This window comes from Nelumbo lutea, chromosome 8 (genome assembly GCF_056320005.1).
Source record: "Nelumbo lutea isolate HS-2025 chromosome 8, American lotus-T2T, whole genome shotgun sequence".
NCBI lineage: Eukaryota > Viridiplantae > Streptophyta > Magnoliopsida > Proteales > Nelumbonaceae > Nelumbo > Nelumbo lutea.
In genome coordinates, this window is record NC_142691.1 from 36,142,769 (window position 1) to 36,197,208 (window position 54,440).

At 38.7% G+C, this 54,440-nt stretch overlaps 1 protein-coding gene and 2 pseudogenes across 2 annotated transcripts; 1 reads left to right on the top strand and 2 right to left on the bottom strand.

Annotated features, from left to right (window-relative positions):
• The first annotated feature begins 10,071 nt into the window (after positions 1-10,071).
• LOC148843823 (ribosomal RNA-processing protein) lies at positions 10,072-30,580 on the top strand. The gene is made up of 4 exons (XM_088958551.1): positions 10,072-10,407; positions 10,528-10,633; positions 29,450-29,573; positions 30,211-30,580. Exons 1-4 carry the CDS (start codon positions 10,289-10,291, stop codon positions 30,456-30,458), a joined length of 597 nt encoding a protein of 198 aa, XP_088814677.1. The 5' UTR covers positions 10,072-10,288; the 3' UTR covers positions 30,459-30,580.
• A 9,240-nt stretch (positions 30,581-39,820) lies between these two features.
• On the bottom strand, positions 39,821-40,736 carry LOC148843824 (pathogenesis-related protein PR-1 pseudogene; annotated as a pseudogene). Its single transcript, XR_016102790.1, has one exon. The product of XR_016102790.1 is annotated as a pathogenesis-related protein PR-1 pseudogene (transcript).
• Positions 40,737-54,341: 13,605 nt separating this feature from the next.
• LOC148843825 (pathogenesis-related protein PRB1-3 pseudogene) overlaps positions 54,342-54,440 on the bottom strand; it is a 979-nt pseudogene continuing 880 nt past the window's right edge.

Consider the following 54,440-nt stretch of genomic DNA (forward strand, 5'->3'; position numbering starts at 1 on the left):
AAATCAATTTTAAGTGTGTTTGGCTAGGCATATTGGGTTCTAGGTAAGTTGGTTAATTTTAACTTGGCTTGGCTTTCTATGGATGGTGGATTCTAGGTGAATTGGTTAAACTTAAGTTGATTAGGCTAAGAAATGGTGGGTTCTAGGTGAGAGGGTCAACTTTGAAAGGGTTTAGCTTGTTATGACAACTCTTAGGTGAATTAGTTAATTTTAAATTGGACTGGCTATTTAGGACTTATGGGTTGTGGGTTCTAAGTGAACGAATCAAGTTTAACTTGGTTAGGCTAGTGTAGGGGGTGATTAGGCTATGTGTTTTGGGCTGGTTCAAGTTTCGTTGGAGTGTTTCCTAGTGGTTTTATAGTTGGTGCAAGTCAGTTGGGTTAAAAATTTTTATGAGTTAAGTTGAGTTGATTGGGATTGGTTTCTACTGGATATAGGTAAGTTAAGCTACTTTTAAGTTAATTTAGACATGTGTGGTGCATTCTAGGTGATTAGTTCAAATTTCAGTTGATTTGTCTATTAGATGTAAGTTATAAGGTGAATAGGCCAATTTTTAATTGATTTGGATAAGGATGTGGGTTTTAGATAAGAGAATCAATTTTGAGTAGGTTTGACTAAGGATATTGGGTTTTAGGTAGGTTAGTTAATGTTAAATGGATTTGGTTTTCTAGGGGTGGTGGATTCTAGATGAATTGGTCAAGCTTGAGTTGGTTAGGACAAGAATTGTGGGTTCTAGGTGAGTGGGTCAATTTTAAGTGGGTTTGGCTTGGTATAGTGGATCTTAAGTGAGTTGTTTAATTTTAAATTGATTTGACTATATAGGGCTTATGGATTCTAGGTGAACGAAGTTGAGTTAGGTTGGATTAGGTTCAGTTACAAGTGTTGAAAGTTTGAATTGGATGGGTTTATAAGGGATATAGGTAAAACTACATTGAATTAGATTAATTTTCTATAAAAGGGTAAGGCCACTTGCAAAGAAAGGAGCACTTTTATATCCATTCATATAATTCAAACTATAAAGGGATTCCCCACCATCTCATAATGCATACTCCCATAAACCATCATTACATCCATCATTCATCAATTTTACAATAAAACACCTTCACATTATCACATCCATCATTTATCATTCATATTCTCACTAAAAAAAGGAAAAATTATGAATAAGTTTAGTATTTGTTACTTGAAGAGACGAAGGAATGGGAAATGGAAATGGCATGCCCTGAGTCGATGCTTGCTGCTAGTATGATTGTAGTTCGTGGACTATTTCTGTAGCAGCAACATTTTGTGATGCAACAGTTGTGGAGGACGTGAAGGCTTCAGGCCTACTAATTCCAAATGTACGTTTCAAGTTCGGCTCAAGACCTAGGCAATGAATCCGTGAAGGATGTTCCTTGCCTAATACTTCTACCACCGCATCATTTTCACCCATGGGCTGAACTTGATGCCTTATTCTGCATTTTTTTCCACAAATTTCTCCATCTTTTCCTAGACAATAGTTTTAAAAAACATATATATTTTGCATGATTAACTATAAAAGCATAATAAATGTGTGAAATGAATAAATAAATATAGGAAACTTTTTACTAAGGGTTCCCTTGCTAGAGGAACATAAAACTCCCCTGCTTTATTGCAGTGAGCTATCTTAAAAAGTTCCTCCCGCCTAGGGGGGACCTATTTTCCTCCCTTTTTTTATTGCCTACAACAAATAAAGCAATAAGAGTTATTAAGTAAATAAATGAAGAAACTCCAAAAAAAAAAAATGAAATGGATTAATTCTCTCACCAATTCGTCTAGGTGAACTGCATATGATTTTTGACCCATATGGTGATCAAGTTTATTCTAGCCCTCATGGCAGCCATTGTTTCTGACTTGGCTTGTGGTAACAGAAATATAAATTACTCTAAAATATATTTACTACATTCTTAAATAATTTTGTTATTTCAACTTATACCTGACTTTCGGGTGTCTCCTAGTAGTCAAAGAGGTGAATGAGATCATCACGAATAACATTTTTTTCATGCTTTAAGGCCTCTTCTAGTGCTCGTTCCTGATTTGGCTTATAGTTGTCCAAATATTGTTTCTTTACATGGCGTTGAAAGTTGCGATGTAACTTTTCAGCCTCAATAATGACAGATGCTTCAGTCATATTCTCAGGGATTTTAAATTTATCCTTAAATGAGAAAATTAACAAAATATTAGTTATGATTAATTAATGTAAAGCAATAGTTAATTAAAAATATATTTCAAACTCACCATAACTGCTTCATATAATCTCGTTCTAGTGTCAAGGGGAATAGTCTTCCAATTAGTAATGTTAATTGGGACTTTAGAGCAATTCCTCACCAACATACCAAGATAAGACATAAGCTCTAGCCTAACGTCCCCAATAGGATGACAATGGACATCTAATCTAACATCTGGAGCCTCATCTAAGCTCCTTTGTTGTACATGTGCCATCACAGTGCTGACATGCTTCCCTGGCCCCCTATGCTTGCTAGAAAAGGCATGTGTTCCACTAGTTCCATGGTTGAGGATATCTCCATCCCCATGTGAATTCCCTTCAGAGGCTATTTGTAACCATGATAAAGATCAAAATTATTAACACATTAAGATTAATTAAATTTATAAACATTAAAAAATATATATTATTCTCTATACCAAAAAATAATGTATGATAAACTAACAATGATAAGTTTCACAAGCATTCAAACAAAGTAATAAGATGGAATAGAGATGATCTTTGTTGAAAATAATACTATGGTTTTAGGGCTTAGATATTTGTTGAATTATGTTTATTTGTTTAATGACATAAATACAAAGAGCTACTTTGATGGATAACTTTATAATTATACCAGAATCTGAACCATCACTAGATGATTCATCTTCCGTAGTAAATTTGTCCTTGACCTCTTCCTCTAACAAGTGATTAATGAATTGACCATCAATTTGTTGTGAAGTTCTACCTTGTGCCACACTAGGAGGCTTTTCCACTACATCTGGTGCAACATCATCTCTAACCCAATCCATGTCTTCATCATTGATGAGAATATTTTCCCTGGCTAGGATAGACACAATAGGTGCACCATCCCTAAATACAACATTTCCTTTAGATTCTATAACGCCAATATCAAATAAATCACGAGGTCTTGTGTTATTCACTATATGCCAATCCTTATTTAAATCATCTTTGATATAAAATACTTATTGGACTTGATTAGCAAACACGAATGATTCATCATTACCGTTTTCACCTGTATGACACAATTTCCCAAAATTCACTAATATGTACCCATAGTTTTCTTTCTTAACCCCTTGCCATGGGTTAACCTAATCACATTGGAACATTATGAAGTTGACCTCCTCTAAATACCTCGATTGAATTATTTTTTTGATTCTCCCATAATATTGTAGGTCACTATGAATCCCTTGTATATCTTGCCTATTTGTGTATGAGGTGGTGTCTGCAACAACTACCACACCACTATTTTGATAGGCCATCCATCTATCTAAAGAATATGGCTGAAATATATAACCATTGATTAGATATCTAGATAATTTAAATACATCAGCCATGGGCTTCATTGTTAGTGTTGCAACAAGATTAGAAAATTGACCACCATTCCCACAATTTTGTAGCCAAGAAGCAAATTCCTTCTGATGGGCCTTTTGTAGTTATTGCTTTCTTGGAAATCTTGGGGCCAAGTTTCTTAAATATTGTCTGCATTAATGAAATACTAGTCAATTTAAATAATCCATAAATTAATATCAATAAGTAAGAAATTTGCATGAGGTAAGAGAATTTACTCGATGTATTGGGCCACCTCATCCACATGTGTCAACATATAATGGTGTGCTTGGGACAGTGAAAGTCCATCTAAACTCATAACTTTTTATGCATCAATTGCTCTACCTTTTCCAAACAATGATATCTCATCAATATCACCCTCAAAGTTCCTCCCTACTTGTGTGAATCGAGTATCAACATCATGGAGATATATAGAGCAAAATGTCATGCACTCCTCCACCAAATACCCTTCTGCAATTGAGCCTTCTAGGTGTGCTCTTTTTCACACAAGTTTTTTATACCTACTAAGCACCCTTTAAAGGTTGACAAGGATAAAAGAAAATAATGTAGTCAATATATGAAATGAGATGTCTTATACTAATTAATTGAATATGAATTGAGACTCTTACCTCTCAACTGGATACATCCATCTATATTGGACTAGTCCACCACACAAGTAGACCATTATGATAAAGAATGATGGTGGGAAGATCATCACTAATTCACACAATGTCACCGCCATTTTCTCTTGCAAACTATTGAGTTCCTCAGGCCTTATTACCTTGTTGCAAATTTCTCGAAAGAAATTACTTAAGTCCATGAGGGGCCAAGCAACATCCTTCGGAAGTGTATTCTTAACACATATGGGAAGGAATTGTTGCATGATGACATGATAATCATGGCTCTTCATTCCGTGCACTCTTCCATCAAATAAATTGACTCGCCTTGAAATATTTGAGGAATATCCATCCAGCACTTGCACATTCTTCAAAACTTGGAGAAATTGCACTCTCTCATTTTTATTGGGCAAGCGATAACGTCTGCATTGTATCATAGTCCTCCCCATACTATCACCTATAATTGGATGGAGAGAAGGTCAAATGCCCATCTCAACTAGACCATAGCGACCCTTAACTATGTCTTTTGACTTACCATCAATGTTCAAAATAGTCCCTAATATATTATTGCAGACATTCTTCTCTATGTGCATGACGTCTAGATTATGTCGAAGCAAATTATGCTTCCAATGAAGTAGCTGAAAGAATATGCTATACTTTTTGAAATTCCCAACAACAGCCATGTTTGCATCATCGAACAAGCATCGTTTTCTATATCCCTTTCCATACTCAAATGACTTTCCTTCCAACATTGAAGCAATGCTCACGCCAGAAAGGGGAACTGGTGGATTTCTAAATTCTTGAGTCCCATCAAAGCTCTGCTTATTCCTTCTCCACCTATGATCTATTGGTAAAGAATCTATGATTTCCAATATAACTTTCCATTATTATTCAACCATCTAGATTGTGTTTCTTTGTGGCAACATAGACAAGCCAAATGCCCTTTGGTGCTCCAACCAGACAATAATGCATATGCTGGAAAATCATTAATTGTACACAATATGGATTCTCTTAACCTAAATTTCTAATTACTAATTGCATCAAAAGACCATACACCTTATTCCCACAAAATCTTAAAGCTCATGTACAAGAGGTTGTAGGTACACATCAATGCCATTCCCTGGGCCTCTAGGGCCTGGAATCAATAGAGTGAGCATCATGTACGGTGGTTTCATGCAAATCCAAGGGGGGAAAGTTGTAAGGAATTACCATCACAGGCCAAATGTTGTTCACTGAGCTCAATGTAGAATGTGGCTCGAATCTACCACTTGCTAATGCTAATCATACATTCCTTTTATCAGCTACAAAATTTGAATACATTTGATCAAAATATGTCCAAGCTTCACCATCAGTTGGATGGCGAAACATACCATCCTTAGTCCTCCCATCTGCATGCCATATCATACTTTGGGCAGTTTTACTTGACATGAATAGTCATTGTAGCCTCGGGATGAGTAGGAAATACCATAATACCCTATTGGGTCGTTTCTTCTTTGAAGAGTTAGACTTCTAATCATAGTCATCTACCTCACTACTATTGACATCCTTCCATCTTGATTTGCCGCACTTGTGACACTTTCCTTTTCCTTATCATTACCCCAAAAAAGCATGCAATCATCTGGACACGCATCAATTTTCTCCATTATACACCCGATATTTGCAATTATCTTCTTGCATTGGGAGAAACTATTGGGGCATTTAGCATCCTCAGGCATTGCCTTCATGAATACTTTTAAAAGTTGATTGAAGGATACATCACTCCATCCATATGGTGATTTAAAGTGGAGAATTGTCACAACGGATGACATCACTGTGAAGTGCTTATTTCCAAACCACAATGCTCATCTTCACCCTTAATGAACTGTAAAAAAATTGTCACTCATCTGGTGATATTTCTGGTTCATCCCTTTGATTGTTACCCTCGAAGCATATGGGATAAATTTCATCAAGCATCTTCCTTACATCTTCCCCAACCCTCACATTTGCATTTAAAAATGATTCTAATATGCTTGGACTACCATGTGGTATTCCCTCACCACATTATAGTTCTCCATCATCCCCCAATAAACACAGTGATTCACAACTTTCTTCCATTCTTGGAATCTCAAGTTACAACACTTTTTGTAGGGACATTTAATATTGCATTGAGAATTAGCGGCACCATGTTCGAATGCATATAGCACCATTTTCATGACCCTTATGCTATATTCCTTAGTATTCCTGATCAAGCAAAGACAATATATTTAGACCAATATTGGCGTTCAATTAATTTTTTCCTTATGCTTTCTTAAAACACATTGAGGTTAAGAAGAAAAATGATGAAGATTAATGAAGTGCCTTCATCCATGATTTATTTGGATGGTCCTCCATTTTTTGACTATCTATTTGCTTCAATCTAACAATACACATTCAAATGCTTCAATCTAGGCAACACACATTCAAGTCTTTGAATGTTAGGGTTATAAAAGAAATGCCACAACGGATATCCTTGGATTCCTGATTTCTCCATGAAATCATCAACATCTACACATTCTAACGGCAATCATTTACCGAGTTTTCATTATCATTCTTTCTTCATTTGTAGTTTATCCTGGACAACAAAAAGCTAAAGGTACAAACCTATCCAAATTTGGGAGGCCAGTAAGTGTCAAAGGCTTCTTTACAAGGTTTCATCTTGTAATTTGGTTGTTTCTATTATTTTCTGAGTAGAGTCCTAAATATGTGAAGGTATCATTGTGTGATAATAGAAATCTGTATATTTAATCTACAAATAAGGATGCAACTTGGACAAGCTCTAGTTAAAGATTTGTCACAACAAATTAACAATTGGTTCATCAACCAGTGGAATTGGCATAGTATTTCATTATTTATTGTCTTGTCACTTACCCATGTTAATTTATACAACACCACATAAGAAGATGGCATGCAATAGATTAATTTATACACACACGATATATTCATTAAGTAACTAATTGTTTATGCATGAGTTCATAACAAACTTCCATAACAACACCACAAAGGAAATATTTTAAATGGATGCCACAATAAAGAAGTTTAGTAAGCCAATTGACAAACTTGGGTGGGAGGAATAAAACTGATATGCAAAAAGCCCACTTAGGGACCATTTGATATCAGCTGAAGTGGATGTGCTGAATGGTTTGTTGCTTTGACTTTTAGTGAATAATAAGTTATTAAGAAGGTCGTGAGCTGCTGAAACTAAAATTAGATTGATTATCATATACTCAAATATTATATTATTTAATTATTTTATCCACTAAAAGACAAATCAACAAGTCATTCAATTCATCCACTTGTCTCTTATCAAATGGTCCCTAGTAGAAACTAAATTGTTCATAGAGTTACATTGGAAAAGTAAGGTCTTGTTATTTTAATGTGTAAAATTATAATGCAACTTACCATGTTATGATATAGGATTAGGTAACATTTGCTAGCCTAATAATGCAACTTTAATCATTTGTAAATATTTTATCAAGGGACCATTACTTGGTGTAATGATAAAATGTGAGGCTATCAAGCATGAGAATGTGGGTTCAAATATGAGAGCAACCACTTTGTGCAAATAAAAGAAAAAGAAAAAATGCAAAAGATTAGGACCATATCCAGTCTACCCCTCCCAAGACCCTAGGTAACTACTAACGTCGAGAAATGGTCTTTAATAACTAAAAGTTATCACCGTTACCAATCCAAAAAAAAAGACAAAGAAATAACCTTAGGAATCACTCCAAGGAGCCCTAGGACCACTCTAAGATTTCAATGGAATCACTCTATAAGCATGCATGCAAAGAAATCAATATTCAATCTTTCATTCATTCATATCCTTCAATAGTAAGATAATAGAATAATTAGTTTGACCATAATACCGAAAAAAAACTTATAACCAATCAACATATATCATAAAGGTGGTATTCATCAAAATCCCCAAGGGGTTTTAATTGGTCAAAGCTCTTCTGGTATCATATATTTCTAGCATCATAGATTTACCCATGATTAATCTATAGGTAAAAGAATTATTATGAAATACTGATCATCATAACTATAAAAAAAAACACTGGACCATAAAAATAAGAAAATATATAGCATCTAGAACTTCTTGTCTACTAAACTTGTGACTATGATAATTGAAAATTAACCTTATAACAACTAGACAATTGATTGCTATTTACTAAACCCTCATTACTAGTAAATTAAAAATGACAAAAAATTAATGCTAAGTAAAAATTTAGTAATATATGACTAATTTAATTAAAAAAAATAAAAATTGATACAATGAGGGTCAACCCAATCCCATCCGTAAGTCTCAAACCTCGAGCTCAAGCTTGCCCAACTCAGTTAAGCCTGAGTTCACTAACTTAGGTCCAACTTGAGTTTAACCCAACATCTTGAACTTTGGTTAGGCATGTTGAGCTTTATATCCCGACTTCCAAGTAGAATATATTGATAATATAGATATGTATATCATAAAATGTTGGATGGGCTCAAATTGGATCAGGTTGTGCTTGAGATACTTAAGGTCTCAACCCAAGCCTAATTTGAGTTTAAGTTAAGCCCAACATATGCAAAAGCTTTAGTTGAACCAAATTGGGCTCAGGTTAACCCACTCAAATTATACCCCTATCTCTTTTTGCATCAAATTCTTTTAACAAATCTCGTGCATTGCATAGATCTCTGCTAATCTAACCCATACATGTTGGTAGAGTTTTTGCTAGTTTAAACTTTGACCAGTTTAGCTATAATTAGGGGTGTTCATTGTATGTTTCAAATCGCAAAACCGATTTGAACCAAACTAAATTTGTAGTTTGGTTTGGTTTACATATATAAAAATGGTTTGGTTTGGTTTGATATTTTTTGAGTTTGCACTTTACGATTTTGGTTTGGTTTATTAGATTTTATAACTCAAACCAAATTGTAAACCATAATGTATATATCTATATACATATATATATATAAAATCCAAATATATAAAATTATAAATAATATAATAACTTGTTTAATTTTATAATAAAATAATAAAATAAAAGTTTTTACCTTTAACCTTTCAGGGGTGTTATTTGGGCTTTCTAATTGGATTAAGCCAGATAGAATCATATAATGGCCCAAAGTCCCTAAACTGCATTAGAAACCACACCAAATCGTAATTTACTCTAATTTGTAATGGTGCAAGTCGGGATGGGGTTGGGCTTATGATCAATCCGGGCTTGACTCTAAAGTTTGGGATTAAAGCCCGAGCCCGAGCTCAAGCTTGATTTTCCTGACCCAAGCTCAGCCCGCATCGTAGTTTGATGCGCTCGAGTTGGTCAATGAACCCACTCTAAAATTATATATATATATATATGTATGTATGTATTTATTTATGCAAATATGTATACATATATTTAGGTATATATGTATACAAAATATGTATCTAAATAGTAAATGTGTATAGAAATAGATATATACAAAAGTAAATATATATGTAAAATTAACATATATATACATATGTGTATAGTTGGGCCGGGCTCGGGCTAGGTTCAGACTAATTAAGGGCTAGGCCTAGGCCTAACCCAAAAAATAAAAAACCTAATTTCTTGGGCCCAACCCCAACCCAAGGACCAAAATTCCAAGCCCAGCCCGTGGAAAGTTTTGGGTTGGGCCGGTTCGGATTCGGGTTAACTGCCCAAGTTATACTGGTTTGGTGATTAAGATCATTTGGCAAGTCTTTTGATAGCTTTGGTAATTAAAAGATGCATGGAGTGTTTTACATGAAAATCTGACTAGTTCGAAGCTAATTTGGCTATCGCGCGTTTTTTCGTATCCAAAATGAGTTTTTTGCGTTTTTTTTTTCGACGCACCGACTTTTAGTTGCTACATAAACGAAAAAAAAAGACCGCGACGGGATTTGCTTGGCTTGTAAACAGCGCGCGGAAAGATGCGCCAAACGGGGCAGGTTTGGTCTGACATCTTCTCCAAACCGCTCCGAACCGGACCGTATACACCCTTGCAGTAAAAGCTATGTAGGGCTCCTTCCTCTTCAATTTCGCTGAGCAAGTTGGCTGTTGTGGAAGAATCCTCCGGAGCAGAACTCAGAGGGGGTTTTCGAGCTGAGATGGAGGAGTTGGAGCAGGTAGCAGTGGGCCAAATCCCACGCACGAACGCGCGGCATATTAAGAAGAGAGCTCTCAAGAACAAAGCTCTCTCTGTCACTTTCAATGAAAAAGATCTCAGGCATATGGCTCTTCTTCTATTTTTCCTGTTTATTGCTGAAGTTCACAGAGAAGATTTGGTAGGTCTTCTTTTTTCTTCCTTTCTGATTCCGGACTAAAATAGGGTTTTTGATTTGGGTAGGGACTTTGTCACTGGTTTTCACAAGAGAAAGAAGAAAAGGAGAAAGGAAGCACAGCATAAATTACAAGAGAAGGAAAGACTCAGGCGTATTCAGGCCCGTAAACAGGTTCATTCTCCCTATTCTCCATTTGTTGCAGTACATATATGTTTGAAGCTATGGAACATTTGGAGTTTTCAGGACGATGAGAAGGAAATACAATGAACTCTTGATTTCTTCAAAAGTGAAGACAAAAAAGGAACAATAGAGTTAGATACCTGGTAGACCTGCCGGAACCATTGTGGTATTGATTAATAGCCAAACTGGTTGAAAGAAAAGCAAAGAAGCAATCATAGCTATAGTGGTAAGAAATACCCAACTGAGAATAACTGATGAATATCATATCTGAGCACAGATTGAGTTTCTTAAGTCATGTTGGCTTTGAATCAGCAAGGGCCAAACACCGAACTCTATAAATACCTAACTTCTGCCCCAGCTTCCTCCCATTGTCGGGATCCATATTAAAGTCTATTTTCACCCTTCTTCTGCGCATCCATCTATTTGATTAGATGGTCGTTCTTCTCTTTTCATTTCTTTCCAGACACCTATTTCTTGCCTTCAACTTAACTTAAATTTCAAGGGCAAGTAGTATTATCAGTGTGCTTGTTGAAGTGTGTGTGATAAAGGGTAATCCATCCTCCATTTGAAATATAATCCTTTTTTCAAGTTGCTAATGTTTTTCTCAGAATTTTCTACCACTATATCCTGAAGGTGAAAACCATCCACTTTGGGTTCCCATCAAGAGGAAGCCTAGGTATATCAAAAAGGGCAGTTTTTTCCATAAACAACAAAGATACTACTTGAGTTTTCTCATGTTCTCCTTGTCACGTTAGTGCCTTCATCCACTTTTATTCAGATATACTTTGAGTCTTGAGAATCAAACGATGTCAAGTCATTAAACAATAATCTCAAAGATTCAAATATCTTTTCTCCTTAAGCTTCTTAATCGAAATGCCTCCTTAAAAATTGAATATAGGAAAATTGAAACCTTCATCCTTGCGCTGAAAGTTGAAACTCTTAAGAAGCCACAACCTCGGCTTTTTGGATAAAATATCTGTGTTTTTTTCCTTGTCTTTGTTGTAATTAAACTAATCAAATTTCATGATATTTATTGAGCATAGAAAATGCATATAATTTACCTGAGAAGTGATGTAGGGTAGAATGATGAATGTCCTACTAGGGTGAACGTGGTGGTAAATAAGGGGGATCTATTATATGAATTGTGCAAGAAAAATATTTGGGTTCAAAATTGACAAAAACGAGAAAAAATATTGCACCTATGGAAGAAAAGATACAAAGGAGAAGATGAAAATTTTATAGACAAGTAGCTTCGAATAAAGTTTTCATTCCATTAAGTCTCATTCAAATTCCAATTGCAATGACTATCTATATAGACATATAATGGCTCAAATCTCCCGTTACAGACTGCAAACTCAACCACGATACTGACACAAACAACTTTTTACTGTTCTGAAACTAAGACAAACTCATATGGAGACACTCAAACAAGGACTCTTAACTCTGAAAATAGCTCTTATAATCTGTAATTCATCTTATTATAACTAAAGAAACCAAAAACAACTCAAGGCAGGTCCTAAGAAATAGGAAGATTTAAATCATATTACAAATTGAGTAATTGACACTATTAGTAAAATGATCATAACTATCTCAAAATAGGATGATAATTATCTCAAAAGCTATCTAATAACCGGATAACACTAATATGATGCAAAACAAATAAGTCTTGATCCCTGTAGAATAGATTGGAAAGTGATGTGGTTACATTTTCAACTTTGCAAAAATTGGAAAAACTCTCTAGTAGGACTCGTTCAAACTGATTTGATCTTGAAGATAACTAATTGTATTTCTAAGACGGTGACAAACTAAAAAAGACCTGAAAAAACTAACAATAATAACAAAATCCAAATCACCTAGAAATTACGATTGCCATTGGTTCAAAACATGAGGAAACTTGGTTTCTTCTTCAATAGCTTCTTTCTTTGCTTTCATGCTTGCATCAACATGCCAAATGATTGGCAGAAGCTTTAATGCTTTACCATACTTTTCTTTCCTACCATCCTACCCAATAGAGACTTCTATCAAATACTGAAATTCATTCAACTCAAACCAATCTATTTGGGGATAAAAGGTGCCTTGCAGAACCTTCTTATTTAGACTTGGAATTACCAACATGAATCTTAATTGTCAACTTGGTGTTCCACCATATCTTGAAGCCATGTCTTCTATTAGCTAAAATGAGAAATTCTTAGAGCTCTATCTACACCACTAAAAGAAAACTAATAAATGGTTTTTTTGATTGGTGAAAATGAGTAAATAATTATCAACATCTTCATACTAATTAAACTATTGGATGTGTTACCTTTAAAAGTTTTTATGTTGAAGACCTTTCTGTGTTTATGTGTTGGGCCTGGCCAACAATATCACCATTTATAGAGGACTCGTGTGTGTGTGTGTGTGTACAATATACAGAGGGAGGGAGGGTGATCTGGATCCACTATATTCCTTGTAGTAGAACTGTTGTAAGAAGGTATTGTTTTTTTTTTTTTTTCTTTTTCTTTTTCTTTTTGATCAATAACACTTTCATTAATTCATCAGTAGAAAATTTACAAGTGGAAGACAAACACACTTATCTTCCAAGAGTCACAAAGAACTTCAAGAAATGAAAAAAGAAAATACAAAGATACAAAGAAACTAACGTTATAGCTTAGCCCAAAACAAAGAATCCCTTTCTGCCCCTTGTTTTGCTAAATCGTCAGCTAGGGAATTAGCTGATCTTTTAATCTGACATGTCTTAACTTCCATCTCCCGCACCAGTGTTCTCCTTTCAATGTAGTTATTATATTTATTACTTTGGGGTTTTCCCTGTTAGTGGAAACAGGTGGTACCCAAATAATTACCAAAAACAAGTGAATGAAGAACAATTTTCATTTTATAGTGCCTATTGTGAGGTGACTAGTAATGGACTGATAGGCTATGGGCTCTTACGTTAACCTGAAACTGGCAAATTTGAGTTCCTGTACTTTGGTTTACCATGGTGGGATTGGGTTCTTCAACAATTGCCATTCAATAGACTTGGCTTTTGACCTTAAAACCTTGAAGAAACCTAATTTTTAAGTGCTCATTATAAGTCTGTTAACTGATCTTGTCTAGTCAATTAACCATGGTAGCATGGCTCATCGCATCGCCACCACTGTAGTTCATTCTCTAGGCGACGTTCACCTGTAATATCTGGAATCTAGATATCCATGCATACTTTAGCATATCAATGTTCAATACAATACAACCTGATACAATCACATACTTCATGGTGGTATTACTAGGAAATTTTTTTTTGATGAATAATAATAAATTTATTGATTCAATAGCAAATTTAGAGTGAGTTCATACATCATCCCAACGAGAGGCGCAAGCTGCAGGCCCTCCTTGAATCTTACAAGTAAACTAGGAAAGAAAAACAAGAATCACAACTGAGCCCAAAATAATTCTTCCCTATTTACCCCTTGCTTAGCTAACATATCTGACAAAGTATTTACTGATCTCCCCACCCACTGTACAATGACCAACATATTCCTTGTCAACCAACTAAATTTCTTCATTTCATTCTTGTATCGTCACATAGCCTCTTCAGAAATTTTCAACCAACCCACCACCACTTTGGAATCCCCCTCAATTATTAGGTGTTGTACCCCTAGCTGGTTTGCAAATTGCACCCCTTGTACAACATCTAAAAGTTCTGCCTTGATGGAGTTCCCAAATCCCAAGGGATCTGAGTAAAGCAACAAAATCTCTCCCTTCGCATTTCTCAAAGCACCCCCCATTCCGGATAAACCTGGATTACCCATGCTACTTCCATCAAAGTTCAACTTTAGTGAGCCTTTGGATGGAGGAGACCAACTTGTAATTGATTTGTCCTTTAGAGATGAACACTTTGCTACTGCTGACCCATTTCTCCAAAAATCATTAAAGGATAATTGATGAAAGATTTCCAAGGTCTTCAGCCAATGTATTGCCCTATTTAACACACAGTCTTTCAAATCCTCGTTGCTCCTTTCCTTTTCTTGAAAGATTCTAAGATTTCTTTCTTCCCAAAGAGTCCAAATCAAGGCAGCACGAGCACATCTCTACATAATTCTCCCTATTTTTGTAGGCTAATAAAAGGTAATGGTTGAAGAGCATGTGAACTTTTGCTGATAGACTCCAACTACCTCCAAACAACAAAAGTGGCCAAGCCCAAAGGTCTGCAGAAAAGGGACAAGATGTTAATAGATGGTAACAATCCCTCACCGTGAGCTCTACAGAGGATACACAAATTAGGAGAAATACAGAGGAAAGGTCTTCTATTTTGTAGGTTAACTAAAGTGTTTACTTTCCCATGGAATACTTTCCAACAAAATGCCATAATTTTTGGGGGAACTGGCCTACACCAAATTTCTTTTGACGGAAAGGGTTGGTGAGTAGAAAGTTGAGAGATGGACTTGAAGAAAGAAGCACAAGTGAATGTTCCATTGGGTCTAGGAGTCCAAACCCTCTTATTTGGCTTGGAGGGATCCAAACAAACTTGATTAAGACAACCAAGCAAAGCAGAAAGAGAATCAATTTCATAATCTCTGAGTCCTCTACGAAACTCAAAATCCCAAGTAGGATCTAAGGGTGTTCCCAAAGGTGAGACAAATTTTGAGACCACATCTTTTTTGTACAAAGAAATAGAAAATAGCGAAGGGAACAAATCCTTTAACAGTGTGTCTCCTACCCAAATATCCTCCCAAAAATGGACAGAGTTGCCAGAACAAACTTCATACCTGATAAAATTGAGGAATTGAGGAAGGGTGTTGTGAATAGCCTTCCAAGGTGCTGCTAGGTTAGCTTGCCTCGATACACTAGCATCCCATCCATTCTCTGACCTCCCATGAATGCTTCCCACCACCTCATGCCACAATCTCTCTCTTTTCAAAGGCCATCGCCACAACCATTTCCCTAACAGAGTTTGATTTTTTCTAGTTACCCTCCCAAGTCCCAAGCCCCCATCTTCTTTACTTCTGCACACAATTTCCCAATTAACCAAGTGATCATTTTTTTCTTGTCCCGGCTCCCATAAGAAATCTCTCATCAACTTCTCCAGTTTTCTAGTTTCCCTAACTGGTATCCTAAAAACAGACAAATAATAGGTAGGTAAGTTAGCCAAGGTAGTTCTTATTAGGGCAATTCTCCCTCCTAAAGAGATATAATTCCTCTTCCATGAGGATAATCTCTTCTCAAACTTTTCTATCACTGGGGTCCAAAATCTACTATCCCTGGGATTTGCCCCTAAAGGAAGCCCTAAATATGACATAGGCCAAGCAGAGGTGGAACACTCAAGACACTTCACAATAACCTCGACCTCCTCTACCTCCAAATTTATACCCGCTATGCAACTCTTTCCAGATTTATTCTCAAATTAGAGATACTTTCAAAACCTTTTATTAGCTCCTTTAGGTTTGCTACCTTTTCGCTAAGACCTCATTCACAAAAGATCATTAGGTCATCTGCAAACTGAAGGTGGGTGACGGGGACTTGGTGTCTTCCTATTCTCCAACCCCTAATGATATCTTCGCTGTCAGCCTTAGTAATGATCCTACTAATCACATCAGCTACTAAGGTAAAAAGGAAGGGTGAGAGTGGATCCCCTTGCCTGACACCCCTGCAAGCTGGAAAAAAGTCCCTCACCATACCATTTACCAGAATAGAGTAGTGACAAGTACTGATACACCCAAAGATCCAATTACACCACTTGTCCCCAAACCTACAGTTTTGCAAACCTCTAATAGAAACTTCCAGTCCACCAAATCATAGGCTTTTTCAAGATCCAATTTACAAATGAATCCTCTCTTACTAGACCTTTTCATTTCCTCCACACACTTATTCGCAATTAAGATCTGATCTGTTATTTGTCGCCCTTGAATGAAAGCTCCCTGTGTTTCACTAATGATAGAAGGGAGGACTGTTTTGATCCTCAATGAGAGCACTTTAGCCAGAATTTTATAGATGCTTGTCACCAGAATAATAGTCCTAAAATCCTTTGGGTGGTTGGCATCATTCTTCTTAGGTATCAGGGCCAAAAAGGTGACATTAATTCCAGGGCTTATAGTGTGATTGTCTGCAAATTCCTTAAAGACTTCAACTAAATCCTCTTTCACCACTTCCCAACAGTCTTGATAAAAAGCCCATTGTAAAGCCATTTGGACCCGGAGCCTTGGATCTATCCATTAGAAAGACAACTTTCTTAATCTTTTCTTCCTCGAAATCCCTTTCCAGCCACTTTGCCACTCCGTCATCAATTCTTGGCCAATCCACCCTTTCCATGACTGCTCTCTCACTCAAAAGTCTTCTATAAATCGATTTGAAGTGGTCCACAAATTTTCTGGCTATGTCATCCTGGTTGGTAATTAACTCCTCTCCTATCTCTAGCTTGGTCACAAGATTCTTTCTTCGTCTCCCATTTGCCAAATCATGGAAGAATCTAGTGTTCCCATCGCCTTCCTTAATCCACTTGTGTCTAGATTTTTGTCTCCAATTGATTTATTCCCTCAATAACACCTCTTCCAAATCCTTTTTCAATTGTCTCCTTAACACTCTGTCTTCCTCGATCAACCCATTTTGAGATTCCTTTACATCCAAGTTCTCTATGTGAGAAATTAGACTCAATTTTTGCTCCTCAATTCTACCAAATTGATCTCTATTCCACTCTTTTATTTTGGCTCTCAGCCTTTTTAATTTCTTATGGAACTTGATCCCTTTCCATCTTACCCCCTCTCCTCCTCACCCCACCATTCATTCACTTATTTCACAAAATCTGGATGGGTAAGCCACATATTTTCGAATCTAAAAGGTTTGGGTCCTATAGAAAATGACTCAGTACCTATTTGGATAGGACAGTGATCGGAGGTGACCTTGGGTAACGCTCTAGCAACCAAGTTTTCCAAACTATTCTCCCAGGCAAGGTTAAATAAGAATCTGTCCAGCTTCGAACACAAAGGGGCTTCCTGAAGGTTGGACCAAGTGTTACTGGCTTGCAGCAGAGGTATTTCCTTCAGTTCACATTCTTCAATAAAACCATTAAATTTCCTCATGCTTGTTGAAATTACCTGTTGGGGATTACTGGTTTCATCAGAGAATCTAATGACGTTAAAATCCCCGCCCAGGCACTAAGGACCATCCCATAGCCCCTTGATTGCATATAGTTCCTCCCACATCTCGTTCCTCTCTCTATAGGAATTAGGGCCATAAACATTGGTTAAGACCCATACACACCCATTCTCTACATTCTTACACTTAATGGAAACTAAGAATCTACCTATCAATTCTTCCACTACTTCCACCACATCCTCCCTCCACAGTGTTACTATCCCCCCCGAGGCTCCCCAAGAAGGAGACAAGCTCCAACCTAAACCTCTAGATCTCCAAAAACTCCTCACTCATCTCCCATATAATTCTATCATTTTGGATTCTTGTAACAATACAATATTGGGTTTTTCCCTTCAGAGTAGGTCTTTGATCATCCTTCTCTTTCTTGCACTCCCTAACCCTCTTACATTCCAACTAATAATTTTCATCGAGAAAAAATAGCAAAAAACCCATGAAAAGGCTATGGTCTCCTCATTTTAGGCCCTTCTTCCTATCCCCTTTACCACTGAATTCTAAATCCCCCTCAATGTCTGAAATTAGCCTTTCAACTTCAGATCTTTTTTTCTTATTTGTTCATTTTTCCCCCGCTTCCTAATACAACAATCATCCTTTTTCTTTTCTCCATCCTTTCCAGCCAATGTTTGAGGGAGAATTTTACCCTACTCACACTTATTTGGCTACAACATCTTTCTAAGAGTCCTTCCTTTTTTTTTTCCTCTATCATTGTACAAATCAACTCCCAAATTCTATCAGCCTCCCCCTTACTACTTCCTTCCAACATCCTCTCTCCTTCCACTATTACCCTCTCTCTTGCATCAGAACCTCCTAGATGGGAAGCTAGGATATCTGTTATAGGCATAGCAAACAAGTCAGTACCTATAAAAGAATTGACACCCATACCTGGTAGGATGGGGGTAGGACTAGAATCACTGGAACTGAAGTGCTGACATGTGGCAAATGGTTTTAAGGCCTTTCCCCTTTTTGGACAAGGTTGTGAAGTAGACATAGTGAAAGAATCACTTCCTGACGACCTACCCACTTGGAAAACCTTTCTCTGTGTTTCCGACACTGGAATACCCACATCCATCCTCACGGCCGATTCTTGTCCCTCTCCACCAACATCGTGTAATTCATTAGACTCAGGGTCAGCTCCCTTGACGAAGGGAGGAGGAGTTTTCACAACTTTAGAACCATTTTCTTCACCATTTCTAGTCTTCCCGCCACCTACCTCTTCAGTCTCTTCCTCTAAAAACAACTCTGTATGCAAACTTTCTATTTCAAGTAACTCATTGTTGCTTTTCGGAGACAGACTTCCCAAACTTAACGTTTTGCCTCTATCAGAATCGTCACTGCTGTTTTGTTCACACAACCAATCTTCAGACCCTGTTCTGTTCAAATCACTAGGCTTCAAGTATCTCGGGTTGCGCCTATCTGGTGAAAGATGGTTCGCCAGGTTGGATGGAACCACTGTAGAGAGCCTCGAGACTGAGAGTCTTGAGATTTGCGCCTGATCTGTTCGAACGAAAGGAGGGAAATAGTAGATGGCCACTGTAGAGAGCCTCGTCTATCAGCTCATCCCTCCTTCCAATCACGTGCTTACTTAAAGTGTCCCTCGACCCATCTGTCTTGTAATGGGGCCTTGGGCTCAAGACTATAGGAACCCAACTTTAAGGAAATTGACAGGGGGGGTGTCCATAAGGAAATAGTAGATGGCCATTAGAGGTCTTACAAGAACTTAGGTGGAGATAAACTACAAAACTGTGGCTGATAAAAAAAAAACCTACAAAACTATGTAAAAGAAAATGGGTGTGAATCTAGACCAAGGAATTCTTCCCAACAGGCTTTCCATGGTGCGATTGTTTCATAAAATTCTGAACTAGAAAAGAAAGCTGTGCCCTCCGATTGCGTTGTTGAGTCTTTCCACTCGTCCTCTCTAGGTTTGCTTGTGAATTTGGTTTTGGATACTAATCTATGCTTTGTGTCTGATGCTTGTCCTCTAGGGTCTTGTGCAGCATTTAGGCCACTTGCCCTTGATGCAAGAGTAAAGGAAATTAAGAGTGGGAAGTTACCAGAGGAAGTAGAAAGAGGAAGAATAATTTGGGTGTTAATAGAAGAGTTGTTTGAAGATTTAAAAAGGAAAGAACTGGAGAAAGATAAAATCTTGGAAGGTGAAACAAGTGAAGTTGCTGCAGTGAGGAAGGTGTTGGAGCAAGGGGACTGAAGGTTTTAAGGGGAGAGAGGAGGGAGGTAAGAGGGGGGATGAGGAGGAAGAAGATTCGGTGGCTGAATTTGTGGGAAAATTAGGTTGTAAAATAAGGGACCTGAATGAGCTGAAAGTATTTTTGAGGAAGAAAAAGGAAGAAGGGGAAAACTAGTAAAATGAGGTTAAGTGAGGCTGAGAGGTTAATGTTAGATGTGGACGTTGACAAGGAGTTTAGTGGAATAAAGGGGAGGAGAAGAGGCAGTACGTAGGAAGTAAAAGGAAGGGGCACTTATTTTAGGTGGAAATGAAGATTTTAAGTTGGAATGTGAGAGGATTGGAGAATCCCAGAAAGAGAACTATAATAAAGGATGTGCTGAGAAAGGAAAATCGTTATGCTTCAGGAATCTAAGCTAGCTGGCTTTGATAACAGATAGTTAAGAAGCTTGTGGAGGGCTAGGAGAATTAGTTGGGCAATAAGTCCATCATGGGGATCATTGGGAGGCATAGTGACTATGTTGAAAGATGAGGTTCTAGAAGGGACTAAGGAACTTGTTGGCAATTTCACAGTGTCCATTAAGTTCAGACAAGTGACTAATGGTTTTGAGTGGGTGTTAACAAATATGTATGGTCCTAAACAGAGAGAGGAACGAGATGTGGGGAAGCATTGGGAGGTATTAGATGCTTGTGGAAGGGACCATGGTGTATGGGTGGGGATTTCAATGTAATTATGTTCACTACAGATTGGGAGGATGATAAGCCACGAAGGTCGCTGAGAACACCCATGAAGAATCCCAAATACGTCGATTAACGTCCCATGCATGCATGGCCCATGCAAGGCGTGACGTGGCATCAGGGCTGCTTCATTTTCTTATCAGTTTTTTCTGTTCTATTTCCTTGTTATCAGTGCATAGGAATAGGTCAATAAAACCAAGGGTTGGCTTCTTAGGAAGTGGTCATTGTGGTTAAACAGTTATTACTTAAGACTAGGCCTGGTTGTTAGTGGTTAAGCTTAAGACTAGGTCTGGTTGTTAGTGGTTAAGTGGTTATGTTCCTATGGCTTAGGGATAGGCTAGCTAATAGAGAACCTAATCCCTTAATCAGTGGCTAAGTTAGTGGAAGGAAGTTGAGAATTTTCTTGTATTTAAACACCCCCAACCAGCATGGGAGGGCAGTTGAAAGTTCAATAAAATCTGGTGGTTTGTTCTCACCCTAAGCAGAATATTTTTCCTTAGTTCTAGCTTTGACTGGGACCTAACATTTGGTATCAGAGCTAGGCACCATGGCTACTAACAAGGAGCGAATTGAGAGCTTAGAAGCTAGACTTGGGGGACTCCAAGATAGCTTCAGTCGTATGGAGATGGGCGTATCTGATAAGTTTCATCTGTTGGAAGATGCCATCGACAAATTATCGGAAGCCCTACTCTCCAACCGAACTGCATTAACTAACAACAGCTTCGAGCTTAAGGCAAACTCTCCCACGGGACGTTCTCGCAACATGAGAGAAGAATCTCGAGACAACTCCGAAGTCGGATGGCAGCTGTTCTCTTCCAAATTAGCCAAGTTGGAGTTTCCTCGATTTGCTGGAGATGACCCCACCGAATGGTTCACAAGAGGACCAATTTTTTGAATATCAAGGCACCCTTAAATCCCACAAGGTGTACTTGGCCTCCTTCCGTTTGGAAGGCGAGGCTAACCAATGGTGGCAATGGTTATGCAGATCCTGTAAGGAAGAAGGCAAGGAGGTGACATGGGAGATGTTTCAAGAAGAACTTTGGGCACGGTTTGGTCCTACCGACTGTGAGGACTTTGACGAAGCACTGTAAAAAATTCAACAGGTAGGCTCTTTACGTGACTATCAAAAAGTGTTCGAGCGGCTAGGTAACCGGGTACACGGTTGGATACAAAAAGCCTTAGTCGGGACGTTCATGGGAGGTCTCAAGCCCGACATAGCTGACGACATCCGAATGTTCAAACCAAGATCGCTGAAAGAAGCTAACAGCCTTGCATGGATGAGAGACGAGTAGCTGATGCGCCAATGGAAAGCCACTCGGCTTTTCAACCGACCCATCGCTGACTTCCCTTCCCCAACGAAGTTCAAGACGACTCTACCTATGAAGAGGCTCACGTGGGACAAGATGCAGAAACGAAGGGCGCAAGAGCTATGCTTCAATTGCAATGAGAAGTTTACACCGACTCACCGGTGTAAGGGACCACAACTCCTACCGTTAGAAGGCATCGGCGATCATTCAGACGAGGAGGAAACTGACGAGCTAATGGAACCACAACCCGAGATCTCACTCGTGCACTCTTGGGATGGACAACCTATAAAACAATGCGGGTAATGGCAAAAATTGGTCCCTATGAGGTGGTTGTATTAATTGATAGCGGCTCTACTCATAACTTCATTAGTGAAAGAGTGGCCAATATGCTGCGACTGCCCGTAGTACCAACCGAACCATTCAATGTCAAGGTGGCAAGTGGGAGGTCGTTAAAATGCCTAGGTAGATTCGAAAATGTCCAAGTTCTCCTTCAAGGTATCCCTTTTATCCTCACTTTATACTCTTTACCACTAATGGGACTGGATTTGGTCTTAGGTGTCCATTGGTTGGAACAACTGGGAATGGTAGTGTGCAACTGGAAGCAACTAACGATGGAGTTCCAGTGGAGCAACCAAACTCAGAAACTACAAGGGATCGATGCGCAATCAATTCAACCCGCATCAGTCAAAGCTATCTCCAAAGACATGCTGAAAGGGAGTTCAATGTTTGCTATTTGCCTTCAAGTCACCGCCGAGCCAACATCACAGGATGTCAACCCGGAGATGCAACAACTACTGGAGAAATTCGAAGATGTGTTCCAAGAACCGATGCACCTCTCGCCCACACAGGAATTTGACCATCATATCAATCTAAAGGAAGGAACCGAGCCCGTCAATGTGAGACCATACAGGTACGCCCATTTCCAAAAGGCCGAAATTGAAAAGCAAGTTCATGATATGTTAAAGTTGGGGCTTATAAGATCTAGCATTAGTCCTTTCTCATCTCCTGTTTTGTTGGTTAAAAAGGATGGTTCATGGCGTTTTTGAATTGATTATAGAGCGCTTAATGCCATAACCATCAAAGACAGATTTCCAATTCCCACAGTAGATGACATGCTTGATGAGCTCCATGGAGCTACTTATTTCACTAAACTAGACTTACGGGCAAGATACCACTAGGTTCGAGTGCATTCCCTAGATATTCATAAAACTGCTTTTCGCACTCATAATGGCCACTATGAATACTAAGTTATGCCCTTTGGTCTTTGTAATGCTCCATCCACATTTCAAGCAATCATGAATTCAATATTTCGCCCATACCTCTGTAAATTTATGCTTGTCTTCTTTGATGACATTTTGATCTATAGCCCCAACTGGAACATGCACCTTGAACATGTTCAAAAAACTTTGGAAATACTAAGGCAGCATCAATTTTTTGTCAAAATCAACAAATGTGCGTTCGGGGTACAAGAACTGGAATACTTAGGCCATATTGTAACTTCTCAAGGGGTTAAGGTGGATCAAGGCAAAATCCAAACTATGTTGAATTAGCCTAAGCCTACTAATATCTCTGAATTGCGTGGGTTCCTAGGGCTTACAGGTTATTATCGAAAATTTGTCCGCAACTATGGCATCATAGCACGTCCTCTCATCAATCTTCTAAAAAAGGGGCAGTTCGAGTGGCCAGATGAAACAGAAAATGCTTTTCAGGAACTCAAGAAAGCTATGACTACTACCCCAACACTCGCAATGCTGAACTTCAATGAGCCATTTATCATTGAGTCAAATGCTTCGGGAGATGACATAGGGGCAGTTCTGTCACAATAGGGAAGGCCTTTTGCATTTATGAGTCGCGCTTTGGGCGCCACCAAATGCTCATGGTCGGTTTATGCAAAAGAAATGCTAACAATCATTTACGCCATTTAGACATGGAGACCATATTTGCTGGGCCGGAAATTCTACATCCAAACAGATCAATGCAGTCTCAAATACTTGTTGGAGCAACGAGTAGCCACACCTGAGCAACAAAAATGGGTAACTAAACTGCTTGGTTATGATTATGAGATCCAATACAAGCCAGGACGAGAGAACAATGTAGCTGATGCACTATCACGAGTGGTTGGCAGTCCTAGTTTGGATGCCTTGTTTGTGTCTCAAACTTCATTGTGGGATACAATCAAAGCCGAAGCTAGTGATAACTCTTACATGAAAAGAATTAGCCAACAAGCAACTGAAAACCCGGGCGTTCCTTACAGCTGGCGCAATGGGTTAGTTTGTTACAAAAACCGAGTAGTGGTGCCTCCTCATTCCCACATCATTCAACAACTCTTGCGACAATACCACGATTCTCCAATGGGTGGACATACAAGAGACTAGCGCAACAATTTTATTGGCCATCAATGCACCAAGCGGTGAAAAATTATGTTGCTTCTTGTGAAGTATGCCAACGTGCTAAAAGTGAGACCTTGTCACCTGCTGGACTCCTACAACTACTTCCAATCCCTTGCCAAGAATGGGATGATGTCACTATGGACTTCATCGATGGCCTTCCACCTTCCAATGGTAAGAATTCAATTCTTGTTGTGGTTGACAGGTTGAGCAAATCAACACACTTTCTGGCTTTCGCCCACCCATATACGGCAAAAGTGGTGGCCGAAAAATTCACTGAAGGAGTTGTGAAATTGCATGGTATGCCGCGATCCATCATAAGCGATCGGGACCCGGTATTCATCAATCGTTTTTGTCAAGAGTTCTTCAAATTATCAGGCACACAATTGAAGATGAGCTCCGCATACCATCCACAAATGGATGGACAAACGAAGGTGGTCAATCGTTGTCTTGAACAATACCTCCGGTGCTTTGTGTACCAACAGCCCCGTAAATGGCACTCCTTCCTCCCATGGGCTGCATTCTGGTACAATACTACCTATCATGCATCTATCGGAATGACCCCCTTCCAAGCTCTATATGGAAGGCCTCCACCGTCGATCCCACACTACGACTATCGGAATGACCCCCTTCCAAGCTCTATATGGAAGGCCTCCACCGTCGATCCCACACTACGATGAAGGTTCTTGTTCGGTAAATGAAGTGGACCGTAGCTTAGCCTCTCGGGATGCCTTGTTAAGACAGCTCAAGGAGAATTTGCATGCAACAAACAATCGGATGAAGCAACTCGCAGATTCCAAATGACGGGACGTTGAATATCAAGTGGGCGATTTGGTGTTTCTGAAACTTCATTCTTATCGTCAACACTCTGTGTTTAAACGTGCCTATCAAAAGCTTGCGTGTAAGTTCTATTGGACCCTATCAAATTGAAGAAAAATTTTGGAAGATGGCCTACAAACTCAAGCTTCCTAAAGGTCCACGCATTCACCCGGTATTCCATGTGTCCCTTCTCAAGAAAAAATGGGGACATAATTGCTGCTAGTAATGAAATACCCCCACTGACCGAAGATGGTGACTTGATTATTGAACCAAAGGAAATACTAGATACCCGTTGGATAAAAAAGGGGTCTAAAATTATAGAGGAAAGCTTGATCAAATGGAGACAACTTCCACTAGAGGACGCCACATGGGAGAACACGCAAGAAATAGAGGACAGATTCATGAACCTTGAGGACAAGGTTCTAGCAAAAGGGGGAGGTATTGATAAGCCACGAAGGTCGCTGAGAACACCCATGAAGAATCCCAAATACGTCGATTAACGTCCCATGCACGCATGGCCCAGTCAAGGAGTGACGTGGCATCAATCAAGGCATGACGTGGCATCAAGGCTGTTTCATTTTCTTATCAGTTATTTCTGTTCTATTTCCTTGTTATCAGTGCATAGGAATAGGTCAATAAAGCCAAGGGTTGGCTCTTTAGAAAGTGGTCATTGTGGTTAAACAATTATTACTTAAGACTAGGCTTGGTTGTTAGTGGTTAAGCTTAAGACTAGGACTGGTTGTTAGTGGTTAAGCTTAAGGCTAGGTCTGGTTGTTAGTGGTTAAGTGGTTATGTTCTTATGGCTTAGGGATAGGCTGGCTAATAGAGAACCTAATCTCTTAATCAGTGGCTAAGTTAGTGGAAGGAAGTTGAGAATTTTCTTGTATTTAAACACCCCCAACCAGCATGGGAGGGCAGTTGAAAGTTCAATAAAATCTGGTGGTTTGTTCTCACCCTAAGCAGAATATTTTTCCTTAGTTCTAGCTTTGACTAGGACCTAACAGAAGAATATTGGGGAGATCTAGTCTCTAGAGCCTTACCTAGGGTAAGCTCTGATCACTGGCCAATTTTCATTGGGAAGGAGGATTTAGGTGGTAGAGGTTCAACCCCTTTTAGATTTGAGAACATGTGTTGGAATGAAAGTAACTTTAGGGTAAATTGGGAAGGATTGAAGCTCCATTGGAAGTTGAAAGAATTGAAAGCAAAAATTAAGGATTGGAACATTCAGCATTTTGTGTGATTAGAAGAAAGGAAACGAGAGGTGATTAGCCAAATTGAGTTCTTAGATGCTAAGGAAGGTAAAGGTAATTTTGAGGAAAGGGACAAAGAGGTAGGGTGGGGGTTAAGATGGAAATTGGAGGATGTTATTTTTAAAGAAGAAACCGGTTAGAGGCAAAAATCTAGGCATAAATGGGTGAGAAAAGGGGATAGAAATACAAAGTTCTTTCATGCTTTGGCAAATGGGAGAAAGAAAAGTTTCATCTCTAAGCTTGTGATTGATGATGTAATTCTTACCCAATACAATGATATTGCAAGGGCTTTTGTGAATCATTTCAAATCTATATATAGAAGGCCTCTAAATGGTAGAATAAGGTTAGAAGGGTTAGATTGGCCTAAACTACCTGAGGACCTTAGTTTATGGTTTGAAGGAAACTTTGAAGTGGAAGAAAAAAACACAATATTTTCGATGGATAGGTCCAAAGCTCTTGGTTCGGATGGTTTTATGATGGATTTTTGTCAAGATTGTTGGGACATACTCAAACATGACATTTAGAAGAATTTTTGGGCCTTAGTGGGTATTACAGACACTATTAAATATTAGGGTCTATTGGTGGGTCCATTGACCCAGCTATTGCGTAAGGATTCATTTGATTGGTCTAGTGAGGTTGAACTTGCATTTGAGTGCCTCGAGCTCACACTGTCCAGCCCTTTTTATGACGCAGCAGGTGGTCGTCTAGGTGCTGTCCTGGTTTAAGATGGCCATCCTATTGCATATTTTAGCAAGACCTTGGCCGGGTCAGCCAAATGTAAATCAGCATATGAATGGGAGTTAATGGCATTGGTGCTTGCTGTTACGAAGTGGAGAGCCTATCTGTTTGGTTGCAAATTCGTGAAATGAACTGTCTAGCAGAATTTGAAGCATTTATTAGAGCAACAAATGCATACTAACTCTACCTACATGCCACAACTTTTACAGTTATTTCATGTGTCACCAGAGGGAGTACATTCTGGTGTTCTTAAGACATACCATTGTGTTGCCTTCCATTAATTTTGAGTTGGCACAAAGAAGGCTATTCGAGATTATGTCGCTTCTTGGTCCATTTGTTATCACTAGACAAATGGACCAGAGACACACATATGGCTGCTGCAGAAAGGGTGTTATGCTACCTTAAGGGAACCCCTGTGAAGGGTATATTATTTGCTAAACATGGACACATGACGGTAGAAGCATATGCAGATGCTGATTGGGCAGGAAATGCGGATGACAGGAGATCCACATCAGAATATTGTGCTATGGTAGCTAAAAATATTGTTTCCTGGAGAAGTAAAAAGCAATTAGTGGTTGCTAGATCTTTAGCTGAGGCTGAGTATAGAGCTATGGCCCATGGTGTTTCTAAGTTATGGCTTAGATCTCTCCTAAATGAGATGGGTGTTTTATGTGACGAGCACTGATGTTGTATTGTGATAATCAAGCTGCTATTATCATTGTTCACAACCCAGTTCAGCATGATAGAACTAAGCACATTGAGATAGATAGGCACTTTATACGAGATAGAGTGGCTTCAGGAGAGATGTGCCTACCTTTCATTGCATCAGAAGTGCAGCTAGCAGATTTTCTAACTAAAGGAGTCCCAAAGGCAAAGCTTCAACATTATGTAAACAAGCTTGGAATGATTGACATATATGCTTAGCTTGAAGGGGGGAGTGTAGTGAGAATGGGCCGAATGGGCCTTAGTGTTTTTTGTTTATTTTAAGTAGTATTTAAAAGTTATGTTTCTTAGTTATGGGCCTTCTTTTATTTTCTTTAATTATTTCTTTAGTGCTGGCCGCCCCCTCAAGGGCATCTAAGTAATTGTACTAAGATTTAGAATTATTAATAAAAATGATGAAAGGGGGCTAGAGAGGTTCGAATTCTTCTTTTCTCTCTTCCCTTCTTTTCTTCTTCTACAACCTATTGCTGCAACTTCTTTCTTCTTCTTTCTCTTTCTCTCTTTTTTTATTTTCTTGCATTATCTGAATTATTGTAGGTGTAATTTTCAATTGGTTTAATAGGTTGTAAGCAAATATGATCAAGAACTGTTAAATCTGTTAGACATGTTGTACTCAACATATACAAGGAAAATGAGAATAATAAGACTCACCTTGATTTTGGCATTAATCTCTCTCTCTCTCTCTCTCTCTCATCTTTCACTCTCATTCTTAGGAGCAAGCACCTTCATTACCTTCATGGTGGAAACTCCCCTGATTGGAGCCCTGTTGCTCTCCTGTGCCCTGCTCGATGCCCCTCTCTGCCTAAGACATGACAACCTTCAGTGCCTCCTTAAGCTAGCAGATGTTACTGATGGCCTTGTGAGGTCAAACTCTATTCGAGCCACTTGATTCTCAATGGGGGAAGTTTTGGTGTTTGTCATCTCTCCTCCAGAGCTCTGATACCAGTTGTTGAGTTACTGCTCAACACAGGAGCTGGTTCAAGGTAGCTCCAACTCCTTACAAGAACAATGGAGAAGAAAATACTCAATCATCTGCCTCCATTTCCGCATTCACCATTTATGACCGCCATTCAGTTACAATCACTTATTAACCAACTACGTGATGTGGCTGTTTGGTGTACATAAACCTGATGGGAGCTTTATAAGGCTCGGCTGAGCTCATGGGCCTTGAGTGGTCCTGGGTAGTGCTGTCAGCAGTGGTGGGTGAAGAAGAATGGGTAATGGGCTTTAACAATGTCCTGATAATACTGGCATTAATGCTTCTAGAATATGTAAAATGGTATATATCAAGAAGTCATACTGTAAAAAACTCAAACATTTATAAGTTGGATCAAATTTGACAAATTATTTGGAAATGATACTTAGTTTACAGGATTAGACACAAAAACATGGTGTAAACATATTAGGTTGGATCCCTATACCTGTATGTGCCCTGGATTTTGGGAAAATTTGTTGTCATTCCATATCAGTGCTCTTACCTATGTGGTCATCTCAGGTACTCGTTCACAACTATATGCCTCTAACTTTACGTGTATTTCCCATAGAGGAAGCTGGAGAGAGATCTGGCTTTATATGGTGGAGCTCAACCAGCCACTGACGTAGGAGCTGACGAGGGTGTTGATGACATTGACCAGGAAGAGGGAATTGATCCAACCACATCAATTTCTGGTATATTTCACTACCACAAGCTGCACATCACTTGAATGAACCATTAAGTTGGAAGTAGTTGCTCAGGAAATATTTTTGTCCATTGCATAGGTTCTAAGATTGTAAGATTTCTATTCCATTAAGTTACAAGTAGCCAAGAGTGGGATTTAACCATCCATTACTCCCTTTTGAAGATTTCTATTCCATAAAATAAAACCATAGGCTTCTTGTGATAATCTCATCAATCACACTTCTTTTTCTTATCAATTATCAATTGCAATCTTTTGAACAACCTGAAATAAAGGTAACAAATATGGCGGGCAGTTGAGTAAGTCCCTGCAGCATTTGATGATGTTTCAAAGGACATTCCATTGTTTTCTGTCGCCAGTTTTCCCTGGGAACAGGAAAAGAAGAGAAAATTTTCCTTGAAACATTGCCAGAAGCTTACATATTTTACTTGTCTGGTCTTCTGGATTAGTCCATGCTTTTGGCACATATACTTTTCTTGTTAAGACATCAAATAGCAATGACTTTCCCCCTGCCTTGGGTGAACCAAACAATTATGACACATTTCTTTGGTTTTTCTTCTGTTAGACTAATAATGCAGTTTTCATCCTTTTATCTAACTAAATCTTATGCCTGTTTTTTCATTTCATAGTTGAAGGGACAAGTATGTATGACAACGGTGATATGACTATCACAGTGACAATGAGTGAGATCTCTCGAGAAGAAGATGCAGATTTAAGGCCAAAGACACAGTTAATCCCTAGATCAAGTATTGATACTGAAAAGAGGCACCAAATACCTTTGAATAAGAAGACATTCAAAAAATCCCAAAAGCACAAGCCACTTCGAAGGCCACAGAAGAAACGAGACAAAAAGAAGGGAAAGAAGAACAAGAACTAGCAGTTAGCATTAAGTTGTATTTGTTTCTGAAAGGACAGAATAGTCACTTTGATCTACTTCTGAAAAAAAGACGATTTGTTTGGTTGGTTATATAAAGTGATAATTTGTAACTTGGTTGTCAATCGATTTTTTTTTTTAATTTTTTTTCATGTACATGTTTTCTCGGTTACTCTTTTTTGGTAGTGTAGATGAAAGGAAAGATCTATACTGCCAGAAAGACAAGAGGCGGGAAGGGTTGTTCTCCTCCATATCTTGAATCACTAGGCCAGCACCAAATTGTATAGATGACACCCCGTCAAAGTTCACCTTCAGCCAGCCATCAGGAGGGGGAGTCCATCAGTCCAATGACATATGCTGAGAGACTTTAGAGTGGACTGCACCAGTGTAGTGAACAATTTCGATCTCTATGGAAAACAGTGGCATTAACCAGATGAACAGGATCAAATGCAAGAAATTGGATTTGGTCCTCACAAAATTGTGCTCATACTGTTCTCACAGCGCTTTTCAGCGGTGAATTGGGAACATCTCCCCAAGTATGGAGATATTTTCAATGCACAGTTGAAAAGGGATGTGACACATGAGAACGGTGTGAACACAATTTTGTGAATACACAATTTTGTGAATACTGAATTCACCCTCCAAATGCAACCCCTTCCATGACAAACTTACATCTAGACTGCTAGATGGTCCAAAGATGAAAGAACAATAGAGCAACCTGCAATGGTATAAACATAATCGGTGCTCAGTGGGTTATCAATTTGTGACCAAAACTTCAACCAACCTATGGGCACTAACCCTCAATTCTACTGGAGATGCAGCCCACATATGTTGGACAATCGGGCAATAGAACAAGATATGGTGGTAGAGTGTTCTTCCCCCTCACAAATGCTGAAAAGTTCACCAATTCGAGCATGTCTTTTAATAGCTCTGATTTAACTGGAAGACAATTCATCTGATTTATTTCCAATAAAAACAAGTGGGCTCTAGGAGGGCTATGTTTAGATCTCCAGAATGTATGCCAAGAAACATCTACAAACGCCAAGCTAGCTGTTGATGATTGAGTCAAGGAAGGAAGCAGTGAGATATTTACAATCCGAAGCAGTAGTAAATTGAACCTGTGGAGTCAGCTTAAAAATAAGTTTACATCTCCTTGTGAGCAATGTCTGGATGGTTCCACCGTCCGATTCGAATGGATGGCCCATTATGATAAAAAATTAAAATAAAAAATAGCTAAAAACTGTTACAAGTTGATCCGACTTTCCAGATCAATGGGTCAATAATCAATTCAACGGATGATGGTTCCCAGTTTGAATGGCCCGTATTATTACTTGGGCAATATCAGTAGGAAAATGAGAATAAATAACATTTAGTTCTCCATGACAATGATTCATGGTCGATTAGGGAGGGAACATTACCATTATACGTGACACCTCCATCTTGTAGTGCCTGTAGACTCTGAGTTCATATTAGCTCCTCATTCACGGTTGGGATATTGTTTTCAAAACTGGATCGGACCGGAAAAACTGGGAACTGGTCACCTGACCGGTTCCATTTTCCTCCAAAACCGCTTTTTCCCCCAAAACTGTTGATTTTGGTCAGCAAACCGCTGAACCGGCTGATTAATTGTTCGAACCGTTCGAATTGTTTTGACTGTTTTTCAATTTTTTATTTTATTAATTTTTTTTGTCAAAACGGGCCAACCGTTCGGGTCGAACGGTCAGAACATTCCAACCGGTAACCGGACCCTTGACTGGTTCGGTCACTGGTTCATTTTTAAAAACCATGGGAATATCTGATATGGTGTGGGGCGCCCATGTGGATTCATGGACTCCACCCATCAATCCACGGGTCATGTAGAACATCTATATCTCATCCAATACCAACCGTCCAATAATGCATTTTTGTACATATTTTCTATGGTCAAGAATAGAGGCCCAAGTCCCTAAAACTACACCTCCTTTAGTTACTAGTTGGTAACCAGAATGATTGTCCATGCTTGATATACTTACCGGTGAGCACCTCAGTCCAAATTTCATTTGAAGTGAAATCTTCACACTAACTTCATTATAAGAGCCAAATTCAGTAATTGAACATCCTTAAAACCCAAGCCTCCATCCTCTATACTTTTCATAATGAATCCCAGTTTTTTCATGTAAAAGAAGTGCTCCTTGTCTATACAACCCACCAAAAATCTCTACACGATGTATTTATTTTGCTTGAAGCGTATTGAGTAATTAAACAGGTAAGAGTATAATTATTTTTGAGAAACTCTAAATGGAGTTTTTTGCCTTTTTTTTTTTCAACTCGTCTTCGTGCGGAAAGATGAGGCTGGGCCCATAGTAGATGCAATAACCGCCATGAGAATGCCGGTCATCTAAACACCCATTCCAATTGCAATCACTGTAGCCATGAAGCTGAGTGGAGGGAGAACAACGAATGTGAAGACCAAGGTTGTAAGTGTGCTTGATGAAACGTAAGATATGCTTGACAGCAGCCCAATGGTTAACCGTGGGCTTAGACATGAACTGGGCAACCTTGTCCACTGAAAAATCCAAACCTGGACGATTCATGGTCAAGTACTATAGAGCACAAATAGTGCTCCGGTATAATGTCGGATCATCAAAGGCGGCAGAGTCAGTAAGGGAGAGTTTAGTATTGACTACCATAGGAGTGGTGCAAGGTTTGGCATCTGCTGTGTTGGTGCAATGAAGAAGATCCAAGGCATACTTGGACTGAGATAGAATCATGCCAGCGGAGGTGGGCTGTGACTCAAGCCTAAGAAAGAAGTGAAGAGGCCCAAGGTCCCATATGGACAACTCAGAGGCAAGAGCATGAATGAACTGATCAACAAGTGCAGAGTTGGACCCAATAATGATGATATCATCTACGTAGATGAGTACCAAGGTGATGTCATGAGACGTGTGATGAATAAACAATGAGGCATCAGCTTTGGATTCAATGAAATCATGAGCAACTAAGAAGTTGTGGGGTCGAGTGAACCAGAACCTGAGGAATCTGTCGTAGGCCATAAAGAGACCGATGTAGCCTGCAGACATGATCAGGGAAGGATGGTTGCTGAAAACCAGGCGGCTGACTCATGTAAACCTCTTCGATTAAGTAGCCATGAAGAAATGCATTGTTGACGTCCAATTGACGGGTAGGCCAGGACTTGGACGTGGCAATGGAGAGAACCAACTGGATGGTGAAAGGCTTAACCACCGGACTGAAGGTGTCCGAAAAATCAATCCCCTCTTGTTGATGATATCCTTTTACAACTAAACATGCTTTGTATCATTCAACGGTACCATCAGCGTTCCGCTTAATCTTGAAGACCCATTGGAAACCCACAATATTTTTGTCAGGTGGCAGTGGGACGAGAGACCAAGTGTGGTTCTGAATCAGTGTAGAGAATTCATTATTCATGGCATTACACCACTTCGGATCACGCACAGCTTGAGTAAAACAAGTGGGCTCCATTTCAGTGGTGATGGAGGCTAGGGTATATCTGGGATTAGGCTTGAACACCCCAGACTTAGAGCGAGTCTGCATACCATGAGGAGTGGGAACCGAGGCTAGAGAGGCAGTCGGATCTGGTGTTGCATTGAGATCTGCGGTGCTGGACTATATCATAGAGGATTCTAGGGAGTCCACAGGAGAGTGGTCCGATGGAGAGAGAGAAGGGGTCTGTGGAGAGGCAGCAATGGATTGCGCGGCGGTAGCAGTGGACTGAAGACATGGGGCCAGAATAGGTGACGGGCCCAAGATTGAAGGCATGTCCTGGGAGCATGGAGCTGGGCTGCGTGGAGAAGGCCCATTGATGTAGGAGAAAGTGTTCTCATCGAAGAGCACATCATCAGAAATGTAGAGACGACCAGTAGATTTATGCAAGCATAGATAACCCTTGTGATGAGAGTTGTACCCTAGGAAAGTGCAACGAAGAGTACGGTAATCAAATTTTGCTTTGTTGTAGAGGCGCAGATTGGGGTAGCAATCACACCCAAAGATTCTGAAGTGACTGTAATCTGGGGGACGTCCAAAAAATAGTTCATAGGGAGACTTGTGGCCAAGTAGAGGTGTTGGAAATTGGTTGATCAAAAATACTGATGTGGCAAAAGTTTCATTCCAGAACTAGCGAGGAAGTTTGGCATTATCAAGGAACGTCAGGCTGATATCAATGATATGTTGGCGTTTACACTTAGCAACTCCGTTTTAAGCATGAGTATGAAGACAACTACAGCGATGTACAATTCTGTAGTCTTGTAAATAAGCATGAAATTTGCGGTGTTCACCCCCTTCATTAGTGTGTAACATCTTGATGGGCCGATTCATTTGTTTTTCAATCATAGTCTGAAATCTTATGAAAGTAGGAAAAGCTTTAGATTTCGTAAACAAGGGAAGGATCCATGTGAAACATGTGAATGCATCAATAAATTCAATATAGTAATGATGGCCATTATTAGAGGGCATAGGAGAAGACCCCCATAAATCAGAATATATAACATCTAAAGGAGCAGACACACTAGTTGAGGAAGGTGGGTGAGGGAGGTGATGAAACTTCCCATGAGCGTAGGAAGAGCAAAAAACTAAGGTGGACTTGGAGTCAACTAGTAAGTTGTGTTGCTTAAGAATCTGCTGAACAACACAGTGTTGAGGATTCCAAAGAAGTTTGTGCCAGCCATCTATGTACCCCCAAGAAGGCTCTTAGTCCCTTATTCGAGCTACTAGAAGGAGATACAAAAAGCTGATAGAGGCCATCCTTAATTGGCCCTGAAAGGATTGGTGTCCCCTGAATTTTGTCCTTCACAATAAAACTAGAATCATCAAACTCAAAAATTACATTATTATCATGGCAAAACTGATGGATAGATAGCAGATTTTTTGTGATATCAGGCACATGAAGGATAATATTTAAATGCAGTATACAGGAAGAGGTATGAAGAGAGGTATGTTCAATGTGTTTGATGTCCAAACTTGTCCCGTTACCTATGACTATTTTGTCAATGCTGTTGTAATCAGATCAAAGAGAAAGATTGTCGAGGTTGGCTGTAAGGTGATTTGTGGCACCGGTGTCTAGGTACCGGTCGCCATTAGAGGAATTCGTGGTATTGGAAGCAACAAGAGCCTTAGATTGTGGAGTATTTCCAGATGCCTGTAAGCTGAGATCAAAGCGGTGGAAGCAAGAAAGTGCAGAGTGGCCAACTTTGCCTCAGACCTGACAAGTTAGTTGCCACCGCGACCACCACGATGAGAATTGGGTGGTCAAACTCCTAGTTTGTGCACTATTGCATTGGCAGAAAGCTGTGTGTTAGAGAGAGCAGAGTGTTGGTGGTTGAGTCTGAGCTCGAATTGATGTAGAAGACTGTGAAGTTCTTCGAGAGATAAGTGGTCATGTCTAGTGGTGATGGCTATGACTAGCGGGTCGTAATCTACTCCCAAACCTCCCATGGTGTAGAGGATTATGTCATCTGATGAGAGTTCTTGTCCGACTGCTTCAAGTGCATCTGTGTAGCCTTTGATTTGTTGCAGGTAGTTAGTCATCGATTTCGAGCCTTTATGGAGGTGGTGAAGATCATTTTTTAGCTGCATGATCCTGGCTCATATACGAGTCAGGGTCATCCAAGCGTTGTGAGATGTTTTGCAACTGACGACTTGAGTGAGAGCTCCTTCAGAGAGAGTTGCAAGCAACCAGTTGAGCAGTAATTTGTCCTGGATCTACCAAGAGGTGAACGTTGGGTTCACAGTTTTGAAACCAAAGGTATCGATTGTATCACCAATGTATTGTAGGGGACATTGGGTAGAGCCATCGAGATAGTCGAATAGGCTTAGACCTTCAAGCATGGGTTGGTATTGGGCTTTCCATAATAGATAATTTTGTTTATCTAATTTTACTGAACTAAGATTGGCAAGGTTACTGAAGAGTGAAGGGAAAAGAGAGGAGAAAGAAGATGGGTTGCCAGCCATGGCTCTGATACCAAGTGAAAGGTGATGGATTTGGTAAAATGGTCAATAATTGAATTACTGATCAACAAGGATTTAAATACAATGGTTTACATGATAATCACATCAGTTAGGATAACTCTATCTGAGATAGAGTTTGTGATATACAATAACTCTAAAGGATAATCCGATCATCATGATCTACAACTCATGCAAGAGTTACGTGAACATGAGAGACTCTAACTTGATTAGACGAGGCATGATAATTTTTGTAACATCTTGTACACAAAATTGGTTAAACCAATTGATCTGAATTCTACCACTTCTTTGACCTCTCCTTTTTAGGAATAAGAGTAATATTTGTGTCATTAGGCTCAGTTTGGAAAGAGTGCAAATATAAATATATAAAGTGCAAAACCTTGTATTTTATATTATTTTGTATGTATTTATACTATACATATTTATATTTGTACTCTTCTGAGCCTTATGGTGTGTTTGGTTTGAAGGAAAAAGTAGGGAAAGGAAGGGAAAGGTAGGGAAGCCTTTACAAACTTTGTATAGGTTTTTCTCCCTTTCCCTTCCTTTCCTTACCTTTTCCTTCAAACCAGACATAAGCTTAATGTCAAAAATTTTATGTGTGTGAGCAAATAAATCTTGAATGAAAAGAACAAATTCATCCTAGAGAGTCCCAACACTTCTGGTAGAACTGAGACGAAATACCAACCGGGACCGACGCCTTCATGGGTGAATACCAAATAGAGCATTTCGAATCTCATCAAGCATAGGGACAGCACAAGGCAATAAATAAGTTCTCGGTATCTAAAATATCAACTGGTGCCACCATATGAGAAATAGAGGGTAAACTAGGATTGGAAGTGGAGAAGAGATCCATTAGTAGGAGTTGGCCATGCTTTCTATTTTAGAAGGAACATTTGTCCAACGGCCATTTGTGGTATAAAGTAAGGTTTTAAAAATGGACTTTGAAAGAAAACCATTTTGACCATTGGTTTCTAGGTTGATGGTTCGACCTTTCAGTTAGAATAGACAATCTATTCCAACTAAAAAATTAAAAAAATTAAAAAAACAATTAAAATATAAAAATGGCGAAAAACCCTTGAATAGGTTGATGGTTTGACTGTTCGGGTCAGCGGGTTGCTGACCAATTCAACAGTTTTGGCCAAGGACTGGGTTTGGAGTAAAATGGAATCAGTTGCCTGGATGGTTCCTGGGCCGAATGGTCTGACCGTTTGGATCACAGAGATTCAAGAACATTGGTACAAAGCCATTCAATAGAATTCCCTCTCTTTCGGGAAAGAATCAACCTGTAAAAAGTTAGCATTCAAAACGTATAGGGTATTTCCTCCAAATTCAGTCCTTAGAAGTATGAACAATAGTAGGTGCATGATCACTTCCTACAATTGGTATATGATGGACCCAATCTAATCTTTCACATACTAAGGTTGTGCTCGATATCATTGCCACTTCTACTTGCAACATTTTGTGTTAGTGAATATAATATTTTTGAAAAGTTGTCTTGTCACATCAAATCATAACCACTTATCTTTTATAGTTTAAACACCAATTTTTTGACTTTCATGAAGAAGCATCTAGATCACAACCATTGCTCCATGTAAACCGTGGACATTTATAGCCAAGTTCAATCAGGTTACAAGTAGATATGAAATCTGATAATAGTTGGTTTTGAGCTAGGGTGATGCCAATAAGGAGATGAAGAATTTTGCAACAATTCCTGCAATCGATCAAATACAGCCTGTATATAGCAAGAATCTGGATGACCATAAACACCATAACATGTCCAAATGAAATGGATAGGAGAATTAGAAATCTGGGCATAATTCATAATAAAGTATAGTCATTTCAAACACTTTTTTTTTTCTAAATTTTGTACTTAGAGAACTAATAAAATTATTAACAAATAAATACTAATAAAACATATGATTAATATATGTAGTGAAAGTTGAGTTAAGATCTTACATTAAGAAGTTCTACAAGATTTTAAGGGATAGGAAGAAGGTTGGTTGGGCCCAACCCGAGCCCATCCCAACTCGAAATTGACTTCGGGTTGGAGGTATTTAGTTAGGGTTGGGTAGGCCTGGTTGAATTAGGGTTAGGGTTAGATAGGTCGGTTTGAAAGTTGGGTTATGTTAGAGTTAGGGTTGGGGTTTAGAACTTAGGTTTGGGCTAGGGTTGGCCTCAACCTGACCTAAGGTGCACCCACCTGTGGAAGAGGCCACTAAAGAATCGAGTCAGCAATACTGCCAGATATATTGTGAAACTTAGGCTGTATTTGGTTGCGACGTAAATAAATTTGCGCTGATGCAAAGCTATGACGGTGCAAATGATTTGAATGTAAATTCTAACCTATATTTTTTCAAAATTTTGCTTATCTTATTTGATTGTAGTACAAATAAAATAAATTAAGACATGAACCAGAATTAAGTAAAACCCAAAATCAGCATGATAGCGATAAAAATGGTTCCATTATATTTAAACCCATTGGATTTGATAGTCATACTTTTAAAACGCATGATGTGGAGTGATGTCCCAATATTAATGTCATAAAACAGTGACAAGTACTCTTAGAATGCTCTGGAAATGATGTATAAATCCAACTTTGTACATATTAGATTTTTATGGGTACAAATACCAATTTAAATCCTGAAAATCCAAAGAATATGAATAAGTTACAGAGATGCAAATGAGCGAGGCGTTAGATTGGCCTGTCCAGGTAAGTACAGAGGTTTTGGCCCAAGAACTCATATATGATTTTTGCATCCCCATATACAGGCTACTTCATTGGTTTTGTATTGATATTTAGTTATTCGATAATTATTTTCAAATTATGAAAAAAATAAATTAATACTTAATTATTGTAATAAAACAAATGCTATAGAAGTTGTTTGGGTCTCTTTCTAGATATTCAAGCTCTTCATATCAACCCTATACCCACCTCAAATTGGACTCTCTTCGATCGGGTGATATTAGCTGTAAATAATTCCAATTTTTAAATAAAAAATAACTGAGTACCAAGCAATATAAAAAAAAATAACTAAGGGTGAGCTCTACAGTATGAATGTTTTTGTTTTGATTTGTTTTTGAAAGACAAAAACATGCAAAAATACATTGAAGGTTTGTTTTTATTTTCATTTGTTTTGCAACAGGTTTTAATTTGTTTCGTTTATTTGGAACTCAGGCCTAGTTCGGAAGAATGCAAATATAAATATGTAGAATATAAAACTTTGTATTTTATATTATTTTATATACATTTATACTTTATTTGTACTCTTTTCAAACTGAACCTCAGCAAAGATTGGAAAACGCCTCTTCCTAAGAGGGAACAAGGGTTGTTTAGGGGTTAAAATTTGCCCCATAAATGGTGTCTGATGAGAGGAACAAGAAAAGTCTTTTGGGGCAATAACAGTATACTATTATTTATCTATTTATCATCCATACTTCAATGACTAACCCACTATCCATAACCCTAACCCAACCCATCTATACAACTAAGTCCAACTACTACAAAGCCTATAACAGTTCCCAACCAATATGATACACTAATTTTATACACACACAACACAAGCAATATAACTTATGAATATTCGGATCTAACCAGATACCCAATTACAAACCCCCCTTAATACGGCCTTTCTCCAACATAATTCCCAGGGGGGTCGTAATTACAAGTCATAAACACGTCTCCATCATCACAGACTACTCGAGCACATCCAATCCGTCGAGTTGTCTCCCACACAATTTGAGTATAGTGGCCGCACATCTGTCCATCTTGACAACTATTGCTGGCGTACGTGTAGTACTTCTCTTCGGCCGCCCATGCATTCACAGCGTCGGTAGGCGTCCAGCTCGAGCCGCTCCCCCAATACACGTTCTCGCCCAGCTTGAAGCCACCTTCCGGAAAAGAATGCTCCACGGCACAGTCGGCTTTCCTTTGCCCTGCCCACCACTTGGCGTAGTTCTCGAGTTGGTAATCCCACGTCAGGGGTAGCTCCCATTTTCTGGCTCTGACCATGTTGTGTGCAAACAGGAACTGTAGAGACTCACCCACGCAACCCCAACATAACTGTTTAGAGATTTTGTATATGGTTTCATTATCCGGCAGTTTATGGTCATTTTCCGATGACAAGACCGGAGATGACTGAGAAGAAACAGGGTTGAGGTTTCCGTTGAGGGAGATGATGAGAACAAGAAAGAGGAGAACCAGATGAGCTCTCATTCTTGTGTAAGGGAGGAGAGAAACTCGGTGGATGGAAGTGGTGGAGCTGGGTTAATGTGAGCTCTAGCTGCTTATTATTTTGAAGCTTGGTGGCAGGGACAAAGACAATTGTGAATGATTGGAGCATAAATCAATGAAGGATTCTCGTGAGGTGGGCAATGAGCGCCCGTGAGCTATGGTTTGTTTGTTACGTGGGACGATCGGTCCCAGCTTGTCGCACTTCGGGTACTTCTCTCAAGTGTCAACCAGGGATTCACATGGGGTTGAGATGAATGCGATGATATGTGTTGGCAATTGATTGACTGCCTGAGGCCCAAATCCACAAGATTGTGCTACGTGTGGACATGCATTATTTGTTTGACACGTGGCGTCGGTCAATAGATATATGTGATGAATTAAGGGAGATCAAATCCCGTCGTGTATTGAGAACATCTTCCATGATAATACTAAAAATACACAGCGTAGATGTGCTGAGAGATGTTGTGGGGATAACTTGTAGAGGTTGATTTGAATTCAAATTAAGGAAGATAATTTCTTTTTAAATTTTCAGTTCCTTAGCTTTTGGACCAGAGAATATGCTCTGCTGGTCATTGCAGAAATAAAGGAATAAAGTTTATTTTTGCTTGAGCTTATGCGCGTGAGTGTATAGATTAGATTGCGAGGCTTTTTAATATTATACTGCGCATCTAACAAAAAAAATTATATATTTGATTGCCCTTGGAATATAAAGTAGAAAACACCAAAAGATTGATACGTAATAACAGTACTTTTTGTGTCGTGAAATTTTATAAATTTAATGTGAATATAGACGAGGGAAAAATGCAATTTGATTAATTAAGTTTTACATTTAGGTATTAATTTACATTATCCTTCATTAAATTATTTATTTAATGTATTTTTTATTTTCATCGCTAAATTTCATTAATTAAATTAAATATAAGTATTTTTGTTGGGGTGGTGCCCTAGTTGGTTGAAGTTGTCACATGGACATTGACGTGGCCGATGAACCACGTCAACACATTGTTTGCCTATGAGGAGATAATTATGTCACCAAAGACCTTGCAGAGAAGTAGAGTCCCAAATGAATAAGGAGAAGCGCCCTCGTTGGGGATGGCGTAACCTCTCGAAGACCTTAACAGGCGACTTCATCCCTGATGCAATCTTAGTTATGTGCTGCAAGGGCACTTATGTCTTTTCAGCCTTTTTTATCTCTTATGTTGTTGCCCTATTATTTAAATAAAAAAGGCTGGCACCACCAACACTGTTGCTTCGATCTCCATCTTCTCTTCTCGTCCTTCTTTTCTTCTTCTCCTCTCCTCTTCTCTTCTTCACTCTTGAATGAAAGCATGGTATCAGAGCAAGATCGCACTTTGTAAAAAGTTTTTTTTTTTTTTTTGGTCGAATCTTCAAACCACATACCTGGACTAAGAATGGGAAAACTGGTTCAACCTGCACTGAGAACTGTTGTTGGACTCTATTCTATTAACTTTTAAGCAAAAACTGAGAAGAAAAATCAAACTCAGAGATTGGCGGATGATTGACTGAGTTTTTCTAGAGGTCGGTGGTTGTGTTTCTTCTTTTCTCCCATTCTTGTATTGATTGTAACTTCCAAAACTAGTCGAATTGATCAGGAACCTTGACTAAATCCTCTTTTATCACTGACTCTTGGTATTGTTACCAAGAACATCCTAAAATCTGCCCTAGCCAAATGGTGTAAGCGAGTTCAATGACCTCTGTAGGTCGGTGATCCAAAACTGTGTGGGTAAAGAACCTGTGTAGGTCATGTGTGACTTAGTTTAGATGAACAAATACACCAGCAGAAGTGTAGATGTTATGTGTGGCTTAAACTAGCTAGCCCTTGTGAGGTCGGAGAGACCTGTAAATTCTTGACAACAGGTGTTGTGTTACTGTGACTGCAACCCTTGTGAGGTTAGTTAGACTTGCAAATCTGTGACAACAGATGCTGAGTTACTATGGCCTTTCTTTTCACCTTAAATCTCACAATGGGGGTTGTGTTGTTTGTGAGTGTGTGAGGAGGGTTGTAAGTCTGAAACTTCTGCTTGCAGCCCCTGTTATGTCCTCCGAAGACTGCAACTTCTAGAACATCTTTTAACCAGGGAGGAATGAACAATAGTCTTGACTTTATGAACTTTCCAATGACCATTACTCCCTTAGATGGCAGAAATTATTTGACATGGTCTAAGGAGATGTGGTTGTACATCAGAACCCGGGGTAAGGTAGGGTATATCAATGAAAAAGTGAAGGAACCTAGGACTGGTGCTGCTGATTATGATAAGTAGGACCAGGAAAACTACATAATTATGTCATGGTTTTTGACTACTATGCTACCATCTGTTAAGCAGAATTTTATGTGGGTTGAGATAGCCATGGAAATTTGGGAACAAGCAAGGTCAACTTACTCCGAGCAGAGACACTATGCTAGAATCTATCAATTGCAAGCTGAGTCAACAACATGCAAACAAGGGGAAAGAAGCTTATCCACTTACTACTCTACCCTTACATCTATCTGGAAAGAGCTAGATTACTATCAAAACATTGACTGGGAGAGTGAAAAGGATGCCAAAGCTTACAAACAGTTAGTGTCACATCAGCGGGTGTTTTCCTTTTTGTTAGGACTTAATCCTATGTATGAACCTATTCAAGTTCAAATTTTGGGTAGTAAGGACCTTCCTTCTGTCCAAAGGGTGTATGCTCTGGTCTAATCTGAGGAAAGTAGAAAATTTGCCATGAATCCCCCCGAGGGGGAGACCATTTCTTTATCTACAAGAAGTACTAATTCAGCCAAAAGGGGAGATGGTTAGAAAAGGGTTGATGATAAAGATAAATTGTGGTGCACTCATTGTCAAAAACCCCGTCACACATGGGAGACATGTTGGGAATTACTTGGAAAGCCGATGTGGGCACAAGACCTAAATAAGAAATCAGCTCCAGAACAGAACAAGAAACCAAATCATAAGAGGTTCACTTTGGCTAACTTGGCTTCTCATGAGTCGTAGAGTGGAGAAATTACTTTGAACTTTCAAGATGGGCCCCCCTAGGTCTGATCTCAAGGAAAATATTATCTCTACCTTCCGTGACCATTTGGAACGATATAGTAGGGCTCTCACACAAGTAGATTTTGGACCCACTCCTTCAACCTCCTTTGCTTTTACATCAAATAACTTAGCTTTTGCATTCCATGTGTCTACTGATACATTTGAATATCCATGAATTATCGATTTTGGTGCTTCCAATCACATGATTGGTAAGTCAATCTTTTTTTAGTCATACATCATTCTTTCGGGCAAAAATAAAGTGAGACTAGTCGATGGATCATTCTCCTCCATTGCTGGTCGAGGATCTACATCTTTGCCATTTGGCTTACCTCTATCCAATGTTTTACATGTTCCAAAATTGCCTATTAATCTGTTTTATATTAGTAGCATTACACACTCTTTGAACAACTCAATGACTTTTTTTCCTCAATCTTGTGTCTTTCAGGATTTGGCCTCTAGGAGGACGATTGGTAAAGGGAACATGGTGAATGTTCTCTATGTGTTGGAGAATAAAGTTGGTCTTGTGTCCTGATTAGAGTCTTTGAGTTAGTCAAATAAAAATCAGATTACCTTGTGGCACAATCGTTTGGGTCATATGTCCTTTGAATCTTTAAAATACTTATTTACAAAATTGTTTAAATCTATGTTAGTTAATGATTTTTGGTGTCAAGTGTGTCAGTTAAGTAAACATTGTAGAACTTCATTTCCTTTACGTAATAAAAGATTAGATGTTTTTTTTTTCCATTGTGTATTCTGATGTTTGGGGACCTGTAAATATTCCATCGGAGAATGGCTATAGATACTTTATATCTTTCATTGATGACTTCTTTCGATACACGTGGGTGTACCCTATGCACTCTCGAGAAGTTCCTAAATTTGTGAAAGCCTTCCAACGTATGTTGTACACACAATTTCAAATAGAGATTAAAATTTTCCAATCAGACAGACAATGCCAGAGAGTATTTTCATGGTGACCCCACTGAATTTTTTGAAACTTATGGCTCTCTTCATTGTAGCTCTTTTGCTAGAACCTCTCAACAGAATGGGGTTGTAGAGAGAAAGAACTATCATCTTCTAAAGGTCGCTCGGGGGTTGCTGATACACATGAATGTTTCCAAAAGATTTTGGGTGGATGTTGTTATGATTGCGGCTTATCTTATCAATTAGATGCCATCTTGTCTCTTAGAATACAAGTCCCCTCATCAGCTTATCTTTCCCACTCCTCCATTGTTTCCTATCCCTATGCGTGTCTTTGGGTGTAAATGTTTTGTCCATGATTTGTCTCCTACCCGCAGGAAGCTAAATCCCAAAGCCATTATTTGTGTTTTCCTTGGCTACCCCCTTTCCCAAAAGGGTTATCATTGCTTTGACCCTATTTCCAAAAAGTACTTTGTATACATGGATGTTTCTTTCTTTGAAGATGTGTCTTTCTTCCGTGCTTCTCCTTAGGGGGAGAGTCCAAGTGAGGAGAAACAGAGATAGGTTTTGTTACCATCTCCTCTTGACCCTCCTCCAATTTGGGTCTTCCGTAGACAGTGGTACAAAAGTCAAGGTCGGGGTCAACAAAGTTCAATAGACACAGAGCATCCTGAAGCTGTGCAACCTATGCCATCGGACTCTCAGGGGTTGAATCCATCAGCACATCCAGGTACTATTGTTCCAGTTGATCTCCCTAAACCTATTGATATTGATGCTTCTAATTGTGATATGGACCTTCCTATTGCTAAGAGGAAGGGTGCCAAATCATGCACCACACACCACCCAATGGCTCACTCCTTATCCTATGAGAATGTTTCGCCCTCTTTCTGTGCTTTCCTCTATGCTATCGATAGTGTTTCCCTTCCCAAAAGTGTTGTAGAAGCTTTACTTATTCCTGAGTGGATAGGTGCAATGAAGGAGAAGATCAATAACCTTCACAAAAATGGCATGTAGGAGTTGGTGGATCTTCCTGAGGGAAAGGAGCCTATTGGGTGCAAATGGGTATTCTCTATGAACATAAGGCAAATGGCACAGTGGAAAGGTACAAGGCCCGACTAGTTGCAAAAGGTTTTTCACAGGTATATGGAGTTGATTGTGCAAAAACCTTTGCACCTGTAACAAAAATGAATTCTATTAGAGTCCTTCTTTCTTTTGCTGCAAATCTAGATTGAGAGTTTCATCAACTAGACATTAAAATGCCTTTTTGAATGATGACTTAGAAGAAGAAGTGTACGTCACCCAACTTCTAAGCTTTTGTGCTAAGGAAAATAAGTAGAAAGTTTGCAGACTAAAGAAATCTCTATATGGCTTAAAACAATCTCCAAGGGCCTGGTTCAGTAAGTTGTTAGATAGTGTATGCCCTTAGCTCCAATCAAATTAATGTACTGATACATTTATTGTAAATGAATGAAAGTACATAATTGTTTCATGTTATAATTGGTGTGTTTCTGTGTACTTACCCTTTAAATTGGACACTTATGAGACTCGTGTTAGTTTAGAATGTTCTCAGTTGTTGGATAGACTTGAGGAGTTTATCCTTCTAAGGCTGACACTAATGTGTTGCCAAGAAGGTTGGGGTAACCTGTCTCTGTTGCCAGGGTTGGACCCAAAGCACATACAGTGTGTGTTTGTTTGAAACACTAAACCCGAACCAATTTGCAGTTATGCCCTGGAACTTGGAGACAGGTGGGCAAAACTGGAAAGTTACACATAACCCTTAAACTCGATTATGGTACTGCACTAGGTGTCAGATCAAGCTGTCTTTGATATGCCAATCAGTGAGATCCTTTGGGGGTCAAAACTTGGGTATGTTGGGGCAGTTTGAGAATTCACTTGAGTGGGTGATCATAGTGACATGATCAACCCTTTTGTCGGACAAAGTGAATGATCGGGACTACACTCTCTCTGATGGAAACCAAAACTGCTAGCAGTCGATTTCAACCGTGTTTAAGATTTGTTTTGCAAAATATATTTATATGATATATATATATATATATATATATATATATATATATATATATATATATATATATATATATATATATATATATTATGTTTTAAGAAAAAGGTTTGCCAAAGTTTTTAATTCCTAGGACCCATCCGAGTAGAGAGTGCAATATTGCACCTTGCAGCAAGGGGAGAGGTCCTTCCCTGTCGGGCAGTGGTTGATCATTATGGGTTGAGAGGTTAAGTGTAAGAGACCTTTTAGGGCTATTTACCTGATGATCTATATCTTACTTAAGTCCATTATCCTTGGGCCTTCATAGGATAGATGGACTCTAGGATCATTTAGGGCCCATTAAGAGCCCATTCTGATGGAATCAGGAGTTCACTATGCTTGACAGTGAATTCGGCCAGGCCTTTTCCCATAGGCTGGGCCAAACCCATATGGGCTTATGTAGGGTCATTGTTGGGGTCCCACGCCATACAAAGTGAACCAAATGGGCCAGAAACTACCTAGGGACATGAGCCACTTGCTTAATGGGCTTAAAGTCCATGATTAATTGGATTAATCAAGTGGTCACATGACAATTTAAGCAGTCATGTGACTTGGGCGAATATGGGTTTGGATATGGGTCTGGATCAGCCATTAGGATAAGAGGATAAGTCTTATCCACTTAGAGAGTCCAAATCCAAATAAAGATTTGGATTAGGAACCTCCTAATTCGATTAGGAGTGGTGATTCTTAAGGCTAAGAAAAGAGGAGAACATATCTGCTCTAGATAACTCTACTCTCAGTTCTCTCTCCTTGTTCTTGCTGCCCCAGAAACCCTAATTCAACCTCCAATTCTTGGATTGTTCTTGATTAGTTCTGACTTCTGATTTTTGCAAGAAAATATCATAACCAATTTGTGCTTAGCTCCCTTGTTCGATCCAATGTGTTGGATCACAATTTTGCTAAAAATTGTGTCGCTGAACCGGCTTCAATTCAAGCTATGCCATCTTAAGTGGAAGCTGGTTTTAGAACTCTCTTTGGGCGTGAACTACCACTTTAGGAGCTACACTTACGGATTTTGTATCAGGTATACTTCTCCATTTCTTTTGGTTTTAGAATTGGTTCGGTTTCTATTCAAGAACGATCATTGAAAAAGCAATTTTTCTAAAAATGGGAATACAATTCTCGGAAGGTTGCAAGATGATTTTTGAAATTTCGCCCAACCATCTGGCATGGTTCGGCCATCATATGATGGATTTAACCTTCATTCATAGGTTCCACAAGACAGTTAAACAAATGGTCTTTAAGCAATGCTAGTCTGATCACACACTTTTTGTAAAGAGAGAACAAGGAAGAATGGTAGCTTTAATTGTGTATGTCGATGACATTATTATCACTAGTGACTAGGATTCAGAGATACAGAGATTGAAGAGATTCTTGTCTACTCATTTTGAAGTGAAGGATTCGGGGCCTTTACATTATTTCCTAGGAATTGATGTTGCTCGTTCAAATCAGGGTATCTTCATCTCCTAGAGAAAATATATTCTAGATCTCTTGAAAGATATAGGGAAGCTTGGAGTAAAACCTACTGACACTCCTATAGATGTTAACCACAAACTTGGGGATTGCGGTGATGAGCCCATAGTAGACACAAAGCAATATCAAAGATTGGTGGGCAGACTTCTCTACCTATCTATGACAAGACCTGGCATTGCATTTGCAGTGGGAGTCCTTAGTCAGTTTATGCATGCCCCAAGGACCACACACTTAGAGACAACATATAGAGTTCTTAGATATTTAAAAAAATTCCCTGGGACTGGACCCCTATTTGAAAAAATGGACATATGAAAGTTGATGTTTACACTGATGCAAATTGGGCTGGTTTTGTTGATGATAGAAAATCCACTAGTGGCTATTGTGCTTTTGTTTGGGGAAATCTTGTTACTTGGAGGAGTAAAAAGCAAAGTGTGGTGGCCAAATGGAGTGCAGAAGCTAAATACAGGGCCATGTCTCATGGTGTGGTAGAGCTTCTATGAATAAAGAACCTCTTGGGTGAATTGGGATTTCCTTTCAGTGACCATATGTCACTCTACTATGACAATAAGACAGCCACCAACATTGCAGGCAATCTTGTTTTCTATGATAAAACTAAACATATAGAGGTTGACAAACACTTCATCAGGGAAAAATTGGAAAAAGAAAAATTCTGCACTCCCTACATTATCTCTAAGGAACAACTTGTAGACATTCTTACCAAAGGGTTACACTCCATGCGGCACTATAATCTTTGTGACAAGCTGGGGATGATTGATGTCTATGCCCCAACTTGAGGGGGTGTGATGTAAATAAATAAAAAGGATGGTGCCACCAACACTGTTGCTTCGATCTCCATCTTCTCTTCTCATCTCTTCTTCTTCTCCTCTTCTCTTCTCTTCTTCACTCTTGAATAAAATCAATCCCGTTAACCCAATAAGGACCTTGTCCAGTTACAACACAAATACTCATCTATTTAAAGGCATCTCCCCCTCACGGTAAAGGTTTCTCACTACCTAACACTCTACTCCATATACAACATAACTGACATTACAACAATTTGATATTATTTTCCTTTTTATTTGTGGTATTTACTTATCACATAAGAATTTGAATGCACCCCTCCCTTTTGTCCATCATACGCTTATTCTATGGGTGACATTCTCTTCATCAATATCTCCCTTGTTATGAAGTTATCAAACAAAGGTACCAAAAATGGTCACATTGAGTTATCTCATGGTTTCCAATCCTAATTGTACCTTGATTTGCACCCCTATTATTATTAAATTTACATAGTATATATATATATGTCATATTTATTTAAAACCTCTTGTTTCTATGATAGTTATGCATAAGATTAATTTTGCATTTAATCATTATATAGTTTCATCAATTAAAACAATATCATCAACAAACAACAAGTACCAAGAAACCTTCTAAATATGTTTAATTATCCATGACTGGTGCAAATAAATAAGGGTTAAGTTTTGAAATTTGGTGAAGACACATGGTAACTATAAAATCTAATGCTTCTTCCATGGGTATTCTAACATTGTTTGTTGCATCATCATACACATTCTTAATTGGGTCTACATATTTTTTCCAAGATCTACCATATTATCTCTCTCGGGACTATCATATGCTTTTTCTAGATCAACGAATATCATACAAAATTCTTTTTTTCTCTAAACTTTTCTATCAATCATCCCAAAAGAAAGATATATAGCATAAAATTTTGGAAGATATGGAGATTAGAAATGCCTCTCTTATAAATATATAGCCAACCATGATTTTGTTTAACCACCAAAATTCTACATCTAATATCCAAAAAAGAAAAAAGATAATTGGTCCCAAACAACCTATATAATTAAAGAACCAATTACTATCCCCTCATTAGCAAATGAGGGAAAATAATGGAAATTTGTGGGAAGTTTGAAGATGAGAATCATATATTCATACAATGTCCACTGGTGAGACAAATTTGGACGGAAAGCATTTACCAAATTCCAAGATCCAATCAAGGAAATCCATCGATCAAAGACAAAAATCAATAAGAAGCTTAAAGCAATAATCCACCCATATATAGCAACAAGTACAAAACAAGATTTTTCCATAATAAAAATATTGAGTAACAAGTGTTAAATGGTTAAACCTTGCCCAAATCAAGAAAATGGCTGCACGAAGCCTAGCTAAATGAATATTTGAAAACTTATCTATAATTGGTAGAGAAAGAAAACTCAAACCAAATCTTTGGTTAAATGGAGACTCTCCATCAAAGCAAAAAAAAACAAAAAAAAAATCAAGATAAATTTTGATGCAACTAGAATCATGAGGGGAATGCACAATCGGATGTATGGTTTGAGGACGACACAATAGCATCAATAATTAGATATCGAAATAGATAAGTTACCATACAATGACCGGACATGTACGCTGCGAGAGAAACCCACCTCGGGGACAAAGATTACATAAGAAGACGAATATGCATTCAGACTCCAAGGAGTTTAAAGGAGATAATTCAAGTTCCATGGAAATGTAGAAAGCTTCTTCAAGAGTGGGATCGATGTTCTACAACATTCATGATATTGGGGCCATGACAGCTCACAAATGACAGATGACACAAGGCTTAGTCGTATTCTTATCTTCAGGAGATTCTTTACGGAACAGAAAGTCGATTCATGTTTTATAATGGGTAAAATACAAAAACCTCCCCTAAGTTTTGATGTTACTCGATCCAAAGTGTTTTTTGAATCGAGATTGCAATTAGATAGTTCTACCAACTAAGCAGAGCTGAGGTGGAAGAATGAAGTCGCGTTTCAAGATCGAAAACCAAGAAAGTGGTCAGAGGCCCGAGGAATTATTCCCCGGGTAGGTAATCTAACGCTCAAGTTAGTGAAGAGAATGGGTGGTTGGGCCGAGCAGTAATTGAAAAAATAGTGCTGGTCCGAGCAGAGTAACAATATGAATGCCAGAAGTACAAAAGTCCCTTACCTCGAGCAAGGATTACCTACTTATAGCCGAAGATCTGTGTCCAATTCAGATGAGACTTCTGGGGTTGTCGGGATGAGGTTGTCCGCCAAAGTTTTCGGGATAAGATCTAATCCCCGGTGGAGTTGTCCTTCTTATCCGTATGACGTTCTCCTGTCTTGGTCTTGCTTATCTGATGACGTGGTGCCGACATGGCTGAAGTGATAAGGTGGCGGCGGAGGTGACACGTGGCACCCGGGGCCAGCTTAACCATAACCAAACAAGTTTTTTGACAAACATTTGAGGGTGATTAGAACCGTGGGCATTTATTTATTCAGTAAAGGTTGTCGTATAGGCACCACTTCAGCATTTAGCCCATCATACTGATCCAAACTTATAGAGGCTTGCAAAAACAAGTCTTGATTTATGTACACAACTACCATTGGGAAACCTTCATTTTATTGCTTCCCCCAACGAGTATGCGTTTATTGACTATTTTGCTGATATAAACGGTTTCATTATTGCTTTTTTTAGTTTTGCAAACAAATCAAATAAAAACATTTAGTAAATAAATGAAAACTATACTAAACACATACAAAATCCTCCCCTATACTTTCACTTTAACAAAATCCTCCCCTATAGTGTTAAAAAATCATGCATTTATGGATTTACCTCCCTTCCCTCATCGTCCCACATGGAAAGTTATAATCTAATGTGTTTATTTTTTAAAATACCTATTTTTCACTTATATCTATTAATTAAGATACAGATTTGTAAAAAATACTTCCAAAACACTATTCATCTTCTTCTCCAAAAATTAATAACGAGAGGCATCAAAATATCCTAATCGTTCACTCCTCCATTTAACATGGGGATTGGTGCTTTCAAGAATATTTTGGTCATTTGATTCAATGAGTCTCTCCTAAAGGTAGAATAGGTATTTAAAAAAAAAACAAATGCATTAAGCCATCACTTTCAGAATGGGACAATGATAAAAAGGAGGTACATGCATGATTTTTCAAAACTACAAGGGAAGATTTTATTAAAGTGAAAAAACAGGAAAAGGAAGTCATGATTGTTAGAAAAATTAGGGGAGGTTTTTATATTTTACTCTTTTATAAAATTGGAAATGCTCACTATCAATCAACTTCTAGAAACGAAAACGGTGGATACGGCAACGACATCGCTATGTGACTACATCTTAATAACTGTTGGGAAATGGGGTCACTATAACTTTGGAGGAGAAGCTCTGAGGTGTGTCTGAAGATACTGTCTTTAGAATGTTATTTGCCCCCACTTAGTTTCACTGAGTTTGTTGTTGGGTTACAAGCAAATCCAGAGAGAGAGAGAGAGAAAGTGGATTTCGAAAATGTGTGTTGTTGAATTTTGATTCATGCTCCTTAAATAATTTATGAAGATGTATGAAGAAAATGTAGGTGCTGGTTTAGAGAAGACACCTTAAACAGTCACAAGTGCGAGCAAAGTACGCCTCTAAAGCATCTCATTGTGCCGCACACGCGTTGCATAGTATCAAACCTCCATACTCTCATCTACTATTTCTAAGGAGTAAATCAACTCCTATTAAAATACTGAAAACAAAACTTATAATTTTCAATTGTGGGACAAGTTCAAAACTGGGTTTTGTTAGAAAAATGCTAATTTTCCAAACAAGTGTGCAGGTGCAACTTTTCATGTAATTGACCAATCAAACCCATTAAATTTAATCTCTTATGAGATTAAAACAATATATCAAAGGTTAAAAGACTAAAACCTCTTCAATGTCTCTACTACGTTTAGGATTCCAATTTATTGGTCAATTGATTTTCTGATATCATATATTTTTCATATCATAATCGAACCTTTTTATTCTCCTGTCGGATGACATTATCCGACAAATACTTCCCCTTTGTCAGCAATGTGTGAAGCACCGTTTACATATGACATCATGGGTGGGTGAAAACTTTTTAAAAATCTAAATTATCTCCTTCAGGTTATATTGGTTTTTCTCTCTTGAATTACTTCTTTCTGATATACATATTTCTATATTTTGTTTTTTGTTTGTCTTCTCTGCTAGAGATATAATATGAGAGAAATTTTCATTTGCATTTTTTTGTAGTTACCAAGCGTCCCTATTTGGAAATTTGATCGAGGGTTTTGAGAGTTTCCATGGAGAACACGGTAATTAAAGTGGAGTTGCCTGAAGAACCAAAGCTATTGTTTGGAGTTTTGATCATTTATTCTTGTTGCCGGTCGAAATGGGCTAAGGGCAATACAGTCAATTTGCTCCTGAGCCGAGGTACCGAGGTGTTGAGGTGCAGTGGAGGAGTCCGAGGCCTGGAGGAGCCGAGGATTATTAGGTTGGTTCTACATGGAGTGACAGGAGGAGAACATCAGAGGCCCCGGGATGGTACCTGAGGTAGAGACTCCAACGGTTAAGTTAATACAAGGGAGGTATAAGGTGGACAAGGCCTGAGGTGTAAATATTCAGTTGAACCCACAAAGGAGAATAAGAGTTTCCAAATGCTCGTTCTTGAGTCCGAGTTCCAATCTTTTACTTTGAGGGGATTAACTCCTATTTATACTTGAGTTCGCCCGGAAGTTGATGAATTTGGACGACTTGAATGCGGTCCGTGCATGAGGAGCACAGTCATCCAAGATTGATAGGTGACTCCGCGCAATTGAGCAATTGATTCCGGGGAAGCCGCCGAACTCTACTCTACGCACGCCTGATCGGGTCCGCTCTGAACGCTGCCCCTAATACATGCAAGCCCGCCATTGGGCAGGGCCACATGCGCCTAAATCAATTATTGTCTTCTTATGTAAGAGCAGACGCTACTGTTTTGTTTTTTCAGAAGTAAGATTTTGAATGGAGTCTGTAGACCGAAACAGACTCTTGACTACCCTTAAATTAAATGGGTTTATTTTTTCTTCCTTGGGATTGCTTTTTCTTCTTTGGATCAGAGATTGAATGCATACTCTCAAACCGACTTAGTTTTTTGTCAATGATTCCTGTGCTGCTAGCAATAGATTGAGTGAAGGGCAAAAAGTCTGGTTTTTCCAAGTGGTAGTAACTGCCAATGGCTGATGAATTTGATCCAATATTAGTGGTTCTTTTAGAAATTTTGAAGGGTGTTGAAGGCCAAAATAGTCTTTTTACACATAACGGTATTCTACCAGGGATATAAGTCTTTTGCCTTATATCAAACGTTAACTTAATCAGAATATGTTGTAGAAAAAAAAATAAATAAATAAATCAGAATATAGTTTGCGTAGATTCTGTACACCTTTAACCCCTATCCATTAGTCTGATACTGAATGGATCA

Coding starts and splice junctions, on each gene's coding strand:
- LOC148843823 (XM_088958551.1), top strand. CDS start 10,289: ATGGAGGAGTTGGAGCAGGTAGCAGTGGGCCAAATCCCACGCACGAAC. Junction 10,408..10,527: donor TTCAATGAAAAAGATCTCAG/GCATATGGCTCT, acceptor TGATTTGGGTAG/GGACTTTGTCACTGGTTTTC. Junction 10,634..29,449: donor GTATTCAGGCCCGTAAACAG/GTTCATTCTCCC, acceptor TATTTCCCATAG/AGGAAGCTGGAGAGAGATCT.